Here is a 72,089-nt window from a genome sequence, read left to right on the forward strand (position 1 = left end):
CAGTCTCTGAAGGATTTGTGTCTTTTCTATACTTCTGCTGTTTTCATGGAACAAAATGGAGGAAGCCGAAGTAAACATAATATTTTAATCCATTACTATGAAACAGAAATCAGGACAACTTCTATAAATAAAACAAGGTACACATTTAAAAGACATTAACACACACATATGCCAGACATGGTCTTTTTTAAGTCTTGGAGGTAAGTTGAGATACATATATAGATATGTATATCTGTGTTATAATCACAGTAATGACACAGCATTACAAGCTGGTACAAATTCTCATGCTGCCACAAGTTGCTGAAGGCCTTTTAAAATGAGATTAAAAAGCAGGGGTTTTAGAAAATGGATTTTCAGAAAATAGATAAATTGGATGTAGGAAAGGGTAAAAAGAAAGAAAAAAGAATAGAAGCTTTTTAAATAGCTGGGGATAAGATAATAAGGTCTACACAGGGGAATAAGAGTCATTCATTAAATAGGCCGTTTATATTTATAGAGAGACCATTAAATGCCAGGCATTTTGCCAAACTCCGTGTTTATAACTGTGGGCAGTTGTATTTTCCAAAGATTGCTGCATGGATAAATCCCATTCTACATGTTTTTCTTACAATGTGATTTGACCTTCTTCCATGGAGTTTAGAGGTGAGTTATATTCTTTCTCCCACTGAATCTGGGTGGCCTTGGGCTATAGCAAAATAGGTACTGTTGATTGGGCAAAAGGATAAAAGTCAAAATGGGTTCTGCCTGGCTCTTAGGACACTTGTCTTTGAAGCTTCAAGTGGCCACATAATATATGCAGCTTTTCTGAAGCTGCTATGGTGGAGAGACCATGAGGAGAGTCCACTTAGTAATGAAGAGATACCCAAAGGGCCCCAGCTGTTTGAGTTTTTCCAGAACAGGCACTGGCCATGTGCATGATGAAGGCTTGGAGATGACCTCAGCTCTAGTTCCCAGTACTATTGATATAGCTACTCCAATAGTAGTTGTGGAGGGATCCTGAATAAGAACTGCATAGCTGAGCCTAATCGAACTCCATAATCTTGTAAGATAACTGTAATAAATGTTGTTCTAAGCCACTAAGTTTTGAAGTGGCTTGTTATGCAGCCATAGAGGAGGGTAAATAAATGATTACAGTACAATGTGATATATCTCATAAAAGCTGTGTTGGTGTGCTATTGAAGCATAAGGAACAAAGTACTTGATTCTGCCAGCACAGTGTAAGAAGGGAGGTGGTAGGTTCAGGGGAGTGTTTATAAAGTGAAGTACGAGCTGCCACTTAAAGGATGAGTAGGTGAGTGTCAACTACATACTGGAAATGGAGAGAAAGAGAGAAACATAAGTAGGAGAAAAAAAGGGAAAAAGTTGATAGCATTTTGAGACTGCCTGGCTATGGGACAGGGAACAAAGGAAAAGAGAGACTATAACTGGCAATGAGGTCTTTATTCTCTTTCTCTTATTAATTTAAAGATATTCCAATACCAGTGGCCACTGCCTACATAGCATCTTTTCCCTCATTTCAGTTAATTTTACCTGAATTGATTAAAAGTATGCATTGTTCATTAAAAGTTTTTATTGGTAGAAACAAGGCAAAGCCTGGAATCTAGAGGCTGTCAGTGTTATCCTTTAATATCTAGTTCACGACCTTCTTTCTCTATGCAAAATCAAAGGAGTCACTAAAGTTATCATGAAGCTTAGCATGACTGTGTCTGTGATTCATGCCAGGGTTTTAGGCTCTGCTCCTCCCCTGGCACACACACCTACACATGTATTGAGCTAAAGAGGACTCAGTCCTCAGTCCTTTGGCTTATTTACTTCTTGGCACCAGCTCACTTCTAAGTGACATGTTGAGGATGGAGAAGCAGGGTGGGTGGTCGTGAGGGGAATGAAGGAGAAATAAACATTTTCCTGGAAAAGGGCTTCTTGGTATTCTCTTCTGATCAAGAGTGCAGAAGACAACTTAATCAAGAGACTGTGCTTAATGCCAAGGGAGTAAAATGTTTCTTGTCTTGTGGATTTCTTTGCTAATGGAATCTTCCAGATCACCCTGGCTAAGTGGATTGACTATGCTAGAAGGACTTATTGTCCCCAAAGCTCTAACATTAAATTGCCTTCATGATGTGTGCACAGACTGTAACCATCCTATCTTTTTGGATGCCTCTCTAATATGGAAACACTGGGACTTTTCCAAAAAATGGAGGCACTGTGAATGACTGAATTTTCTTTCAACCCCCGTGCATGAGCCATGTTTATTCCCGAAGCATAGCATACATTTCCATGTCTTTCATACTTGTCCTGTTATTTCTGTCTGAATTTCTCTTCCCTCCCTTCCTCATCTAACAAATTAATTCTCATCTTCAGAAGCAGACTTTAATGGTACTTTCTCTGTAAAAAAGGTAGAATTGATTATTCTTACCAAATTTTACCTTAGTCCATTATTAGTTATGAATGTGGATTTTAGGGTCAGATAGACATGGATTCAAATCTTGACTCTGAGGATGACTAATTCTGTTATTTGGGAGAAGGACAGTTGTATTAGTTTCCTGGGGTTGCTGTTACAAAGTACCACAAACTTGGATGGCTTAAAGCAAGAGAAATGTATTGTTTTACCAGTCTAGAAGACAAAAGTCCAAACTTTTTGTATGGCAAAGCCATGTTCCCTCTGAAGGATCTAGGGAGAAACCCCTTCATTTCCTCTCTGGTATTCCTTGGCTTGTAGATGCACAACTGCAATTTCTACTACCATCATCATGTGCCCATCTTCTTTCTGTGTGTCTCTACGATGCTGTCCCTTTGTTCATGTATGTCTCTGTGTCCAAACCACCTTTTCTTCTCAGAACACCAGTCATATTGAATTAAAGCCCACTCTAATGACCTCCTCTGAAATTGATTACAACTTTAAAGACCTTATTTCCAAATAAGGTTATATTCACAGAGACCAAAGGTTAAGACGTCAACATAACTTTTTGAGCAGTTAACCTTCCTCAGTTTTAGTTTTCTTATCTAAAAAGCAAAGGGTTACAGTAGTATCAAAGTCAAAGAAATATCGTGAGGGAAATATCTGAAGCGTTAGAGATAATGCTTTATAAATAAGTCTCAATAAAAGGTGAACCTTTTTAAGGAAAATAGCCACATGGTAAGGGGCAGGTCATCTTTGCATTCTCCATTCTCCTCTCCCAATTTTCACCTTTACCTTGAGATTTTTCATCAATCTCACTGCACCTGCCATATGTACAGAAATCTTTCTGAGGCCTGGATGATGGGGGTAGTGTTAATTAGTAAAAGATTACCAATGGGCAAGTGACTTTCAAAGAAGAGAAGGTGAGGTATAGTGTGACCCTTTTTTTTCCATCTCAAACCATTGGCTGATTCAAGTTTGATTTTATGTACAGAGCTAGCAGATTTCCTTATACTAAAAAAAGATACCATTTGAAGGAGAAGCCATCAGTTTGAATTTATTTCTTTCTTGTGTGATTCATAGGAAAGACTTAATATTTTGGAGGCTTACCCAGAAGCACTTTCGCTCTCATCCTGGGCTTTCAGCACCTGAGGCCCTGACAGAGGTCTGGGTGCACCAAGGTTTTCCTTGTGTGCCTACTACCTGGGCCCAGACTCAGTGACACTTATTTGCCTCACCCATGGGAAGAAGTACTGGGGATGAAAAGCAACTATATGACCAGAATACTTATGCCTGGCCTTCCTAGCTCTAAGGAAGCATCATAGGGCCCTGACAATTCCTTTATATCAGTTCTCGAATGAAAACCATAAGCAAAAATCTATTTTGCTTGGGGAGTCCTTCTGATCTGGGCTCTGCTTCCTTTGTTACATGATCATTCCTTGGCCATTGAAATCATTAATAGTCAAAGCGCAAAGATTAATTTATGCTCTAGAAATTAATAGTGAAAAATATCTTATGTGATGGTTTGTGATTTGTTGATTTAAGAAACAAACAAACCTGACAGCTAAACATAACGCAACACAACAGGAATGATAAGATGTCATATGTTCTGTCTGGTACCATGCAAAGCAATTGAAATGCAATTCAGATCAAATGTAGCTCATGTTGGTTCTTGTGCTTTTTTTTTTTCAGAAAATAAATATTTCAAAGTATTTCTAATAAATCCCTTTATATAGGTCAGTTTTTAAAAAATGCTACAGTTGATTTTTTGCAAAGTTAAGAATATGGGCTTTTGGTTTTGAATGTCTGAGTTCAGATGCATACACAGCTGTTTGTGAACGATATGGCCTTGGACAAGTCACTTTTTATATTGGTTCCTCAGTTTCTTCAGCTGTAAAATAGAGATAGTAATATTATCTACTTCATAAGCCTGACCCAAAATAAATGCTCAGTGTTAACTCTTTTCTTCCTCCCTCCTTCTGTCCCTCCCATCCTTCTTTGTACATTTATAAAATACATACAAGCCTGGGAGTATAAAGATAAATCAGACATAATTTCTGCCCTTGAGGAGTTTATGGTATAATATAAGAGGACAGGCTTGTGAACAAGAACTACATATATATGCAGGTCCTGAGACAGAAGTATGTATGATTCACTGTGGGAGCATAAAGGACAGCTACATGGCAAAATAGTTAGAGCTTCTGCATAGCTTGTCTTTCTGATGTAAGGTGTGAGATAGAGTTCCCTATTTGGCAATTATTTACTCTATGGGTATGGACACCGGCCTGGGACAACAACTGATAATTGTTCTTTAACTAACTGACCTCCTCCTAGCCGTGCTTCTAGAAATGGTCTACATTTTATTTTTCCAATACCAGGTTTCCCCTCACTCTCAAATCTACCGTAGTCAGCTTTCTATTTTCATTCTTCCACTAAAACTTCTCTTTGGGAGACCAATGTCAATGGCCCCTTTTCCGTTGTCTCGCTTTGCTGTTTTTGATTGACTTTTCGATTTCTTCTTTTTCAAAACTCTCTTTTTTGACTCCTGGGACACTATATTCTGTTTTCATTCCTTTTTTTTTTTTTTGATTTTTGTTTTTTTGTTACTTCTCTACTCTTCTGTCTGACCTTTAAGTATTGCATTTTCCCATGGTTTCTGTTTTTCTTTTCTTGGCTTATGCACCCTCCAAGGCTGATTTCAACTCTGACCTCAACTATCACATCTGTGCTATGTCTTCAACTCAGTTCTTTCTCTAAGACTATAGATCTATAACTCCTAAATATTTCCACTTTGATATTCTCTAGTACCTCATACTCAACACTTGTTTTTTGATATTAGTTTCTGATACTACCCTCCTCAATCAACTATACAAGAAACCTGGGAGTCTCAGATTTCTCTTTCATGTCCGCTCAATTCTATAAATAAATTGTCTCTGAAATTTGTCATCTCTTTTCCATTTCTTATTTACAGTGTTTTTACTCTGCCTTTTATCATCTCTATCTCACGTTATTGCAACAGACTCCTGACTGGCCTTAATATCTCCAGTTTTTCCTTGGTCTGAACTACTGACTTCATACTGTCAGTTACCTTAGACACAGTCTGATCAAGGCACTTCCTTGCTTAACTCCATTAGTTCAGGAAAAAGTCTAAACTCCTTAGTTCAACCTTCAATGCTTTATATAATCTGATTCCTAGCCTAGTTCCTCTAAGACTGAAATGAGATAAATTGTGTCTTCTCCCAAATTCATATATAAAATCCTAACCACAGAATGTGAACATATTTGGATATAGGATCTTTAAAGAGGTAAGTAAGTTAAAAAATGAGGTCATTAGGTTCCTAATCTAATAGACCTATGTCCTCAAAAGATGAGGAGATTAGATACTTGAACAATGAACTAGCCAATAAAGAAATTAATAAAATATCCCATTTATGATAGTATCAAAAGAATGAAACACTTAGAAATAACTTTAACCAAAGGGGTGAAAGATCTGTACATGAAAACTCTATCACGATGATGAAAGAAATTGAAAAAGACACAAATAAATGAAAAGACATCCTATATTCATGAACTTAAAAGAATTAATATTGTTAAAATATCCATCTTACCCCAAAACAATCTACAAGTTCAATGTAATTCCATCAAAATCCCATTGACATTTTTCATAGAAATAGAAAAAAATATTTCTAAGATTTATATGGAATGACAAAGACCCAAATATCCAAAGAGATATTAAGAGAGCCAAACAAAATTAGAGGTATCATACTCCCTGACTTGAATCTATATTATGAAGCTATATTAATCAAAACAATATGGTACTGGCACAAAAACAGACACAAACCAATAGAACAGAATAGAGAGCCCAGAAATAAACCCATGCATATGTAGTCAACTTATCTTTGATAAGGGCACAAAGAATATACAATGGAGAAAGAATCTTCAATAAATGGTGTTGGGAAAACTGGATAACATGTAAAAGAATAAAATAGAACCCCATCTTATGCCGTATATAAAAATTAGCTCAAAATCAATTAAGGATTTAAATGTAAGACCCAAAGCTATACAACAAAACAGAGAAAGGTCTCCTTAATATTAGTCTCGGCAATAATTTCTTGGACATAACACCAAAAGCGCAAGCGACAAAAGAAAACATAAACAAGTGGGACTACATCAAACTAACATGCTTCTGTATAGCAATGGAAACATTCAACGAAATAAAAAGGCAATGTATAGAACGAGAGAAAATGTTTTAAAACCATATATTTGCTAAGGGTTAATGTCCAAAATATATAAAAAACTAATACAACTCAATAGCAAAACAAAATAAAAGAACCTGATTAAAAAATGGGCAAAGGATCTGACAGACATTTTTTCCAAAGAAGACATACAAATAACCAACGGATATAAGAGGTGTTCAAAATCATGAATCATCAGGAAAATGGAAATAAAAACCACAATGAGATTTTACTTTATGCTTTTTAGTATAAAAGAAAAATAAATGTTGGCAAAGTTGTGAAGAAAAGGGAGCACTTGTACACTGTAGGAATATAAATTGGTACAATGATTATGAAAAACAGTATGGAGGTTCCTTAAAAGATTAAAAATAGAACTACTATAATCCAGCAATCCCATTTCTGAGTATGTATCAAAAGGAAGTGAGGCCAGTATCTCAAAGAAATATCTGCACTTCCATGTTCAGTGCAACATTATTAACAATAGTGAAGATATGGAAACAATCTGTTGATGAATAAATGGATAAAAAAATATTGTATAGACATACAATGGAATATTATCCAGCTATAGAAAAGAAAATCCTGCCATTTTCAACAACATGAATAAACTTGGAAGATGTTATGCTAAGTGATAATAAAGCAGACACAGAAAGACAAGTACTATATGATCTCGCTTATATGTAGAATCTAAAAAAGTCAAACTCATAGAAGCAGAGGTGAGAACTGTGGTTTCTAGGAAATAGGGGATGGTAGAGATGGGGAAGATGTGGGTCAAAGGGCACAAACTTCCAGTTATAAGATAAATAAGTTCTGGTGAATACGGTTGATAATGCTGTATTATATACTTGAAATTTGCTAAAAGAGAAGATATTAAATATTCTCACCACACACACAAACACAAAGTTACCTATGTGAGGTGACAGATGTAATTAATTTGATTATAGTAAGCACTTCACATTTTATATGTATATTAAATCATTACACTCTAACAAAATAAAACAAAAAAGAAAATAGGTCCCTATCTCCTGAAGCTGGGGGAAAAAATATTAGCTTTACTACTTACGAAGAAGAAGAAGAAGAAGAAGAAGAAGGAGGAGGAGGAGGAGGAGGAGGAGGAGGAGGAGGAGGAGGAGGAGGAGAATAGGAAGAAGAAGAAGAAGAAGAATATAATCAATCATAAAGAATACTCCACCGAATATCAATCTGCCCTATCTTCGTCTTCTCTTCTTCTTCTTACTGTCTTCTTCTCTTCTCCTCCTCTACTCCTGCCGAGGAGGGAGAAGATTGGGACACGTATATACAAATAGAGGGAAGAGAGACCTTGCGAAGACACAGAGAGAAGACAGCTTTCTACGAGTCAAAAAAGAGAGGCCTCAGAAGAAGTCAGCCCTGCCAGTAGTTTCATCATGGACTTTTAGCTTTGGAATTGTGAGAAAATAAATTTCTATTCTTTAAGCCACCCAGTCTGTGGTACTTTGTTATGGCAGTTCTGGCAAACTAGCCTATAGAATATATTACTCAGTCTAGACTACTATAATTTTGGAAAATGTCATACTTTTGCTTATTCAATTTCTTCTGCTTACTGTCCCTTTCTAGCTAATATTTATCTTTGAAAATATTTTCTTTCTTCCTCAAAGTATTTTTTCAAAAGTCTATGCCCCCCAAAGCTAGGTAATTTTTAGCTCTTCTAATAATACATGGAGTGATGTAATGATAGTGTTGGTGGAAATGTGTGGAAGGAGATGGAATTGATGAAACTTGGTAGTTTCATTAATTGTAGAAGGTCAAGGTCAAGTTCAGATGAAGAATGAAGTATAGATTTCTGAATTGGATGACCCAATGGATTGTGATTCCAGTAGCTGTAGAAAGAAAGTTCTAGAGGTATAGTGCCTTTGGGAGAAAATAAATTAATTTAGTATTGCACATGAATATCTCTGAAGATCTGGAAGATAGGTGGGTGGATGTACAAATCTGTGATTCTGGGGAGAGATGTGTTGAAAATCTGGCCTTATAATATTCATTAACTCTTCTTTTGGTTAGCTATGGATGCCTAGGCACAGTTTCCGTCAGAAAATTACCTGTAATTATCTACATAAAGACTGCCTCAGACTTCTATAATTATCATAAAAACTAGTACAGTACTTTCAATAAATCCTTGATGATTGATTAGGCAAAAGTATACAAGTTTGTTTTATTTTTTATATCTTCTATTTCTTTTTTCATGTCGTATCATACTAGCTAAAATTTCCAATATGATGCTGAATAGGAGAAATGAAAGAGGACATATGTTTGGTTTTAAAATATTTGTATTTAACTATAGACTGTGCTAGCATAATCTGATTTAATAGTATAGTAAGGTTGCCTTAAAAGTGGAATAATATTGTAGTAGTTGGCTTCTATTACCCATTCTTTCTTTCTTATATTGTAATAGGATTTTAGCTAAATATGTGATTTCCCAGAATAATGACTATTTTTCCTAGCTCCCTTACAGATGTGCCCAGGTGACAGGACATTGAGAGTAAGCCAAAAGGTGAGGTAGCTCCTAGGAATTTTTTTCACAGAGATGGCTAGTCAATACTTGCTCCTTCAGTTCTTCTCTGTTTTTTGCTCCTTTCTGCATCCTAGAATGAAGATGCGGCAATCTTGGCCCTCGTGTAAGAGGGCAAGGGTGAAACTATGAACTAAAAGGAGCCAGAGAGCTTTGTTGGAACAGAATCACCATATTAGCTCTGGACTGCCAACCTGGAGCGACTTTTATATGGGACAGAAAAAAACTAGTTTTTATAAGCCACTATTTTTTTTTCACTTTCTGTCAATGTAATCCTAACTGATAGAATAAACAAGAGTGTTAACTCACCCTTTTCCTGATACTTCCCATTTTATTCTGTTTCTGTAAAATTTTTTTTTTGCACTCTTGTCCTGAGAGAAATCCTAAAATATTACACAACCAGATGATTGTACTTGTGTTCCCAAACCCTAATGCTATGGGAAATTTGTACATAGGGTATCATGGGAGCTCTGAGATGAGGGCATCTAATAGGAAGAAACTGGACAAAGCCCATTTCGGGCGATGGAAATTACAAGTAGAAAGCCAGAGAGAGAGAGAGTGAATTGCAAAAATTTTGGCATGGCTGAAGTGTAATTTGTGCAGCTGAGGTTGAAGCTAATGAGGTAGACAAGAGTCTGATACCAAAACATCTCTTTTTCTGTGCGAAGGATTCTGGCTCTCTCATGCTCCTTTACAACGTTTTTTGGTTTGTTGTTGTTGTTGTTGTTGTTTGTTTGTTTTTTGTTTTTGCAAAGAATAATAATAAGAGGAGACTATTTTTGCCATCTACTTACCTCTGTAAGCACAGCAGTTAAGGCAGCCTCATATCATACAAGTTAGGGAAACTCATGGTCAAGCAATTCTAAGGAGGTGGAACTGGAAAGAGGGATAAAAATATCAGAGTCAACACTGCAAATAATCAAGTAGCTCTAGGAATATCACCTTCCAAAAGCTGTTCTCCTTTCCAATTATCACAGACCTAAAATACTACTATCAGCAGCATATTTATTAATTCTTATTTAAGATGTTTCTGAATTAATATGAAAAACAGGGGACATTAATAGGAGGTAAAATCACCTACTGCCAAGTTTTGCTATGATCTGACACTAGGGAAGGCTCCTGTGGCAATAAATTCTGATCAGAAATTGAGGAATGGAAGTGGTGGAAGGTAAATGAGACCAGGAAGGAAATGCTTTGAATAGCAAGAACTGGAATAGCAAGCTGCCTGCTACAGCAGCAGGTATAGGTCAAATAATAAGGCAGAGGGCTACTGCTGCTGACCAATCTTCCTTACAATTGTTTGTGCAGACAATCTGGCTGTGTAGGGAGAGAATTATCACAATGGACTGTTAAGGAGAAATGACAGATTAAGGGAAGAACAGCATGTAACTGATGCTACAGCATGGCAAGCAAAACCTGTTGGCCACCTAATGTGAATCATCCATGCCATCACTGCTCTTACATTTATGTTCCCAAGAGCAGGCTCAGCCTCACTTGTCAAAAGAGGCAGGGGGTGGGAGATTGTTGGCCTCATGCCTACCTGGGTACCTGCTGGGAGAATTTTGCACATACTGTTTAGTGCTCAGTGGCACTCAGAGATCCATTTTACTTCCTTAATTATGCTGAAATTCAGCCACATGGTCCTTCTGCTTGTCTGGACCATGTACTTGATGGCAGCTGGTATTAGAAAACCACTGTGTTCCCAGAATCCTTAACTTCCATCTTCACTAATCAAGGAGGGTCCTTCCAAATCATTGAGAGAAATTGTATTTATGTGTGCATATGTGTGGACATATACTTGTACCTGGGTTTATGTAAGTACATCTTGGTTTCAGACAATGATCTGCATATATATTCATATGTGGAGGAGGGGAAGTGCATGCTCATCTTAGAGGGATTCTTTTGACTATTGATGATGATTTGGCAGGGAATGTTATAAGCTTTCTCAAGGAAACAGAAATGTTCCAATCTCAATATTTCTGTGAAGAAGAATGGAAATATTATGGTAAATAATAACTGTGTTTATTTATTTTTTTGTTAGAAAAGAGGCAGTCTTCAGAAAATTATTTCTAGATAGTAGGATAGAGTGGAGGGAAGTGAAGTTGAAGAAAATTTTTAAGTGGTGATCACTTCACCCTTTCTACACAAATTCTCCACAATCCCCTTCTTTTGGTTTTGTTTTGGGAGGAAGGTTTTGAAATGGTATTTGTGTGGTATATAATTGTACACACATACACTCATATGCCTATATATATATATATATATACATGTGTTCCTTAACATGCTTACTCAGTACATAAAATGTGCAAAGTAGTTTTCCATCCATCCTCAAAGATATCAAACTCTGTTAATGTAGAAAGATATTAAAAAACACAGTTAGTTTTAGAAGCCAAATAGTTGTCATCATTCTGAGATGGAGGAAATCACTCCCACTGCAGTGGTCAGGGGAGACTATAGGGAAGAGCTGGATCATGAACCTGGTTTTGAAGTATGAAGACACTGTTCTTATATGAGTTCTTATACATTTAACATATAAATATATTGCTGAAAACTGCTGCTGAAGAAAATAATAAAAAAGAGCAAACCAAAAATAATAGGCAGGGACAAGTTACAAAGTTCCCAATAATCTCACTATATGCTATGACCATTGTCCCAATAGTGAAGAGCGACTCACCTGCTGATTTCATAGATAGCCACTCTCTTGGAATCTCAGTGCTCCTCTATGACGTTACAGGAAGGTCTCCTTCCAACTTTTCCTCTTTGTAGTTATAGGACTAAAGAGCCAGCCAGTGGAGAGGGACAAATAGCTAGCAGTTCTGCCCATTCAAGATGATTGATTGATTGATTGATTGAGCTTTCCTTTAATTAGTTTAACACATTTAACAAAGCCTGTATTAACTACCTATAAATGCCTTGGTTCTATGCTAGGCACTGGCCTCAAAATGCTTAGTAAAGGAGCCATCACAGAAAACCAGCAGTGCACAGTGAAGTAGCAGTGTGTGCAGGATGTTCTTGGAAGTCCTGAGATAATTCTTAGGAACACTGGAAATCAAGGATGGCTTTATGGAGAAGGAAAACTTTAACTAAGTTTATTTTCCTCTGAGTTTATAAGGAAAAGGAGGAGTTAACTTGATGAAAGGAGAACTTTGTCAAAGGTGGTAAATTTATATTTGTAAGTACGATGCCAATATAATAGCAATTATTGATTATAGGTAGACTCTCTATAGGACATTACTTCAAATATGTTTCCTAGACAGATTAATTTATTTTTTAGCTCACAGCACCAAATAGCACAGAGAAAGTGATTACATAGAATAATTAATTTTTTAAATATAGTAGGATCTAGGATAGATTTTTAAAGTAATCAACTATTGTTTATATTAAGTCTTTAACTGGTAAAACACAGGGCTTAACAATATCATTTGTAATAAATTTAGTTATAAAATTGACAGTAAATGTCAAGAATTATCCTTGAAAATATTTTTAAAAAATACGTTTTAAAGTTTACATGAATTAACAAATTTAAATATATTAACAAAGACCAAAAAGTATTGCAAGTGTGTGAGCAGTGTGTGTGTTTAGGGGAAGATGACTAACAAAAGCATGCCGAATCATCCCTAGAGTATATCAAAGAAGAAATCAAATTACAATCACAGTCTAGTTAGAAAATGATGACAATGAGAACTATTTATCACAACTTATAGGATATGGCTAAAGTTCTAACTGAAGTAAATTCACAGATTAAAATGATTTAGTTATGCAAAATATATAATAATTGTTGAATGGTGAGAAAACTGAAATTCATGTCAGGTAAGCAGAAAAAATAAAATAGTAAAGTTAATAATAGAAGTAAATGAATTAGAAAACAGAAAAAAATAAGTAGAGAAAAAATTAATTGGAAAATTAAAAATGTACAACATTTAAAATAAATAAGTAAATAAAAAGGATATAAAGGCACACACATAGATGCTATTAAAATGATTTTAATGAGCATGCTCTGTGAAAAACTTTATGCTACTTTGAAAAATTCAAAAAATGGTAAATATCTAGGGAACTTATAAATTACCAAAACTGATGTTTCAAACAAAAACAGACATTTTAAACAGACGAAATGATATAGCCAAAAATTTCATAGAATTATTATGGAATTTTCTATTGGACAAAAGTTTTAGGGACAGATAGTTCCACTGATGAGTTCTTTAAAACATTAAAAGTAATGCAATATGTTAAAGCACAGAGCAAAGTATTAATAATATCTAATTCAGAATAAATAAAATAATAACTTAATGTTGACAAAGAAAATGAACATATCTAATTCATTTATTATAACACTGATATAAACATCTCAACTACAATGCATATAATACTATAGAACAATCTTATTTATGAATTGGATATAAAAAATTCTAAACATTAATAAACAATTCATTAATTAAATAAATTAATAAGAACTATACACATGTTTATTAAAATACTGTGTCTTTCCAAAGAAGTCAAAATAAGAAAGGTCACATGATCATGTCAATTGCATCTAATAAAATTTAGTATACAGTATTGAAAAGAAACTTATAGTGAAATGGGACAAACAGTACTCTTTCTTAAATATGAAAAGGAGTCTATGTCTTAAACCAATTATAGATATCAAACTCAAGAAGCAAACATACAAAACAGAAACAAGAAATAAAATTGTTTGAAAAGAAAACATAATATTCATAATTTTCAGAATACTTTACATTCTATTAGAAATCCCTAGACAATGAAATGAAAAACAAAGGAATAAATTAGTCTTGAATCAAGTTGTGGGTTATAAAATGCATATATAATATTTAATTACTTTTTACGGTAAATATTTAGAATAATAATTGATTAAAAACTCACTTAAAATATAACAAGAATATAAATATAAATAAATATAATAAAATATATGAAAAGCTTATATTAAAAAACAGAAAAATAAATCAATGAAAACATATTAAAAATGAAACACTTTAGCAAAGCATATAAAGAGGTAGTCTTCCAAAGAAACCAAATGCTTAATGACTATAAAAAAAAAGCGTTTCATGTCATTAGAAATCAAAGAAAATCAAAATTATGAAATACTATTTTTTACCTATCAAATTAGTGAAACTATTTAAAAATGAACACTTCATTTAGAAAAGAATGTTGAGAAATTACTTTTGTAATCATTTGTATATATATGAGAAAGGAACTGAGATGAAACACACCATTTTTATTTTTTTTTTTTAATTTCAAAACCTGTCAGACAGAAATTATGAATAAAGACAATATTTTGGATTGCACTTTCTTTTTGCCAGGACCAAATATGAACCTTTGCTACAGCATCTATGTTTTGGCTAGCAAATTTGTATTGCCTTTTTCTCATTCTGATTTCCAATTCTTATTTTATAATTTTGAATTTTTAGTTTCCTCCCTTCCCACAACATGGTCTATTTTAACGTTTTGTGGGTTGAAACAAGGGACTAAACAAACAGGCAATTGGGAAGAAATGTGAATGGTATGTAACAGGTCATTTCTATACTCAGTTCTTCTCTTTGGTTCACATCCAGACCACATCAGGAACCTGGCCTTAGAGCAATAATCTCCTTGGTCTGATTAAACAGCCCAACAGAGAATGATCAAGGGCCACTGACTGGTCAATCTCAGAGCTCCTGGGAGCTGCAGCACCTTCTCATCTATATATCAGTGCTGGGTAAAAACAGTAACATCGAGAAAGAAGCCATGGGCAAATCCTACTGCATCCCTACTTACTATGCCTAGATCTGTGCTTGGAACCTTGAACATACTCAATGTTCATGTTTAATAAACTAAATAAGAGGGGCTTTCTCATTCCCTAAAACTCTTTTTGGTATGGAGCCAGATTTTCCCACAGTTTACTTAGTTTTTTTTTTTTAATTTTTTTAATGTTTGAAATTAAAACTAAATTTTAGCTATGAAAGTTTGAAGGGGAGTTGCACAAAACCACCTTAAATTTTCCCTTTCTTTATGAGGAAAAAAAATTATTCTATGAACTACTTGACATAATTCTACTCTAAGTCTGAAGAAATGTGAGTCACTACAGAACAATTCTGTCAACTCAGGACAAAAAACTTTTAGTCCAAAGAGTTGGGTGTTTGGAATTCCACAGTGCTTTGTGATATCATGACAACAAAGGGAGCCACTCATGAAAACAATATATTGTTGAAATTTGGGTCTCAGCGCTATTGGGTTGATAAATGGCAGTTGATTTTTGGAAGATCTGTCTTGATTAAAGGAAGGATTAGTTGATTAAGGTATAAGGGAATGTTTTAAATATTGAATATGAATTATATTACATATTGGGGGTTAATTAGAAGCTGCGTATTTTGAAAGTTTTATTTTTGTTTTTCCTTAATAGGCTGAGATATAATGCTAAATTGTATACATATGAAAGTTAATTTTGTTTGGAAGACAGAATCTCACAGTGTAGCAATTATTAGAAATAATGCTGAAGGAGAATTATGACCTGCTGTCTTTCAGTATGCTTATGTGAGAGAGTAGATGTGTCTATGTACATGTGAGATTCATTTGTTGTTGAAAGAGCATTAGTTGAGCAAGCAGAAATCAAACAATAGCTCTTTTTGTTAATAGGATTGAGTCATAGGTGGAAATAACAGATCTATCAGAGTTGACTTGTTAGAGTCATGAATTTAATGCTAAATGTTGCTTTATTTCCTACTTGAGTTTCTGCACTATATCTGCCCTCCTCCCTCCCTCTTTTCCTCCCTCTAGCCTTTCTTCTTTTCTCAACTGTTTTGTTACATCTTATATGTAACAATAAAAAGCTCAAAAGCAATGTTAAATCCAGATGTGTAACTAGTTGCTTTAACTCTAAATGACATTGCATTTATTTCACTTTGTACATTGACTTGGCCTCCCAACTCTTCTCCATTCCACTTAGGAAAAAAAGAAAATTTTCATTATATGACCCTATATTTTTCATTTCTCTCTCAATAAAGGCAAATTTTGAATTGTAAGAGCAAAAAAAAAAGAGTAGCACTATATGGGTTCATGAAGATTTGCTCTAAACACACATTCTCTATCTCTGACAAGGAACTTGAACTTCAAAGCAAACAAAAATGTGGTCCTCATTTTTAACACTCATTATGGGAAAAATATCTGAAAACTATTAGGAATCTTAAAATATCACCTTCTATTTCCTTTATATTCAATAGAATACATTTTATTATTACTGCTAATGTTTGCCACTGTAACAAACAAACTCAAAATTATGTAAGGCTCAAACATGGAAGAAGTTTACTTTTCTCTCAGATAAAGTATAAATAGGTATTCCTTACTGATGCACAGCTCTCTCACAAATGGTGATTAAAAGATTCAGATTCCTTCTACCTACTACTTCATCATCAACACTTGGCTTCTAAAACTGTTATCATTAATCTGTTTCAAGATAGAAGAAGAGGAAGAACATACAGAATGGTATGAAATGTCTTGTTTGTTTTGTTTTGTTTTTCTTTTTTAGGGCCAGACCTTGAAGTGAAGCTTATGGTTTATGTTTAAATTCCACTGGTTAGAGCTCAGTCACATGGTCATGCTCAACGGAAAAGAAAAGTGGGGAGTATAGTCTAGATATTTGACAAGAAAAAAGAGAATACAGTCTAGTGAGCAGCTGGCAATTCTGTTTTCTCAAATAAAAATTTCTACTTGCTTAGAGCACTATAAATGACATTTTGCTTTATGAGAAAATGTATTGGAGAATATTAGGGAGATAAGGCTCCACTATCGATGAAAATGTGAATTGAGCATAGCTTCTGTACAACACAAGAATGTCTCAATAATTAGAAATCTTTCTTTTCATCTAATTCAAACAAAATAAATCAAGGGTAGTTTCTAATGATAGATTAATGGGCGTCTGGAAACACATGTTTGGGGACTAACACTATCCAGTCAAAGAGGAAAGGAGGATGTAACGAACAGGCAGAGAAACATTATTCTGGGAAGAAGTAACAACCTGCAGGAACACTAGAAAGTTAGAATTTTGTTCTAGCCATCTTGCTAAGGGTTAGGCATGTTGACAACCATTATTATAATAATAGTATAGTAATGGCAGCAGATCCAGTGTTAAAAATTGAAAGCCTAAGCATAGTTGCTTTCATCTGTTCTAAAACCTATGTTATCTCTTCCTTACACTTTGTTCCAGTAGGGCAAACTGATTTATAAGTTATAGCCTTTAAACCTCAAATAATTTTTCTTAAGGTATTTTCACACTTGTATAATAAATGTTTGAATTAACACATTTCTTTTATTCAGAAATCAAATTGCATGTTAACTGGTTATTGGCTGTTACTGGTGGTCCACACAATTATGGATAAGAGCACTGATCTGGCAAGAAAACAAATTGGCTCCTAAGAGAGGGCAGTTTCAATTTGACAGGTGATTAGGTGTCTCTCTAATGGATACTGTGTATAACCATCAGAAGTGTGAAAGATCTGCAAACCCCTGCTCCCAGCTGCCCACTTTCACCAAGAAGAGTTGCTTAAATCTTCCCTTTCAACACACATAGGTGAATCCATTGATAGGTAATAATGCCCAAAGTTATCTGGATGGCTGGAGAATTACTGATACCAAGATCATACCTTAAGATAGGCAGAGTTACTAGGAGAAGCCTTCTTTGTTAAATCAAATAGAATTAGAAGTGAGGTTAGTTTCAACTACAAATGCCTGACAGGCAACAAGCATAAACAATCTCAGCCAAGCATGGCAAAGTAAATCCCTCAGGGATGTTAGGCCATGAAAAATATTACCCATAAATGTCACTCTATTGCAGAGAACTCAAATTCTGGTTGCTTTGGCTATAAGACATCTAATCCCATGTACAGTTAGTTCTGTTTTGTTTGCTGGCTCTTAGGGACTTGATATGTGTTCAAATATTTTGGGGGAGAGTGACTCAGATCTGGCTCTATCCAGTGGCTTCAGTATAGAGCTAGAACCCCCTGCTTCCCTGTCACTCCTCTATCTTATTCAAAGTAGAAGGCCTTTAGTAAACAGCTCAGTATTGCCAACCAGATATCACAACTGCCGCCAACAGAAGCCAATTTGAGGTAGGTTCTTTTGATTTTTATGAGTCACCTATACCAGCAGTTCCCACCCTTTTGGGCACCAGAACCAGTGCTCCTATGAGAATCTAATGCCCAATGACCTGAGGTGGAGCTGAGGTTGTAATATTAGAGCACTGGGGAGTGGCTGCAAATACAGATGAAGCTTCGCTCAACCCTACCCCTCTCTCCTCCCCAGTGCTCACCTCCTGCTTTGTGGCCCAGTTCCTAACAAGCCATGGACTGGTACTGGACCACAACCCTGGTTTTGGGGACCCCTGATTTATATAACTCCTCAAGTGTAATATAATCTTATTATAAAATTCTCTCTGTCTCCAAGGAAGTGATAAGCAATGTTCTCTTTAAAAGATTCAGGTCAAAGTCCAAATTCCCAGTTTTATTCCAGCTTTGGCTATTTCTAAAGGAGGCTATTATGTTCTATCTAGGTGATATTCTTCAGATCTTAACCAATCAAGAAGATAGTAAAAAAGCACTTATAGTTGGATTTTATTAATCATTTATATCATCACTGAAATTCCAGATGAAATAGACCACTATGACTTCCCGGCTTTCTTGTTAGCCAGTTTATGAGTATTTTCTTTTTATAACATGCCATAAAAACATCCTACACAGGGTAAGATTATAATAATCTCTTGGCCATTTGTGGCACATACATATTATTACAAATGAGCTGAGTTGTTGCCTGATTCCCATCTGGAAGATATTTAGGATGGCTCAATCTGAGAGACTGAGCATCCCCTGCATATTTGTGATGCTGGTATAACTAGCTCTGCCTGGAAGTGGTGTAGGACCACATCATTATGGACTCTGATAGAAGAAGCTAGGGTAGTTCCCTGGTCATATTTGTCAAGCTGGAATATATGGATTTTTGGTTGGGAAAGCTAGAGGCACATTCTTAGAAAGTCAAAAGTTCTTTATGAGAAGTTTTCAATGTTATATTTTCATTTTGATAATTAAAAGAAACACATATGAGCATACTCTAAAGTTTCTATAAGACATTTTTATAACAGGGCTTCCATGCAATTCCAGTGTTACATGAGTGAAAAAAGGAAGGAAGAGAATAAAAGGAGGGATAGGAATATACATAGGAAAAGAAAAAAGATAAGCCCAGAGGACAGTGGGAGAGTTGTAGAGGGAATGCCCAAGATGTTGGTTGTCTTCAAAGTCATTATGAGTTAATAATTCAAGATGGTTACCAAAACATATTCTTAACTAAAAACTACATTGATAATTATTTAATGTTATCAAATCAAGGAAGGAAATAATTCAATTGCCTTTTGTTCTATTAGACCCTACATTTTAGTGGATGGATTAATAAGCTAAAATGTTTCTTTGAGAGAATAGCCGAGATGTTGATGTGTCTGGAAGGCATATAATAGAATAAAAAGTCAAAGAAACTGAGAATGTTTATCCTCAAAAAGAAAAAGTTTAGTAGGAGAATGTAATGTATATACATATATTTTTATTTTTTAAATTTATTTATTTAAATTACTTTCAAGTATATAGTACATCAGTTAGACATCTATATAGTTCATGAAATGACCCCCCCCCCCAATTGCTCCCTCCCTCCCCTGGCCCTCCACCTAGCCATTGTTTTAATGCTAACTGCATTCTCTCTGCCATGCTCCGCATCCCCATGACCAACTATCAACTACTAATTTGTGCTTCTTTAACCCTTCACCTCATTCTCCCAGCCCCCCAAACCTCTCCCCTCTGTCCATCACCAAATGTCCACTAAAGTTGTGAGTCTGTTTTTGATTAGTTTAAATATTTAAAGAGTTGCATAAGTGTTATGGGCTAAATTGTACCCTTCCTGCCAAATGTCTATGTTGAAGTCTTAACTCCCGGTTATTTTGGAAAGTGACTATATTTGAAGATAAGGTCTTTAAATAAATAATTAAGTTAAAATGAGGTCATTAGGGTGGGTCCTAATTCAAAATGACTAGTGTCCTTATAAGAAGAGGAGATTAGGACACATACACACACAGAAGGAAAAAAGACCACATGGAGACACAGAGAGAAGGTGCCATCTATAAGTCAAGGTAAGAGTCCTCAGAAGAAATAACCCTGCTGACATCTTGATTTCAGACTTGTGGCTTCCAGAACTATGAGAAAGTAAATTTTTTTTTATTTAAGCCTCTCAATCTGTGGTGCTTTGTTATGGTAGCCCTGACAAACTAATACAGGGAGTTTACCAAATCCACTAGATGGTAGACCTTCTGAGGAAGAATTCTTGTCCTACATATCTTTGTATATCATCTTGTCATCTAATATGGAGCCAGGAACATGCAGAACAAAAGAACAGGGTTATTCTCTGGGTTAGCAGAAGAAAAAACTAAGACCAACATGTGGAGTAACTACTGTGAATCGTGGCTCAGCTATGAAGTGGATGGTTTGATGAGGCAGTAAGTTCCCCAGTCATTGGCAGTGTTCACACAGAGATTGACTGACTACCTGTTAGAGCTGTTTCAGAAAAAATCCCTGAACTGAGTAGGAGGAGTCCTAGAAGACCCTAGTAGTCTTTCCCATGGCTCTCTGATTCTCTGGAAGAAAGCCGCTTACTAAACACCCAGATGATTAACTAGTAATGATTCCTTTCCAGTACCATGCGGAGATGGCCAAAGCCTAAAATGCCCGTCTTTCACAGGCTGTGAAAGTCACAGGGCCAGTGGGACTTCTGAAACATTTATTCATGTATGACTTTTGTTGTACCCTAGTATGTAGTGTGTGAACAAATCTATTTTCATTAAGTTCAGTATTTCAGAACAGAGGCAAAATAAACGGACAAGAATGAGTGCAGGATGGCATGACCTTGATGTGGCAGCAGTAAAATTTATGTGAAATGAAATCTTCCAACCTGTTAACTTAGGGGTGGCTGGCTTGAAAAATCTGAATGTCACCTTATTTCTCACAGAGAATATGCAGAGGACTCTGGACTTTCTTGTTTATCATTCATTTTTCGGGAGACACTATGACGCAGGGTAGTATGACTTTCTGAGTGTTGTTAACACAATTCTACTTGCAGATCAAAAGTATGAATTGCCATCCTAGTGGATTTTGATCTGCTGTCTGTGTAGATGCTGTCTTCTATGTAATTAAGCTCATTAGAAATTAGACACTTGAAACTTAAGGATATAGATTTAGGTGTGGGAATTCAGGAACAAGGAAGAGAGCGGAGGAAGAGGAGAAAGAAGGTGGCTCAGGTCAGGGGCAAAGGAGTATGACAATCTGCCTAGGCCATGTGGCTGACAACTTGCCTGACGCTTGTTTTGACTTCTCTAACTGCACAAGTGGTGCATGCAGATGACTTTACATCTCATAGCAAAATGTGCGACAGCAACGTGCTAAGCAAATGCAAACAAAAATATGCTTTCCCCACTCCAAACAAATCGCTCACACATCACATCACGATGATCCATGGCATGGCAAGAGACAGGAGACAGACCACCAGGAACCAGGTCTGTTCATTGTTTAAATTAGTCTCTGAGATCAATATATGTGTTCTGGGAGATCAACTTCAGCTGATTTAGATTACTTGCTATTATTTGAACAGAAAATGCACTTTGATTTTACTCATTTATGCATACATGAAAGTATTATTCATCCAATTCACTCAACATTTATTGTGAACCTACTGTGAACCTGGGCATAGCCAGGCACTAAAGAAGGCACTGTGAAGGACACGGAGATAAGCCATATGCACATACTGTCTTTGAGAGTTCATAGTTTCTCTACTTTCTCTCATGTGTGTCCCTCAGCCCATAATGTACTTCACTCTCTTTCTACAGAAATCCTTCCCATTCCTTAAGGGCCAGCTTAGAGCTTTTTTTCCCCCTCATCTTTACCATTCCTCCCCACAGTGAGAATTAATCATCCTTTTTCCCAGTGCTCCAAGAGGACAGTGATTCTACTCTGAACTTGCACGGTAGGTATTGGATAAAAGTGCCTGCTGCGCCATTATTTTTCCTGTCTTTATTTTCCCCACTTCCAAAACTTGTAAGACCAGATCTTTCCTAGTTCTGGGAAAATTCTAACAGGAGAAAGAAGTGTATTAGTGACCTAAACCTCATAAAATGGAGCATTGTAATTAAGTTTATAATTTCTGCATTGAAAATATATTTTGAGTCAAACATAGCTGTAGGGCTACAATGTGCCTTTCTCAAAACTTCTTATCAAACCAGAATAATAACAAGGAATCATTCTACTTTCTCTTCCGGGATAGTATAGCATGGTAGCTAAGAGTGTGAAAATTGAGTCCAGATTTGGCTGGCTTCAAGGACTAGATCTACCATTTATTAAATGTGTTACTTTGGTGAAGTTATCTAATATTTTTACCTAAAATTCTCCATCTTTATAATGGGGATAATAATAGGACATGTTTTATTGGATTGGCATGAGGATTAAATGTGTTAATATATGCAATTACTTGGAACACTGTATAACACTTAACACATGTTCAAAAGATGCTATTTATTTGCTATTATTCTCCAAATGAAATATTTCCTACCTGGAGTTTACTGTGGTACTGTATTGTACTGTTGATGGTTCTTTCTAATCAGATTTATTTTCTAAATGTTCTAAGGTTCAGTTTTACAAAAAGTCACTGCTGAGAATAGATACTTCAAATTTTTGTAGTTTTGAAGAGTGAGTCATTTGGAGATAGATTTTAGAACTTGAGTTTTAATATTTTTACTTCTATTGGATGTCTTAAATGGAAGAAATTACTCAAACTTCCTAATCTTCTATTTCATTAACTTAAAAAAGAGGGATAATCATACACTCCTCACAGGGTTGCTGTGATGATAAAATGAGTGTTGTGAGATTGAGTTAAGTAAATAACATATGGAAGTGTCTAGCATCCTATGTGACAGTCTTAATAAATGTTCATTTCATTCTTCTAATTAAACAAAAAAAGCCTTTGTGGCCACTGAATCTGATATACCTGAGATGAGCCCCGAACATTTTGGTAGTGTCAAAAGACAGTAACTTACATAGTGGCTTTTAATGTGCTAACTGTGATCTAACACACACGTGCATGCGCGCGCGCGCACACACACACACAGAGATCTAGATCTAAATATTGAATCATTTAATCTCCACAATAGCCCTACTCCATAGTATTATTATAGTCTCTTTCCCGAGATAAGGAAGCAGATGAGGGCTGCTTCTCAGGCTGGGCTGCTGTTTTGGGTCTGCTCCTCTGTCTTTTCACGCACCTATTCTGTTAACTTTTCTGTTTTCCTTGAGGACTGAGTCTTGTCCCCAAAGCCCAGCTGGTGCCAGGCCTCTGCTGTTGCATCACTCACCTCATAATTATTTATCTGGGGTACACCCTGGGTGTTGGGCTTTTGTGTTGAATGGGTTCATCTCATGACCTCATCTTTTGCACTGCTCTCCTTCCAAATAATCACTGGGCTGTGCCTTTGGTGCTAAGAATTGTTTGAACCATGCTCTGTGACCACAGTGTTTTAGCCAGTCTGGTTATCTTCTGCAGAGCCTACCTCTGCCACCAAATTTGTCCCCTTCCTGTGTTTTCTGCCTTAAAGAACATGCTATTTTCCAGACCTGGTCCCTCCTGGCCTTTGAGAATCGTGTTGCTTGCTGAGTTCACAGAAAATCTCAGTTCCTATGGGTCAACTGCCTAAAAGTCAGCACTGTCTCTTTCATGTGCTGGGGTTCTATTTTGTGTACCAGTGAATTAGAAGTGACCAAAGTCATTGCGAGGTCTTTAATTCCAGGAATAAAGCTATACTTAAAAGATATTCATGTAAAGAAGATGTGCATTATGTTTGGGAAACAAATGATGCTGGAAATAGTGCAGGAAATAAAAGAGCTTTTCCTCAGGAGACTCTACAATTGCCCTGGAACTGGAAAATATAGCGGCAACATCCTGGGATTCCACCTCTTGGCTAATGAATGCAGATTGTCAGGTGACAGAGAAACCCTGACCAACTGTCATTGATTCTTGGTATAGAAGCAAGCACTACAGAAGTCATTCAGGAGAGAGGCAAATGACTGATGTGCTGTATGGTGAAGATTTTATGTATTTAGTGACCAAACTCTTGTTGCTTTTGAAAAAAGAAATTCACAGTTCTTTTTTAGAGTGGCCAGTTTAAGTAATAATCAGCATGGGGAGAGATAGGGTTATTTTCTAAATGGATTAAGAGGTGAGCAAGGGTTAACAACTTGGACAAAATTGTGATATGTATGAAGTGACAAGTGGTGTTTGTCTCCAGCATCCAGCTAAGCAGACTTTTGTCAAGACCCTCACGTTTGGACTATATAGAGGCATTCTTACTGGGTAAGAGCAAAAAGTAACTTCCTGACCATTTACTCCATGATCTCTTGGCTCATTAAGAAAGGCCAATTAGGTCCAATTGTGTTGGAAGTGGGAGGGTAAGTTTCCTCTATTCTACTGATCCTTGGAATGACTCCATCTGTCCTGAAGGCCACAGGTGTAAAGGGGGGGGGGGAACTATTCTCCACCTTATTTGTCCAAACTTCTCCCCGCATGCAGTGATTGGTTGTGGTCCTTAGCCTCATAACCTCAGGTTCCTCTGATCTAAGGGTTTGACAATGCCCTTATGTCTCCCCCAAATATAGAAAATTACTAAATTTTTATTTCGGAAGGTGGATGTTTGGGGGGGGGAGGGATAAAATGTAAATACTAGTTACTGGTCCACTGTCTGTTTTGTTTTAGAAATAGCTTTTATATTGGTAAAGGGTGTCAAATCATTCCTACCTGTCATCATCCATTTCCCAGAGCCTTCGTTTAGCTTACCATGTGATACAGTGAATTAATTCATAAGTGGTATTTCAGGTAAATGCTGAAATCTAACTTACCGGGGTTCTTCCAGAAAGTTCCAACTAGTTTAAAATCTAACAAGGTTGCTGAATGTTAAGGATCCAAAAGTACCCAAAAGATTATTCATCATTCCAGAGATTAAAATCAATGTGCTTAAAACACACACACACACACACACACACACACACACACACACACACACGGAGGGAGGGAGGGAAGGGGGGAGAGGGAGAGAGAGAGAGAGAGAGAGAGAGAGAGAGAGAGAGAGAGAGAGAGAGAGAGAGAGAGACATGCCAGCTCTCTTTGCAAACAGGGCAAACAGGGCATTGGGAAACAAATATAATTGTGTCCTTTTCCTCTATATCCAGGAACTTTGACTGCTACTGTGCTACATCAGGTATGTAATGAAAGACAAATGACAAGGAATCTAAACAGAAGAGGGGAACTTGAGTAACTGTAGTTTTTATGTTAGGGAGAATGTGAGAGAGAAAAGAAGCATTGTATCTTGGATTAACAGGGCTGCAGGATTTCATTAATGACAGCCCAGCTTTTTAGCAAAAGGAAGACAGTGCAGTAAAAGAGAACATGACCAGAATGTGCTCTGCTAATTGGAAATGTATATTATCTTCAAGCGATGTGTGTAGGGCAGGGAGGGGGACTAGGGAGGATGAGAAGAAACACATATTGAGAGGCTGGCAGGGGAGAACTAGACCTAGGGTGCCCCAGGTTTGGCTGTACCAATGGGGTAGTTAAAGAGTCTTTTCTTGTAGATAGGAATGCTATTGCCCAGAGCCCTCCCACCCCCACTCCCTTTTAATTCATTGGCTATGTAGGGGCTTCTTTGATGATGGCTTTGAAGTTGGTGGCTTTGAGATTACTCTTCCTCTGTGACCTTGACCACCAGCCATGAGGTTAGTGGGGAAGGGGAGGGGTGGAGGAAGGCGCTAGAGTTGGAAAAAGAAAAGGAAGGAGAGGGGAGGGGAAGGAAAAGCTGCCCTAGACATTTTTGCAGCATTCCACGACTTTTCTGATCACTGTGCAAAGTTGAAATATGATGGCAGCCTTTGCACCAGGAAGGAGAGAAACCATTTAAATGAAAAATTAGCTGCCTTAGCAGGTCAAGCACATAGTTACATTAATGTCGTGTAGAACAATAAATCAACTTCGATCTCCAATTGAAGAAATGCTAATTTAGCTCAACGATTCACTGATTGTACTTTCCTCTGATAGAAATCTTTTCTTTTATTTAATGCGAAGCCGTGATTTGACAGCCTCCTCTAATGGTGCTTGCAGACTCTCAGCATTTCAGTGGAATTCTGATCATGGTTTTAATATTCCGTGCAGCTCTGCCCCCTCTGATTTCACGCTCACACATTAACGAGAGCTGACACTGGAGATTAGACGCAGACAGCTGGAATGCCAGGTCTTTGTTGCAGCATGGACAGGAGCCAACGTCGTTCAACCACAGCCAAGAGGGACCTGGGAAAGTCTTCTTAAGAAGGAGGGGAAGGCAGGGTGGGGGCTTGAGTTCTGGTTGGAGCGGGGCGGGGGGGATGGGGACAGAAAGAAAGGCAAGGTAGTTTCTGAAGGGCACAGGAAAGGAGATATTTGCAAAAAGCCCTTTTGTCTCTGAAATTCACATTTGAATCAATTCTGATTTATTCAGAGGAAGTGGATCATTCCAGGGAAATCCCAAATCGGTTGCAGTGTTTTTTCTGTAAACTCTGAAAACACAAGGGTGATGCTGAATATGGAAATGTCTCCCAGCTTCAGCTGCTCACTGGCTTGTCTAAGAAACAATGGTGATTACAAGCTGGAGGAAGAATGTTTGCACAAGGAAATGTGTTCTCCCCTTTGCCTTTAAAACATCATTTAGTTCCAGGTGAATAGATGGGGAAATAAAACCAGATTTATGATCCAGGGCTGCCTGCTCGACTAGTGACTGACTACCCAGGCAAGAAAGGAAGTCTCATAGTCTAACTGCCTTGATCCTAATAAATTGTTTCCTGATACCAGAAATAAAGTAAAGATCTACAGTTTCATCTAAATCACGAAGCAACTTGTGTTCAGATGGTGACCATAGTGCAAAGGAAAAGGCAGGGTGTTGCCTGAAACAGTGGCACAACTTTCTCAAAAAGAAAATGACAGGTGATCAGAGTTGCAAACATGGCACATTATACTATGACAAAAAAAAAAAAAATTGTTTCTGCTCCCGGGGGAAACAAATTGAGTAGAAATAACAAATGTCCTTCTTGCTAACTGTATCATTAACAATAATTATACTTTGCATTTTTATGGGATATTAGGATACTAGAACCGTTCATAAATATTCATAGAGAAAAGTTGAAGAGAGGTGAATGTACCCATTCTCAATGAAGGATGCATGGATGGAGGGACTGATGCCCAGGACCTAGCAGGGGCTACTTGAAATTAAATAGAAAACAAATTACAAGGTTGCATGCTGCAGTTGACATAAAGCTATCCAGGCTTTAATTTGGGGACCAGATGAACTGAATTATCTTGTATCACTTTGGCTTATGCTTACTTGCCTTTTTTCCTGGGCTTGGTTGGACCACTTCACTGATATAGGTTTAGTTATTCAACTAGTAATTATTGAGCACCGAACTAAGCAACATTTTGATTTAAAAGAAGTATGAGTTTGGACCCTTATATTGCATGCATATATAATGTAATATGTATATCATAAATATTTTTGTAAGAATGTGGAGGTCATATCACAGTAGTTAAAATAATACCTTATAACATTGCATATATTAGAGTAATTAAGAATATGTCAGAGAAATTTTCACATGAATCTCAGTTCTTCTATTACTGGCTTGTGACCTTTAGCAAGTTACTAAACTTCTCTCTAAACTTCAGTTTTCTTGTCTGTAAAATGAAGAATATAATAAAACAATCTATAGCTCAGCGCCTGACTCACAATGAACACTCAATAAGTGCTAACTATTACTGCTGTTGTTATTTTCATATAGTTATTGGGAAGGTTCAATGAGAATACATACACACACAGGCTTTTACTAAGTTAGCTTAAAAAGTTGTGTGGGCTTTTTTGATTGTTTATTTGTTAAACTTACAATGTCTGAGTCCGTTCCAAGGGCTTATAACCCATGGCAGGTTTTCAGTGGTCACAGGTAGCATCCTCCACAGTTACTCTACTTGCAATTGGTAATAAATGGCTTTGACCAGAGGGGAGAGCAAATTAACTGAATAGAATGCTTAAGTGCCTAAAGATGTGGGAGAATACTTCTGGGAGTTAGGTAGCATTGATCATATCAGTAAGAATATTGCACATATAGTATATACTGGAAGGCAAAAAAGCCTGGGGTGGTTCTGTTTATAACTCATTGCTTTGCCTCTGTGACATGTAGGCAAGAGAATCATTTGTACCAACACACTGTCATTGAAATAGTACATCTATTTGTTCAGTGTGCAGAGAAAATTATCCTGACTTTGTGTATCCACTCAGAGTAGGAGCACCTAGTAACATCTAAATAAGATATAGAAGACTGCAATTGTCTACTTGGATCTGAATTATCCAGTGGCTTTGGAATGTTTTAACCATTCTAAATGGTCATGATAATAACATCTCTCAGATTGACTCTCAACCTTAGTGTTGTACTTACATAGCAGTTTCAGGTATGTTACAAGTATAGCATTGGTGGCTAATTTGCTCAAGTTTGAAGAAAATGTAATTGGAAAAAATTTAAGGAGGTTATCCCTATAATGTTACCCTCATCATCTCCTTTCCAATATACTTCATAGAGTGAGCAAGAAAGAAAAAAGTTGAGAACTACTATACTGGAAAATGACATTTTATGTAAACAATGGCATGTCATGTATGTAATTCCAATGGAGTTTAGTTGTTGTGAGATGAGAAAAGACTGAATAATGATGTAGCCTTTTTGTAACTGACTTTCAAGATATATTCCTTAAAACTGGTGTCTTCTGTAGGATCCAAAAGAATGGATACATGCAAAGTAGTCTCATTATTGTTTAATTATATTACCTCTATTAGGCATGAATATTTTCCCATTGCTTCAGTTTGTCTCTGAGCAGTTCCTGGGATTCTTGGGGACTATAGTAGAGGTCATGGAGGCCATGAGTACAGGGAATCAAAATTCGTTGAACACCTATGATATGTTGTGTGTGTGTGTGTGTGTGTGTGTGTGTGTGTGTGTGTGTATTAATCCTCAGGATAATCCTGCAATGTTTTATCCCCACTTCACAAATGAAGACTCTGAGAAGCAAAGATAGCTAACTAATTAGCCCCCTAAAGTCAAACTCTACAAATAATAGGGGGTTAATTTGAATACAAATCTTTCTGAATCCCCATATCCTTGCTTTTTTTTCTGAGTGTCTACCTTTCACAGGATTGCTAAACATGGTAAGATGTATAAATTTTCAGTGGTGCCCAAGGAGGACATAGGGATAAGATTGGGCCCAGTATAAAATTTGTTGTCTCAGGACCAATTTAGAAGTGACAAAAGAGAGGGCTCATTCATGCAGCATCTACCAAATTTAATAGTTGAACCATTGAAATTATCAATGTTTGGCCATTTTTATCAATAAAAATGGAAACTTCATATAATTCAAATTAATAAAAGTAGGACAATCAGTGCTAAGAACACAATATATTTTTCTCACAGATGGGGTTGAAATAAAACCCTGGCTTTTAAAATGGAAACAGAAAGGTCATTCACTTTGGCGCCTGAAGTTGAGTATTCTATGGCTCTAAGACATCTAAATGGGGCAGCTCAGCTTGAGACTTGTGACACCTGCAGACACAAGATTTCCACAATGAGAAAGAAGGGAAGAGGTGACCTCCAGTCTTCCAATGCCTCTACAGGCTCTGGTCTATGAGACAGTCTCTCTGCAACTGTCTGGTTCTCCAGACTTGTGCTCCCCAATGAAGACTGGTTACCCATTATTATAGGTTGAATTGTGCACCCCCAAAAGATATGTTGAAATTCTACCCTCTAATACTTCAGAATGTGACCTTATTTGGAAATAGAGTTTTTGCAGATGTAATTAGTTAAGATGAAGTCATACTGGAATAGGGTGGGCATAGAGAAAACATGGCCATGTGACAACAGAGGCAGACACTAGAGTGAGGCATCTGCAAGCCAGGGAATGCCGAGAATGGCAGACAAGCACCAGGAATTAGGAGAAGCAAGAAAAGAGTTTCTCCTACAAGTTTCCTGCTAATACCTTGATTTTGGACTTCCAGCCTCCAGAACCATAATACAATATATCTCTCCAGTTTGCATTACTTTGTATGGCAGCCCTAGAAAACTATTACACTCACTTTTTAGGCTCTTTCCATTTATCTCTATACCTATCTGCTCTCAGTCAAAATGATTAAGAAAATAAAGTTGTTGTTTAGAAAAGTAATCCTAACATAGCTCACTAGACTGGCTCATATTTGTAGTGTTCTGACAAGTTTCACTTTTTCCTGAACCTTAAGTTTAGGGGCCATATATGCAGACTGGTCTCTTCTTAGCAGGAGATTTTTATTTACTTTTTGGCATTCAACGTACATGTTAGATTTACTCTGAACCTAAGTCATGGCCAAATGAACTTTGAATAAATAGGCTGCCTTCCCATTGAATAGCAAGGTAAACAATGTCAATGAAGTCTTCCCTTGTGGCCATGATCGACGTTCACTCCATCATCAATTAATATGAATTATATTAAAATGTATAAGTTATTGGAGAGGTACAATATTTTATGCTGTTTTCATCATTAGTAACTAACCCAGAATTCACTTATCAGCTTAGTCAATCATTTACAGGACCAGACACAAGTCACCCACACATAGACTTACCTACTGTTCACTGAGTATTTGCCATATATATCAGACTCTGATCTAAAGACTTCGACTGTATGATTTTATTGATTCTGCACCATGATACCAATGCAGAGTATCTTTATTTAGAAGTAACAAAAGAGAGACTCAGAAAAGTGAAATGACTTGCTAGAGTCACACCACTAGTGAGAGGGTAAATGTGAAGTTTTGGATCCAGTTTTTTGACACTAAGATCAGAAATTGGTATAGCAGAGGGAACAGTTTTTTTGGAGTGCCACACTGTGATGGTTTGGGAAAATGAAAGATCACTGAGAGTGCTGAGAACTGGAAAGAAATCCATGAAAACTTTCGGCATGAGGGAAGACATCCATAGTAGACTACTTAGCTGTGGTTGCCAGAATTGGGAGTCGAAAGATCTGCTGTTCATCTCCACTATATTGGTCTTGTGTCCATGAGCTAGAAATGGAGTTTCCCTGGCCTCAATGTTCTAAACTGCAAAAGAGAGATAACTATATCTTCTTCCTTGAGCTATTCTAAGGTTTGCCCAAGATAACACATGTACAAATATAAAGCAAGTGCTAGCTAGGTAATCAGTAAAATTCAGCTTTCTGTCTTCTTTTCCAATTATATCTTGGGCTGGTCCAGAGCTAAACTCCCATCTTTTGGTGAAACCCCACTATGAAATGTGTTGCAACAAACTTAATTTTTCAAAAACAGTCATTTTGTTTTATTTTTTAATGATAAATAAAACATTCTCAAAATAATTCATTTATTTAGTCATCAGATATTGTTTCTATTTATACCAGGAGACCACATATACCAAACATGGCTGCATTAAACACAAGGAATTTGAAGATACTAACTACCTTTCTAAAATAGTCTTTATCCTTTCACTGAAACACTATAAGGATTTAAATTTTGAGTAATTTTTTCTGGTATACATACATAGATACATACACACATATATACATCTATCTATCTATCTATCTATCTATCTATCTATCTATCTATTCATGAGGAAGGTATACTTTTGTTTCAGTTCTTTCTTATCATTTTTCTTTACCCATGTGGAGAAAATAATTTTTCAGTTTCAGGGCCTTTGCACTATCTCTTCCCTCATACAGCCTCATGATTTGCTTCTAAACTTTCCTCGGCTCTCTAATCAAACGTCACCTTATTAGAGAGGCTTCCCTGACCACCTACCTATAATAGCCCTCATCCTCATACTACTCCGTCTTTCTCTTCCTTTACCATACAAATTGACTCTTAATCATTACATTACATTAACTCATAGATTTTCTCATGTATATCATCTATTTTCTTATCTATCCCCTCTGCCCTGGCTGGTAGAATGTAATCAGCATGAGGATTAAGACTTTCGTTCTGTTCTGGGACACATAGTCCTATGACCTCAAACAGTAGGTGCTCAAAAAATGTTTCATATTTAACATTTCTATTGACTATATAATCAGTTACATAGTTTTCTATGTGTTTCAAGAGCCACAAAACATTTGCTAATGAACCTCACCTAGCTCTATTCACTTTACTTTTTCCTTAGTATACAGTAACAACATATGGGCAAATATAGAATTTTTACATGCCTTGGTGAGGATTGCTCCACCTTTCTTGCCCTCCCTCAAGCCCCGACCCCTCCTAGAGTGTATGTCCCCCTGAGGGCAGGGGAATTTGTTCTATAGCATCTCTTTGAGGACAGACACTTTCTCTTCAACTAGATCTTCAGTTCTAAGCTGCATACAGAAGAGATCTAAACCAGTTTTGGTGACTGGCTTGTGTTTCTATTCCTTCCAAATTTCTCACTAATGGCTATAAATTTATAAAAGAAGAAAAAATGAAAAGTTCAATATTCGATAAATCAAAACTGACCTGGCCTACATTGCTGTCCTTCCTGACACCCATCTGCTATCATTATCTCTTATTAGAAATGTCCCAGGGAGCACAGGTAAGCAGTTCTAGGATACTGATTAATTTGCAAGGCTAATGAACCTCACCCAGTGTTGGTAACATGCCACTTAACCTCTCCGTCTCTCTGTCTCTGTCTCTGTCTCTGTCTCTGTCTCTGTCTCTCTCTCTCTCTCTGTCTCTCTCTCTGTCTCTCTCTTTAACTGGCTGTGTAGCAGGACATTTCAAGAGAAATATTTAGAGGTTAGCAAGAGTAATTAGGGACAATTGCACATTAGCAACATTTCTCTATTTTCAAATGGCTGACACTCTGGATTTTAAAATTTATATCTGATGCTAAATTAAATAAGGTTTTTATCGTCTTTATTTTAGAATTTGTGTTTGTTTGTTTGTTTGTTACATAATTCAGGGTTCTCCCATACTACCATGATACTGCTGGAAGCAGTCACTACTATTATTCTCCTTTTAGTAATTTTTCTATGAATAAATAAGCATGTATGTACATCATTCTTTTTTTTATCCTCTGAAAATAGTAACATACACACTATCCCACATGTCACTTTATGCTTTACAACTTATTTTTCAACTTTCTTCAATATACACATAGAGATGACCTCGCTTTAAAACTACTACCTAGTTTTCAATTCAATGGATGTATCATATTTTATTTTACCAAGTTTCTATCAAAGGATATTTAATTTGTTCCCATTTTTTATAATTACTAACAATGTAATAAATCATTTTATACATGTGCAAGTGTATCACCAGGGAAAATTCATAGAGGTGAAATTTCTAAGTCACAGAATGTGTCATTTTACATTTTACATTTTGATAGGTCATTATAGATGGATGTCTCTTTGCAGACAATTTGACAACATACACTCTCATACAACTTGGGCAAGAACACATGAGAACAACTCCTTCCTTGCATCCTTACCAACCTTTTCATCTTTGACATTCTAATTGGCAAACATATTATTTCATGGTTTCCTCTTGCATTTCTCATACATTTAAATGCTACTCATATTGCTGTGGATTGTCAGTTCATGACTTCAGTCTATTATGCTCTAGGTTACTGATGGTATGACCCTTAACAAGGACCTCTGTATATATTAAAAACACTAGACCTTTGAAATATGGAAATATTTCTCCAGTTTGCAATACTTAAATTATATTTATATTTTATTTACCATGCCAAAAATGTAGTTAAATTGTTCCATTCTGAGATTGTTTTAAATTCTTAGGTATTTAGCTTCTTCCCTTGTTGCAATTTTAAATGGAATATTTTCTTTCAGAACATTTTTTTAAACTGTTTATTATGAAATATATTGTGAAGTAATATTTTTAAGGTATTAACAGCAATGAAATGATTGTCCATGTGTTCACCACTTAGCTTAATATATAAAACATTACTAATAAAGTTGAAGTTCCTATCTCTCTTTCTTCTCATTGCCTCCCAGAAATAACCATTATCTGCATTTAGTGTGTGCATCATTCACATCCGTTCTTTAGATTGCTTTTACTACACAAGTATGTATTTTTAAACAACACAGTTTTGTATGTTTTTAAACTTTACATAAATATTTTCTTCTGTAGCTTGCTTTTGTCACTCAAAGTATTTGTGAGAATTCATCCATACTGATACATACATATAATTCTAGTTCATTATTATAATAAATAAGTATTTCACAATTTATTTACCCATCCTCCTGGAAATGTACATTTAGGGTGTTCTTCTTTTGTTCCTATTTTTAAAAAAATGATGCTAGAAATATCTCATTTAGATCTCCTTATACACAAGAGAGATAGCAGTTTGAGAGTGGAATTGAAGTTTTGTGGCGTAATTCACCACTAAATTTACCAGATAGTGTCGAATTGTTTTTAAGGTGATATACTCCTACCAGCTGTGTTTAAGAGTTTCTTATACCCCATATCTGGGCTTTCACTTAGTTTAGTGCAACTTTAACATTTTTCCAATTTGAAGGGATATGAAAGAGTATCACATTTAATTTCAATTTCCCTAATATTAGTGAATTTGAGCATCTTTCATATGCTCATTAACCATCTAGGTTTCCTTTTTAAAATTAATTCTTTATTCATATCTTTTGTACGTTTTTCACTTTCCTTTTCTTTTTAAAACAATTATATTTTCTAAATACCTGTTAGAAAGGTTACTGTGTTCATTTCGTATATGAATTATGTATCACATGTCATGGTTGTATATGGTATGGGACCATGATGGTATTTGATTTTTAATATTTTTTTTTCTTTCAAGCATGATCTTAGGTTTCCTTTCCTTGAGTGTATAGTCTTAGTGTCTCACTTTTAATGCAGAAGTGATGGTGTGCCACTTCATAAACTAGGTCATAAAAGGAACTACACTTCATGCTTATTTGAACTTCCTCTTGAAATCAGCTGCTATATTGAGAGGATGTTTAGGAAACTGTAGAGAGGCCAATGTGTCAAAGAACAGAGGCCAACAGTCAGTGAGAAACTAAGGCCTACTTTTAAGAGCTATGCGAATGAGTTACCTTGTATATAATCCTCCAGCCCTTGTCAAGCTTTCAGATGCTTGTGGCCCTGGCCAACACCTTGACTATAACCTCATGAGAGACCCTGAACAAGAAAAAACCACCTAAGCTTCTGTATTCCATCCCTCAGAAATTGTGTAAGAGAATAAATGTTTGTCATTTTAAGTAGTGAAATTTTGGGATAATTTGTCAAGCAGCAATAGATAATTAATATAGGCTCCTTCCTGAATTGTCTTATTGTTTGCCACAGTTTTTCATTTGATTCTCTTGTTTTACTTAAGATTGTAATATTGTCTACGTATGATGATAATGGCCTTGATTTTAACAGAAATTATTTTTTCCTCATCAAGCCTGATGCCATATTTAGGTTGAAATTCATGAATTTTGTTATGTTAAAGAAATCCATTGATTCATATTTTATTATCAGTTTTTTAAAAATTAAGAATGATATTGAACTTTGTCAAATTTCTTTTCAATAATTAAGAGTATTATCTTATGATTTTTCTGTTAAATCATATTAACAGGGTTCCTGCTGTTCTAAAATCTTCAGCTCAGGATAAGACCCCAAAGTATTTATTTTTATATAAATGAGCATTCTGTTGAAGTCATAAAATGATGGGTAAAACCAAAGGAAGGACAGAACTAGAGATGGTTTTCTACCTTGACTAGAGCTATCAAACCCAGGAAGAAACAATGTCTAGCCTCTGTACTAGTTAGTACAGGGACTGTGCCTGAGGGGGTCAGCTTTTGCAAGACATTGTGTTACAATTCTGAAGGACTGAAAGGAGGAGAAAGGCAATGCTGTGGTGTGATTGCCCTAGAGGATCACAGGGAATTGGGTAGACAACGTAATAATTTTTCTCTTTTCCCGGTCTGGTCAGAGAAACTAGAGACAATTCTTAATACATCAGGAACTCTGTTCTTGCGCCCAACTATGCACAAACCCACTAGCCAGAAAGGTAAATTACTAATATCCTCTGAGGTCTTTAGAAATTATTTTGTAATTTTAATATTATTAAAATATATTCTTCATTTTACTTATTTCCAATTTGCTTTGATTCTCATGCATTTATATCAGACTCAGAATGCCCTCTCAGACAAAATTTGGCATTTTGGTAGCCATAGCATTATGCCACTCAGACCTGCCTTCAAGAGAACCACTGTGAGGAGTGCATCTGACTAACAACCTTCAGCTGCTGCACCTTTGGATCCTCTGCAGTGTTCGTGCTAGGCCAAAGTGTACTCCTAATCAATGACTGATCATGCAATGTACTAAAGCCGGACAGCACAGTTCTCCCCTAACATATCTGTGCTCAGGACTCTGTCTCAGCATGGCTGAGACTTCCTCCGTGCTATGCTGCCACCTGAGGTTCTTCCTACCCAACTCTCTTTTCTTCTCCATTAACAGGTGTCAGATCAGCATTGCTATCTGCTCACTCCTGTTCCCTCGTCCTTTAACCTCTTCAGGTGTTTCCTGTTTACTTATCAATAGCTTTTGTTGTAAGTGAAAACTTGAAACAATTCATATTTTTGATATCAGTACACCTCATTATTTTTGTTTTCTTCCTCCATTTCTGGCTGCACCTATTTATTTCTTTTTCTTGGTTTGTCCTCATTTCTCTGACTTCTAAATGTTGGATTCCCACCAAGTCTAGTTCTAGAATGTCTTCTTTCTTACATTCTCCAGCAGTTCCCAACCTTTTTGATACCAAGGACGGGTGCTCCTATGATAATCTAATGCCTGCTGATCTGAGGTGGAGCTGAGGTGCTGATGCTAGTGCTAGGGAGCAGCTGCAAATACAGATAAAACTTCGCTTGCTTGTCCACCGCTCACCTCCTGCTTTGTAGCCTGGTTGCTAATAGGCCATGGACTTTTACTGGTCCGTAACCCCAGAATTAGGGACCCTTCTCTACATTTATTTCCTACATAATCTCATCTGTGACCTATATAACCTTTTCTAGATTTATGACCTTAAATGCCACCTATATGGTAATGATGACTCTATATAGTAGACTCTCAGTATTATGTCTTTAACCTGAATTGCTCGCTATATATCCAAAACTGCCTATTTAACATTACTACTTGAGCACAGGATGAACAAATACCAAGATTGAAACAACTTTGTTCCTGAAGAAGCAGAGAGAGTGAAGTACTCTAAAAGTTAAAATTAAAGAAATAGGCAATGCCAGATGGTAAAGATGCTTATATTCGCAATACATAAATATATAAGTTTTATCCTGAATTTTTTGGGGAGTCATGGAGGAACTTGGGATGGGGGATTGCCAGTTGGAGAGGTGAAATTTTGTCTTCTCCTTGGGTTCCTCCTGCTCTGCTACCATCACCCTGCCCAATTCTACCATGTACTGTTCTAGCTTTAGTCTCTGACCGAGACAAGAACACTGCCTCCCTTCCTTGCCTCTCTTTCTCTTAACTCTTGAAGCAGCTGGAACATGTCCAGTTTTCAGATAGAACTTTACTAAATATTAAAGGAAAATAAAGGGAAATTATAGAAATGTCAAGGTCTTTCTTATGAGAAAAGGTGGAAAAATAGGAGATTTAAATGAACTAGAAAAGAAGAAACCAGAGCTGAGAAAGTGTAGAGGGGGGTTAAGGATATGACATTGTTGGGGATATTAATAGAGCAGTTATGTAGACTGTGGAAGAGGATCAATGGAACAGACAAGAGAGAAGAAAGGACATGGCCTCTTTTTTGTGAAGGAATAAGAAGCAGCAAAGAAATAAAGATGTGGAGAAACCCTCCTCCTGGATAATCGGCCCCATTATCCAAAAAATATTTTCAATTTATAAATTAACGGTAAAGCTCAGATATAGTCTTTGGAAATGGGGAGCTTCCTTGCACAGTCCCAAATTCAGATCAATTCTCATGGAAGGGAAAGAGTTACAAACTATTAAAATAATTGTTCAAAAATATAAAACCAGCATTTTTGTTCATCAATTCAGATTTAAAATTTAATTTCATGGTACAATGAACCCATACACAATTATATTTATTAGGGTCACCCATTCCCAGTTCATCAGCTTACTCTGGGCATTGATGACTATAAAACTCTTTAGAAGATATGAATCAATATCTCATACTTCTCAGTGCTCACAGTTTTAAAGTGAGTCAAGATTTTTTTTTACTCTGACATACACAATAAAGTTTATCCCTGTTGTTCTTCCTCCACTGCTCCTCAATCCATGGTTTTAAACAAACAAACAAAATTCTGTCAGAAATTCTCAAAAGTCTAAGGCACAGGGAGATAGAAGAGTTTTTGAATGAGTTTTTCATTGTTTAAAGAGGAGACACATGTATTTTGTTTAAATTATTTTTTTTAGTTTCTCATTTTAAAAAAATCATCTATTTCTCTTTTTTTTGTTACTCAAAATACCAAGGCCAGAATCCAATCAGTTTTTATTGTGTTTCTTATTATTGTAACAGTGGATGCTTACTTTATTAAATTCTTTTTGTCTTCTACAAAGAATGAATCTAGAATTTTCCTTTAAGGCAATTAGGTAGTAATTAAGTAGTTTGGATTTAAATTGGCCTAGAAATATATTCACATTCAAGGTTGAATAAATATGAACACTCACACACAAACACATATACAGTATTATCCCTGTGTTTCACCATATGTATATATGTATATCCACATATATGGAAAATACATATGTATGTATATATATACATACATACACATGTGAGATATATTTAGATATATTTACATATATACTTATATGTGAAAAGTTATGAAAAAGGTGCCTGATCTTCCCTCTACTTTCTCCCAGAACCTATGCCTTTATTTCGATTGTCAAAAATTCAGCACTTTCAGAGAACTTAAACTGAATTAGTAAGAAGATCCAGACAAGTAGGGGGTGAAAACAACAACAACAAAAATAAACCTTGGAAAACTTATAAAAGCATAATTAATATAGTACACTGAAGACCTATGGAACTGACTGCTCACCTTGTCAAGATTATGTTACTCTGAATTCTATGGATAATTGGCTGACACACTTCTTCGTTTTCTGTTTTCTACTCAGCAGATGTATTCACATGTGTGTGTGTGTGTGTGTGTGTGTGTGTGTGTGTGTCTGAAAGAATGCTAAATTCTGATATTGTTTATTATACAAGAAACTTGGAACCCCACTTCCCCAGTCCAGGATACATATATTTTCTTCCTGCAATAAAGATATAGTAATGATTATTAAATGTCATTTAGCCATGGATATATTTTACCATTTATTCGACCAGTGAATGGTTATTGAAGTCTTCTATTCTGGCAATGAGATGGAAACAAGAATGAATAAGTGCCATTCCCTGCCCTCAAATAGGACAAAATCAGTTGGTGGAGATTACTCTGCACGTAAACAATTATATCATGAGGTAAATGTTAATGGAAGTATATGCATGACCATGTGGGAGTACTGGAGATGAAGCACATAAGTGCATGGAGATCAGAAGGGAGGAAACTTTTGCACAGAATCTGGAAGGAAGAGTAGGAAGGCATGCAATGGGCTACGGGGATAAAGGCATCCCAGCTAGTAAAAATTGTATTTGCAAAGGAGCAGAAACAGGTCTTGTTTGGGAAATTACAGTGTTTTAGTGTTGAGGGAGAGAAAGAGTAAAATAGCTAGGGTGAAGGACAGAGGACTAGTTATGTTATGATTAAATGTTTTCCTAAAGAGTAGAGATGCAAGATTCCAAAATTGCTTTTCTTATCAGCTAGAAATAAGATATAAAATATTGAAGTTGACCTGGTTGCAAAGAAAAGGATTAAGTGTCAGCAAGGAATAGGTGCCTAGAGAAATATTGGACTCTCTAGGTTTGAATCTTTCATTTTTTTGAAAGAAATATGTCTTGTTCCAACAATTGGATATTGTGGTTTAATTTGGCAGATTGAATGCAATGATAATAATGAAGGCCACATTTGGGGGAATTTTCATTATGGCCAAGAGAGAGAAGTAGTCTGAGTTGGTGACCTCATCATACTCCAAAGGGAGTATGTTTCTTTCTTTGAGGTGCAGACCACAGGAAGGAGGGGTCCCAATTTAGGAAGGAAAATATGATTTCAAAACTTTAAAAGAGCAAGTGATTCTTTCAGACTATATTTTGATGAGGTAAGTGTAAATGAATGAGAAACATATGAATTCCATTTCTCTGAAGATCCATACAGTTTCAAAATTAAAGAATAAGAAACTTGAGGCAAAATATGCTTTAGATTTAATCCAAACATAACTATTTGAGAAATCATTGGAATGTTCATGAATCTGCTTGAAAACTCAGTTAAGCATCTTTCCATTATATATTCTGTAAATTTCACTCAGAAATAACACTGAATACAGTGTTATTTGTTGAAGAAACTTAGTTACAATGCAGTTTTGGATGCACAGTGACCACAGGCCGGTCAGTAAAAATGTCAGCTCCTGAGATAAACTTGCTTATCACTTGCCTCAGAGACCATCTCAAAAGTCCCTTTCCATCCCCTACCACAATACAAAAACCATACCCATTGAACTAATCAGATTTTACCAGATTATCCTGCAGTAACAAGCAGTATTCAAATCTTAGTGGCTTCCAGCAACAAAGGGTTTATTTCTCATTTTTGTCTAATTTGCACTGGTTGTGGAAAGGCTGAGGTTCTCCATGTGCTGTCTTCATTTACGGATGGGTAGAAGAAGCAGTCACTATCTTGAACATGCTCTTGAGGCAGAAGGAAAAAAATCAATGGCAAAACCACAGTGGTTCTTTAAACTTTTACCTAGATGTGGAATAGACCACTTCCACACATTGTTCATTAGTCAAAGCACATCATACATCCAAGCTTGGTCTTAAGGAGAAAAGAATACACTCTCTAAAGGGATGGCATCAGGGAGATGCCCCATAGGGAATGACATGAGAGAGAGAGGCAGCAAAAAATTTGAACAAATAACATAATCTACAATGTCCATTATTTTTGGCATTATTGTGTTAACTTGTTTACTTGCTTATCACCTGCCTCCCTCACATTTGCAAATTGCAAAAGAGCAAATATTATATATTATGTTGATCATATAGTAGGTATTGTCACCCAATAGGTACTCAATACATATTTGCTAGTGATAAAAGCTAGTTTCTGCTTTTCCTTCCTGAAATTTGGTATGGTAATATCTCTTTTTTTACAGAAATGCTAAGAAAATCAAACAATCGATTATTTTCTTATACTCAGGGCACAATATTGCAGAAACATTTTAGGACAAATAATATGAAAACCTTTCAATCTGGTGAGAAAAAGTTGCACTCCAGAAGGAATATTCTTGTGTACAGTTCTTAGACTTCCTTTCAGTTTCCATCTACCACTCCCATCTGCCATCTGAAACATCATTGGGTCCATTATCAGCAGAGATTGGTTTATTCTTATAATTTGCCTCTAGGTGAATTTATTCCAGGATATCTAGTCCCATAGATACAGGGTGGTTTATCAAATCTGTGGGCTTCTCCTCTAATAAGGTAAAGGTAGTCTTTGCCTGCATTCTTTAGATAGTTGGGTTCATCTGTGCTACTTAAAAATAGCTTTATGAGACACCTTCAGGTCACATGGACAGAAGCAGATCTAGAGCCCAATGAGAACTCTTAGGTCTCCGGCAACAGATCAGATAATGTGTTCTCAGAATTCCCGGAGAAATAATCAAGATTCACATAAATATTGTAGATTAGCCTTGAAAACAGGACACTGACAAGATCCACAATACAATAATCACACTACTTTTTTTCTATCTTCTGGAGCTTTAACACAATGTTCATTATTCATCATAGCTCAGTTAATTCAACACAAGTAATAATGCGGAAGCTTCAATATGTGTATTATACTTCTGGGCAGCATTATTGAAATTACATCTTTCTGTTTCTTTCTTGCTGGACACGGATCACACATCCTTGTTTCTCTAGTTCCTAAGTATAGACTCTGGAGTTTGTCTTTTACGAATTAGGTTATTTGGGAATCCTTGTTGTATTGGAAACTTTGGGAACCTGAGCATCAACAGTCCTGACCCACTGCTACAAGATACACTTGTACTTTGGTGATTCCCAGGGAACCATTGTTTTAGAAGCACAGTTTGTTTTTCTTAGAATGCAACTTAATGACCCTTATCCCCACATTATGGACAAGGATAGTGAAATCTATTCATGGACTGTGAATGACTAAGCTTCTCCTCAACTTCTCCTTCAACAACCAGAACTTGAAGGAGAATGAGTATTCCTAGGCCTTAATATCATAGGCCATGACACTTGGCTTTTTTCTTTTTTCAGCAGTGTCAGAGAGTGATACCCAAATGCTGCCTTCCTGAGAAGATTACACTATAGAGAGAGTGCTAAGGTTCGGGGAAGAGAGGATCTGAATAAATATCTTTCTCCCTGTGTCTTTCACGCCCTGAGTGGGAAGATGCTTTTGAAATTAGTAGTATTGTCCCCTTTGTTCCTTAAGTGTCGATTTCTTCCAGGCTCCTGTTTTAGCTCTCCTCTCCTTCCACCCATGACTTCTGGGTGGCCTTAGCATGCAATTTGCCTCTGTATTCTGATAACCCCAAAAGTTCATTCCACAATTCTTTCCTATATTCAGGCTTCTATACCCGATGCCTAATGAACATCTTCGTGTGGATATTTTATATCTCTAAGATGGGAGGTAAGTAGATAGTTCTTGACTCCAGTATCCTGATGAAGGCTTCATGGGGACACTCCTCTTATAAAATGATGTAGATGCCCAAAGTACTCAGCTCTGGGACTCAAGGACTAGCTGGGTTCTTCATAAGGGAAACTGTGGCTGGTGAAGGGCCAGAATATGGGACTGGGTCTGCTTAAATATCTATTATGCTGGTCAGGCTTAGCTTAGAACCTGAGAAGACACTGAGACCTTGGGTGGGAATTAAGGACTCCAGCTGTGAGGAAAAGAAAGGTTGCCGCAAACCATATAAGCCTAAAAAGTTATTAAAATATGATTTGGTTAAATTTAGAGCATTAGTCTAAACTCAGCTATGTGTCAAAATTGATCTCCTAGAAATTAAATGGAGGTTATATGGGAACGCTGTATTATCTTTACAACTTTTTTGTAGTTCTACATTTATTTCAAAATAAAGTGTTTGTTGAAAAAACAATTATTAAAAATAATTGATTTCCTATTTGTGATATAACTGGGTTTCGAATATTGAATTAAAATTAAACATTTGGGAGTCTTCCGCTGAAAACAAATTAAATAAGCATTCTTTATTCCTTACTGGTGTCAGATACTTCCTAGCTGCATAGGTTTGCTGAAGAGGATAGAACAACATTTACTGTCGATATAACTTCCATAGTTACAGAGACTGTTCTGAAGTCCTTTCCATGCATCCTATTTGAAAACTGAATGTGCTTCTTATTATATATATATTTTTACCATCTGACCCTACTACCAGGGTGGGTGATGAGAGATGGAGATGAGTTTTGGAGAGGAGGAAAGTGTAAAGAGAAAGGGATGCTGTGGCACTGCAGTGCTATGGAATTGCAGTCAAACCTTTCTTTGCTTTTTCTTCAACTTTCAAACTCATCAGTCCCTGCTTGTCCTTAGATGACCCAGAAAGCCTTGTTTCTTGGAGCTGCCAGTTAACAAGTCAGGTTGCCAATGGAAGCCAGTTGCTTTCTTCTGATGCTGGAACTTACAACCTTTTGTTGTCTGCAGAACGGAGAACACAGTCAACCCGGCAGTGAGAGTCTGTTGTATGAGTTTAGATCTCATTGGAATAATGCAATTTATTCACACATATCAAGAAAGAACAATAAATCCTTACCACTGTTACCCTTTCTCAGTCTCCAAGTAATCAGGAAAAATTATGATGAGTGTGAGATGAAAGGTAATTTCTCCTAGATATAAACAGTACAAAAAATGACACAGTGGTCATAATGTGGGTGTATTTACTAGCCTGCATATTTAACAGCTTCTTTGATGTGGCACCATGACCTATCTGAAAGCCAAAGCTTCCAAATATATTGTGAGGGAATTAATTGAGAAGCTTTTAAACAACCCGAGAGAAAGAGAAGAGTACAAAGAGTGCAATAACTAGAGAGGAAGAGCATAAAAGAGGAGACCTAGCAAAAACAAAGTACAAATTAAAAATCCCACTTGAGAGTTATTTTATCAGTGCAGATGTAGATGATGGACAATAATCAGTGAACTCAGCAAGAAAATCTAAATTATTTCTAACCAGGGCTGGCCTGTAGTAGGAAGGGGAAACTATGCAGTCACCAGGAATTTTAGTGTACATTTGTTTAGTCAGCTTCAAAATTACTTCTTTCTTATCAGCTTCCTTCTGTGGGATTACCTTTGATTGGGCAATGACCAGAAATTCCAGGCTGGCAGAGCTGTTTTGGTAATATCAGCTGAAGAGAGGGTTTGAAGATTCACCAGGATCAAATGATACATCACCATTTAGGGCAGCCCTGGGGAGTTTGCTGACATAAGAAGAAGGTCTAACTTAGAGAGTAGTCAATAAATGGGCACAAGCTACCAAGTCACTGATGAGGGACAAATGAGAAGAACATTCTTTGAAGTGAAAGGACAAGGTATTAGATCAGAATCAAGGTCTTAAATAAAAGACATAATTTCCAGAGCAAGTGTGGAATAGTAGTAGGAAGTGCCCCAGCTCAAGAAGTATGGCCTGGGATTAAGTCCGAACATTCCTGTGTGCATATCCTTATGATCCTAGGTAAACTCTCTGAGACAATTTCCTCAGATATTAAAAGGAAACCTGCCTTGGCTATTTTACAGGGGTAAAGTGAGAATCAATTACAATGACACATAAAAGTTTTTTATGCAGATAAAAATTGTGATTGTAATTGTAGGCCAGATAAGACACCTCTGACTTTGACCGTTACCAATTTTATTTGTTTCTTCTCCTATTTGCCTTATCATTTGTGAGCATTTGTGAGGCTAAAGGAATGTTTTTTTAAATTATTAATTATATGCAAAGATCTTATTTTCCCCTTTTAATTTGGCTACATTGCAGATAGTTAGTACTTTTGACAACTAATTAGGCTGTTATGATATTGTATTTACAGTGAAATCCCTACTGATATTTTTCCATTGATCTCTTTTCCCATATCCATCACAATTGCTTTAAAATACCTACAAATTGACCAAAACTCCCTGCTAAACAGCTCCCCTCACCCATGATTCATTTATTTTAGTACCTTGAAACAATTAATGAGGGATTATCTATATGTCTACATACCTTTGTGTGTTTACATATATGCATACAGCACCTGCCTCCACATAACACTGAGACTTTGGGAAATATTGCACAATTAATTCTCTTGGTTTCACTTCAAACTAGGAATAGATGTTTCTCCTATTTTATGGCCCAATCCCTCATGGAGTGATTATAACTAATTAGAACTTACTTCTCTGGAAAACAGGGTCCATCATCCCCGTAAGAAGAAATTAACATTGGCTTCTTTTATTCTTTATTCCATGCTCTACAAAAAACTGTTTGGGCTGAAGGACAGTTTACATTGGGTCAGGGGGAAGAAAGGAGACAAGAGAAGGACCTTAGCCTACTACATGTCTATCCAGAATGCCTCTGCTAAAATTTCCCCAGTTGGGCTGTGTGACCCATAAATGCATGCTGTGCCAGCCAGGACTCAAATACCCCTTTGTTTGAAATTGAATTGATTGTGACTCCACCCATTACCATAGAAGGTATTGATCTCTCTGCACTTCTATCATATACCTTCAAGGCATGGCATATAAATCTTAAAGTGCTAGGCCAGAAGATTAGATTTTAGGAGCTCAGGGGAAAAGAAGTAGGCCTGCAACCTGCTTTCAGCTCAAGAGTCAGAGGCAGATGATTGGATGTCATTATAAGAGAATTCCTAAGCCTGGGGACATAATTAACAGAACTGTGGCCACCTGCTGTCAGGTGCCAACATTGTGCATAATTAGTGAACTTGGTACCTGATGATCACAAGGTCTAAAATGGAAAAGAAGAAGAAATAGAACATTTAAAGAAGCAGAATGATATCCCAGAAAAGACCTTATGAATGCAGAATAGCAGTCTAAAAAACAACAACAACAACAAAAACAATTGGCTCCTTTATGAGTAACTGATGCAACAACAACCCTGATCTGGTGAGATATCACTGAACTGATGTACCTGGAGTCAGAGGCTGACTTAACCATGTCCAAAGCCAGTGTCATCATGCTACAGGATTCATCCTTAACATTCTGCAAATAAAGAAAAGGGTAGCAATCGATAGGGGACATGATGAAAGCCCAGGAGAGCCAAAAGAAGTTGGCAGGTCACGACAGAGGAAGGCAAGAGAAACAAAAAAAGCCCTGGAGATGTCAGACTCAGATTTCTCAAAAAAACACAAAAGATATCTGGATTTCAATGCACACTGCTTGGCTCTGTTCAGATTATAAAAGGGAACAAGGTGGTCAGTGTTAAAGGAAAGAGCAGAAAATGGCTGACAACAGCCTTGTAGCTGAATTAACAAACACCAAATTAAAGGTATATATATTGAACTGAGGAGCTGAGTAGGGGTGCTCTCCCAAAGAATGCAATTATCAGACTTGGTGCATAAACCCGAGGCAGCACATCAACCACTCAGGAGTGTCACTGAGCCCAGGAATGCCCCAAATCAGTCTATGCTTCCAACAATTACCTCATCTGAAGATTAAGTCCTTTAGTTTATTACTTTGATTTCCGCTAACATGCAAACTGTCCTGGGGAGACCTTACTTTATTGCGAATTTCAGTACTTTTCCTCAGAGCATGTTTGATAGCAAAGTCACATGGAGAGATTTACATTCCATCTTTCCTCTTTAACCTGTTAAAGACATTGGGCAGTATTCTAATGTTCTGACTTGCTCTTCACAGTAGATAATAAGAACACTCTCTGGAGGTCTGCAAAATGATAGTCCTGCATTCACAGGCCCCTGGCTGGTTTCTCCCTGATTGGTATCTATCTCTGTTCTTAGTGCTTTGGAGTTGTGCTGGTTACCTCCTTGATTCCTGATCTTCTTCCCACCTAGGACTATATGCAGACTCTGTGGGTCTCTCATTTCTAGATTCCTAGGTTTCTCTTAATTCCCAGCTTCTAGGGCTCTCTGGGTCTTTTTTCCTACCTTGTCATTATCTCTTTTAGTCTCTCTCTTGTCTTATCTCCTTTAGTCTTGGCTTACAACAGCTTTTGGGGATCATTCCTTACTTAGTGTGAAGCTGAATACCCAAGGAAGGTGGCAAGGAACATTAGAAGGGAGGGAAATAGAGAAGGAGGGAGGTGGAACACCAAAGCATGAACTACTCTCAACAGGATATTTACCATCAGAAAACATTCTTTTAGTAGCTACCAATAAGATGGTTTGTTGGGTAGTTTTTAATGCATATTCACTCAGATCCTTGATTCCTAGGATTTTAAAACCATAGTGATTGCAGCTATTCTGAAAGAGCCCTCCAAAAGAAAAAAAAAATGGATATAATGAGAAGAGATAGAGATTCTCATTGATTATCCTAAAAGTTGAATGTCTCAGTAATTGAGATGTTCTACCTTGAGTGCACTTGGGTTCTAGTCCTAGTTTTGTTTTTAATAAAAGTGCAGATTTATCCAACCCACATCCTCTAAGGCATAAACATGGGGATGTTGAACTCTACAAGTGGAATTGGGACACTGAGGAAAACCTACTCACAGTCCCCACAAGGTAATGGAAGCCAACAACTGGAAGAATTTAAAGCCTGTTATAAACTAAGGATTATAATAATAACAACAAAATTCAAACTCTGTTCAATTACTGACAGTGTTGATATAAAACACTTCTATAGACACATACGAATGACCTGACAGGGGTCACGTGACCATTTCTGAACATATATGCTATTTATCTTTATATTTATTATTCTTCTACATCTGGCATTCAAGAAAAAGAATATAAGACAAATAAAAGCAAGCAAAAAATGACCTATTGTCAAGAGATACAATAGTACACATCCAAAATTTGTTTCAGGTGTTGAGACTAATGACACCCTCTATACACCAAAAGGGTATAAAAAAGTGTATTACTCAAGTAATAAAGCTTTATAAGGAAAACAGTGAGGTCCCCCAAGCTGATTTAAAATGGGTTGAGAGATTGGACAAAAGAGCCTTGCTCAGCTTTAATGGTGTTTAGGGGTTGAGGTTGGGATGGGAATTTTTCATCGATATGCCCAGATGTGGGGCAGAATGAGAAAGGTGGGGCTTAGTAGTTATTAGCAGTCAAACATCAAAAATGGAATCAGACTCTATTACGCAATAACATTATGCATGACGTAATCGAATATTATTTGAAGATAGACAGTTGCACATTAAAGATTTATGTTGTAAACCTTAGAACAAAGTTTTTTAACCTGGGCACTATTGACTTTTCTGACCATGTAATTCTTTGCTGTGAAAAGCTGACTTATGCATTGTGGAATGGTTAGCTGCATTCTGGATTTTTCCTCACTAGATACCATAAGCAACACTCACATTTGTCACAACTAAAAATGTGTTGAGACACCAAAGTAGTAATGGAAACATGGAAGACACAGAAAGCAGAGTTGCCTGGGGTCCGGGTGAACGAAAGCCCTGCAACTAGGGAGAGAAATAAGAAATCACCTTACAATGGTAGGAGGTAGGTAAGGGTGAAGACAAGAGGCTGCTTGATTCCCAACAATTGAGTGAGACAGAGGCTATGGCAGCTGCAACTGGCAGATGCAGATGTTCCTTTTAAAGGGGCATATCCCATCACTGGACTTTCGAGGTGACGGACTTGCTCATCTGGAGCATCAGCACTGGGTCGGCTGCTCACGGATCACCGGGGACTTACAGGAGGATATTGAGTTGTTGGAGCAAGGGTTAGAAGTGAGGTTTCCTCCCAGGCAGAAGTGCTGGTGGTATCTATTGTTCCTCTGTTGAACTCTCCCCACTCCCAGTGTGTGGACACAGTGCCGCCATAGCTGAGATCTTATCAAACTGGATAACAGAGGTCACTCTGCCCAAAGGATTCCCTGAAACTTCAACTATTCCAACTTAAGGTTCAACCAAAGCTACAACTAGTTGTGAACTCAGTGCGTTCTGTGCCCCTTGCTGAGCAGCTCCAAGCCTCACACTGGTGGAACCTGGCCTCAGTTTCTGGCATGGTCTCTTGAGGCAACTAAAAATAGCATCTGTAGATTGTTTGCTGAATCTTAACAGATGGCCCTAGAGGGACAAAGGCTGGGGCTAAACTTGGCCTATAGCTGGACCGCTCTCAAAACTGTGTCACTGGACATCTACTACACAAAGCAATGCTAATAAGACCAGGAGACTTAGGAGCTTTACTTAGCACATAGAAATAGACACAGAAAGGCAGCCAAAATGGGGAGACAAAAAAGCAGGTCTCAAATGAAAAAATGGAACAGAGCTGCATAAAAAATGGAGTTAAGCAATCTAACAGATGCAGAATTCAAAACACTGGTTATAAAGATGCTCAATAAACCTAGGGGAAGTGTAGATGATTTCAGTGAGAACTATAACAGAGATAAAAACATAAAAGTGGAAATGCAAATTATAAAAGAGAATCAGTCAAAAATGAAGAATATTTTATCTGAGATGAAGAGTATATTAAAGAGAATCAACAGAATGGATGAAGTGAAGGATTAAACCACTGATATAGAGGATGAGGTTGTGGATGACACTCAATCAGAATGGCAACAATAAAAAAGAATTAAAAATATTAAAATAATTTAAGAAGCCTAAGGAATGAAATTAAACGTAACAACATTAGCATCATAGGAGTATCAGAAGTATAAGAGAGAGAGCTAGAATTTAAAAATGTATTTGAGGAAATAGTGATGGAAAATTTCCCTAATCTGGTGAAGGCAATAGATCCCAGGAAGCTCATGGAGTCTCAAACAAGATGAACCCAAAGAGATCCACATCAAGACACATCATAATTAAAACAACAAGGTTAAAGACAGAGAATCTTAAAAACAGCAAGAGAAAAGTAGTTAGTTACCCACAAGGGAGTACCTATAAGACTGGCAGCTGATGTCTCAAAAAAAAAAAAAAAAAAAAAAGCTATGCAGGACAGAAGAGCTTGGCACAAAATAATCGAAGTGATGAAAACCAAGGATCTACACTCAAGATTCCTTTATCCAGCAAAGCTATCATTTAGAGTTGAAGGACAGTTAAAGAGCTTTCCATGTAAGAAAAAACTAAAGGCGTTCACAACCACCAAGCCAGTATTACAAGAAATGTTGGAGGGACTTCTTTAAGGAGAAGAAAAGATATGTATCAAAAACATAAATAAAGAATGGCAATAACTACATATGAGGTACATGTTAACAAGTACCTCAAATGGAAAAGAATTAAGTGCTCCAACCAAAAGATAGGATGGCTGAATGGATAAGAAAACAAAATGCCTACCTATGCTGCCTATCAGAGACTCACTTCGGATTAAAAGACACACAGACTAAAAGTAAGGAGACAGAAAAAGATATTGCCATAATGGACCTAGAAGGTGTTCCACTAAATGAAGTAGGTCAGATAGAGAAAGACAAATATCACATGGTTTCACATACATGTGGAATCTAAAGAATCAAATAAATAGCTACAACAACAAAAATCAGATAAACTCATAGATAGGATATTTTGAGGGCTACTAGATGGGAGAGGTTTGAGGGGGTCAGTGGTAAAAGGCAAAGGGATTATGAAGTACAAATGGATAATTACAAAATAGTCATGTCATATAAAGTATAGCATAAAAAATCATCAATAATGTTGTAATAAAGATGTAAGGAGGAAGAGTGACATTAGATTTTGTGGGCTGACCAATTTGTGAGTTATATAGATCTCTAATCACTATGATATAGAACTGAAACTAATATATTATTGTATGTCAACTATAATTTTAAAAACTTCATTGACTTGTACACTGAAAATATGAGCAACTAATTATTTCAATAAAGCTGAAATAAATAAATAAGTAAATAAATATGCATTGAAACATTAGCAAATGTCCCCTAGAAGGCAAATTTTTCTCCTGTGAAGAACCACTACCCTGAAGTAATAACTAATTTAAAAAAATAATAAGAAGATATAACTAATAATCTAATAATAGATATAAAATCAGATCATAAACTCAATTAATGTAAAAAGGCAAGAAATGAAGATAAAGGGAGAAAAGTCATGCGCAACAAATAGAAATTAGGCAAGGTGTTAGATTTAAATTGAACCATAGCAATGAGTAAACATCAATGTTCTAACAACCTCAATTAAAAGACAGAGATGTTCTTTCTTACTTACTAAAAACAAAAAAACTCAACTTCATGTTATTTAAAAAAAAAACATTTTAAATATAAATATATAGCTAGGTTAAAAATAAAAAGATGGAAAATATATACCATGCAATTGTTAATTTAATTTTAAAGCTATAGTGGCTTTATTAACACAAGACAAAAGACAAAGTAGACTTCAGAACAAGGACTATAATTAGAAATAAGAAAGACATATGATAATGAAGTATTATTTTTAAGAATATGAAAACTCCAAAATACATAAAACCAAATTGATAGTACTGAAAAGAGAAATAGATAAATCCACAGCCATATCTAGAGACATCAATACTTCGCTCCCAGTAAGAATATAGAATAAAATCAATACAGAAATATAAGACCCGAACAACAATATTAGCTTCCTTTATCTAAGTAATATCTATAAAATATTTACCCAAACAGAAGAATACTCATTCTTTAAAGCATACATCAAAACTTTACCAAAATAGATTATATTCTAGGCTATATGCATGTTTCAAAAAATAGAAAATAACTGAAATCATATAAAATCATGTTTTGTGACCACAGTGTAATCAAATAGGAAGTGAATAAGAGAAAAACGTAATCAGTATTCTTAAATATTTGGAAATTATATATCTTATATATAAATAAAATGAGGCAAAATAAAATCAGAGTGTCATTTCAAATACTTTACCTGAAATAAAAATAAAACATATCGAAATTCGTCAACACAGATAACATTATTAGAGGGCAATTTACAGAATAAAATGCTTGTATTAGAAAAAAGCTTCAAATCAAAAAATCTATATTCCACCTTAATAAATGAGAAAGAGATTAACAAATTAAATGCAAAGCATATAGGAGGAAATAATAAACATAAGAGCAAAAATTAATAAAAATAGAACTATAATAGAGAAAAATTAATGAAATGAGGATTGAAAAAATCACAGTAAATAAATTTATACTACATAAATACTTGCAAAATATAGAAGATATAGAATCTTTTTTCAATTCATTTTATAAAGTGTTTTTATCCTGATATCAAAGCTAGACAGACATTAAAATAGAGAAAAATGACAGAATACAGTCTCTCATGAACATGGATGGAAAAAACCTCACCAAAAAGTTGGAAGAAATGCATAAAATGAAAAATACATTATGATCATGCAGAGTTGATCTCAGAAATGTAAGGTTGGTTCGGCAATTGAAAAATCAATAAAGAAAGTGTAAACAACAAATTAAAGAAGAAAATATATATAATCATCTAGAATTTATTTCGAAAAATATGACAAACTTTAAAATACATTTATGAAATCTAGCAAAAAATCTTTTAGCATATTACCTGACAAAGAGCATCTTTGAAAAATCTTCAGTTAAAATCATCTTTAATGGTTATTAAGGTTTTTTATTTTTCCAAAAAAGTAAGGAATGAGACAAAGATGTTCATTCTACTACTGCTATTCTATAATATACCAGAGGTTCTAGCTAGAACAATAAGTGCATCCCCTCCTCCCAAAAAAAAAGAAAGAAGAAGAAAAAAGACATTCAGAATGGAAAGAAAGAAGTAAAACTCTCTTTATTCTTAGATGTCATTATTATATATGTATAAAATTCTATGGGATTTACAAAATAGGTGTAAAAATAAATACATTTGGCAGTGTTATACGTACAAGATCAATGTACAAAACTCAATTGCATTCCTATGTGTTAACAATGAACAATTATAAATAGAAAGAAAATAAAATCGACATATTTGGAATAGCATCAAAATATGAAGTACTAGTGACAAAAAATGTAAAAACCCTATAAACTAAAAACTACAAAACATTGTGGAGAAATTAAAGAATACCTAAACAAATGGAGAGATAGACTGCTTTCATAGATTAGAACAATTGATATTGTTAAAAAAATTAAATCTCTGCAAATTGAACTGTATATATATATATATATATATATATGGCAATTCTAATAAAACATTGTTTTGTAAAAATTATCAAAATGATTCTATAATTTCTATAATAATATAAGTGACTTAGAAAAGTCATAATTACTTGGCATCTTCATTATTGAAGATGGAAGATTTACAGTATCTGACTTCAAGACTTAATTAAAGCTACAAGAATCAAGAAAATGTGGTGTTGCCATAAAGATAGCCTTAAAATAGATAAATAAAACAAGAGAGATCCATAACGTTCAAATATTTGAAACGCTTTTGACAAATGTAGAAGGCAATTCAGTGAAGAAATGATAGTCTTTACAACAAGCAAGCAAACAAGGAAGTACATGTTTAATCCATAGTTTACATGTATGAAAATTAGCTTGAATGGATCATAAACCTAAAATGAAAATCTAATACTATTTAAAAATCTAGGACAGCCTAAAGTTATTGAAATTCTAAAGACAAACATATATATTAGAACACTGAATTAGATAAAGATTTCTTACATTAGATACCAAATTCATCATCTATACAGTAAAAACTGATAAAATGGACCTCATCAAAATTAAGAACTGCTCATCAAAAGACATCGTAAAGAGAATAAGAACATTTTATGTATTAGGAAATAATATTTACAAATCATAAATATGATTAAAGACATGTTCCCAGAATATATAATAACCTACAAAGCAAAAGAATGAGTTAATAATCAAACAATAAAAAGTGAAATAAGATATTTAAAAAGATACTTCACTAAAGGAGATATGCATATGGCAAATAAATACATGAAAAAACATTCAACATATAATTCGTTAAAAAACAAAAATTAAAACCTCAGCGATATCACTACACATCTATTAGAATATCTAAAACAAAAAAGACTGACCATACACAAGTATTGGTGAGGATACAGAAGCATTGCAACTCTTATGGGCTGCTGATGGGAATATAACATGGTAGAACCACTTTTTAAAAAACCAGTTTGGTGAGTTACATCTCACCAAAACCTCAAAAATTTTCTCTTCCATAAAAACAGGGAAAATGACAAAAAAAAAATGGTAAAACTCACCTTTTCAGAGCTATGGGAATTACCTAAGAGGTTGTAGCAATCCAAGGAAAATTTATTCAAGGAAAATGACTGGATTTTAGTCAGTACAGTGAAATTTTTGGGGGGGGGAGGTGGCGGGGAGGCAGCAGGAGGAAAGGAGGATTTTAACTTGCCCCAGGTCCATCTTCTATGCTACAACTCTGTAATAACTTTGAAAAATAATGGTCTACATTCTCAGTGCAGCCTGGCAGCCACTGAAAGAAGCAGAATAAAGCTAAAGTTTTTTCAAAACCTCATGCACAAAGAATTGTCATTATTAGACCTCTCTGGTGGTTTCCTGGAAGACCCTACTTATAAGGCTAACTGTATTTGATCAGACTTGTAGCTTGCCCAGTATAAAAAGGCTTCTCCCCAGGGATCCTTTACCAAAAACGGTTGCAAACAAGTGTTTAAAATTTGTGGCTTCCTGAAGTAGAGGATAATGATTAGGATAATAGATGAATCAAAAGTCTTAAAAGGAATAGCTGGGGTAAAGGATTTGTTTAAGCAGGCAGAGTTGTCAATTTTATGGCTGAGTCTTGAAGGTGTTCCCTAACACACACACAGACACACACACACACACACACACACACACACACACACACACAGCCTCTTGGCAAAGACTAAAATATTTATTGGTTCTTGGCTGCAGTAAGCTGAATAATGCCCACAAAGGATATCCAAGTCCTAATCTCTAGAACCTGTGAATTTTATCTTGCATGGCAAAAACAAAACAAAACAAAACAAAAAACTTACTAATGTTGTCAATTTAAGAACACTGAGATAGGAAGATTATTCTAGGTTACCTGGATTGGCCCTAATTTTGTAATCAAAGGTGTCCCTATAAGAGAGAGGCCAAGGGATATTTTACACAGGAAAAAAAAAAAAACCGACAATGTGAAGACTACAGCAAGATACTGCACCGCTGGCTTTGGAAATGGAGAAAAGGCCCATTTGCCAAGGAATGCAACTTTAAAAGTTAGAAATAACAGAGAAACATATTCTCTCCTTGATATTCTGGAAAGATCACACCCCTAACACTTTGATTTTAGCTCAGAAAAAATGATTTAAGACTTCTGAAATTGAGAATTATAATAAAATAAATGTGTATTGTTTTAAGCTACTAAGTTTGTGGTAAATTTTCACAAAGCTATGGAAAAGTAATAAATAGAATTTAAGGGAATCTCTATCCAGTCATTTCTAAGCAAGCCAAGTAGAGAATTCAGTGGCCACCCATGAAAAATAACATATACTTTATAAAACTGGTTCAAAAAATTTACTAAACAAACTACAACAAGCAGAAACAACAAACCCTGGGGAAGAAAAAGAATCTCTAGAGTTGCTGTATTCTATTATTTAAAATATGCAGTTTTCAATAAAAATTATGAGACTTAGAAAGAAATAAGTAAATGTATCCATATCCAGAGAGAAAAATCAATTAATAGAAACTGCCCCTGAGGAAGCTGACACTGGACTTTGCAGACATAGATTTTAAATCAGTCATTTATAAAATGTTCAAAGAACTAAAGTATGAGAACCTGTGTATTGTCACATAGAGAATATCAATAAATAGATAGAAATTATTTAAAAAGAATCAAATACACATTCTGGAGTTGAAAACACGGTCTCTAAAAAAATTTTTAAAAGCAGTCAACAGAATATTTGAGCAAATGGAAGGATTAGTGAATGTGATTATCCAGTCTGAAGAAAGAAGGGAAAATAAAAAAATACACAGAGCTTCAGAGACCCCTGGGATACCATACTAACATGCATGATAGAAACTACAAAGGAAGGGAAGATGAGAAAGAATCAAAAAAAATACTTGAAGAAATCATGGTCAAAAATATCCCAAATTTGAGAAAAACCATTAGTCAATCTACACATCCCAAATGTTTAACAAATCTCTAGTAGGATAAATTAAAAAAGGTCTACACGTAGATACATCGTTATCATATTGTTAAAAGTCATATTGTTAAAAGAAAATCTTGAAAGTAACAGAAGAGAAGTGACTCTTGCTTACAAGACAGCTTCAATAAGATCGACAACTGTTTTTTCATGAGGAATCATGGTGGCCAGACAGCAGTGGAATAACATATTCAAAGTGCTAAAAAGAAAACAAAGTAATAAAACTGTTAAAGGTGGATTTTATATTGAAGAAAATTATTCCTCAAAAAATAAGAAGAAATTACGAGATTCCTTGATAACCAAAAAGTGAGAGAATTTGACGCTAGGAGATCTGCCACACGAGAAATATTAATTGAAGCATTTCAAGCTGAAATGATAAGTTACTAGACAGTAACTTAAATCCGTATGAAGAAATAAAGAGCACTAGTAAAGGTAACTATAGAAAAAAATGTAAAAGTATAAATATATTTTTTTATGTTGCTCCTTTTTTCTCCTATTGAAAAGACTACTGCATAGACCAATAATTTTAATCTATATGTATGGGAATACAATGTATAGATGTGCAGTTGTGAAAATAAAAGCATAAATAGGAAGTGCAAAGTTTTTGCTCTATGGGGGCAAAGTTTATGCATATTATATTAGTCTACTTGGGCTACCATAAAAGACCACCATGGACTGGGTGGTTTAAATAACAGAAATGTATTCTCACAATTTTCAATACTAGAAGTTCAAGATAAAGGTGCCATTAAAACTGATTTTCAGTAAAGCCTCTCTTCAGTTTTTAGGTAACCACCATCTCAATGTGTCCTCACACATCTTTTATTCTGTGTGCATGTTGAGTGAGAGAGAATGTTCTGATGTCTCTTTTTAGTATAAGGAGACCAGTCCTATCAGCTTAGAGCCCCACTCTTATAACCTTAATTAACCTTAATTACCTTGTTAAAGTTTCCATCTCTAAATAGAGTTAAATTGGGGGTTATGACTTCAACATATGAATGAAGAGGAAGGGGAAACACAACTTTTTCAGTTCATAAATCTGAAATAGATTGTTGTAAATGAAGATGTTAATCCTCAGCACAACTGCTAAGAGAATAGCTCAAATAAATAGTAAAAGAAACAAGGAAATTTATATCATACACTACAAAATACATTTTCAACATAAAAGAGGGTAGTATGGAAGAATAGAGAAAAAATAAAATGTATTAGACATATAGAAAACAAATAACGAAATGCAGACATAAATCTTACCTTATCGGTAATTCCATTACCTGTAACTGAATTAAACTCTTCAATTAAAAGGAATAGATTGACGAAATGGATTTAAAAAAAGACCAAACTATATGCTATTTATAGGAGACATACTTTAGATTAGAGACACAAATAAGTGAAAAGTAAAAGGGTAGGAAAATATAAACTATGTATATAGTAACTAAAAGAGAGTTTCAATGCTCATAAAAAAAAGACTTTAAGACAAAAGTTGCAACAAAAGACATGAAGGACATTTTATAATGACAAAAATGTCAATTTATTATGTAGATACAACAAATATAAATGTACATATGTCCAACAACAAAGCCTCAAAATACAAGAAGCAAAACTGATATAATTTAGGGAGAAACAGAGAGTTCAATGATAATAGTTAGCAACTTCAATACCCCACTTTCAATAGTAAACAGGACAACTATATAGAAGATCAGCAAAGAACCACACAACTTAAACAACACTATAAACCAACTAGAGCTGACAGATCTCATAGAACACTTCACCCAACAACAGCAGAACATACGTTCTTCTCAAAGTACTGAAATATTCTCCAAGATAACCACATGTTAGACAATAAAACAAACTCAGAAAGTTAAAAGGAGTAACATAATATAAAGTATTTCTCTAACCACAATAGAAAGAAATTAGAAATCATTAACAGAAATAAATTTGGTAAATTCATACAAATGTGAAAATTAAACAACATATACCTAAATAACCAATATGTCAAAGACGAAATGACAAATGAAATTAGAAAAATTTTGAGATGAATGAAAGTGAAAACACAATCATGCCAAAACTTATGGAATGTAGCTATAACAGTTCTTAGAGGGGAATTTATAGCTCTAAAAACCTACATTGCAAATGAAAAAAGATTTCAAATCAATAAACTAACCCTCTGCCTTAAAACATATAGAAAAAGAGAGAAAATTAAATACAAAGAAAACAGAAGAAAATAATAGAATAGAAATTAATTAAATTGAGAAGAAAAACACCCCCCAAAAATCAGTGAAAACAAAATTAGGTTTTTTGAAAAGATCAACAAAATGGATAGACTAATAAAAGAAAAGAGGAAATATTTAAATTGCTAAAATTGGAAAAGACATCATAGCTAATGTTATAGAAATAAAAAGAATTATAAGAGAATAATATGAACAATCATATATCGGCACAGATGAAACCTAGATAGACTACATGAAATGGAAAAATTCTTAGAAATACGCAAACTAACAGTACCGACTTTAAGAAGTAAAAAAAATATGAATAGGTCTATTACAAGGTAAGAAACTAAATTAGTTATAAAAAATTTCCCCCACACAGAAAAGTAAAAATAAAAATAAAAGCCCACAACTAGATGTCTTTCCTGGCAAATTATACCAAACATTTAGAAAAGAATTAACAAAACTTTCTTAAACTCATCTGAAAAAATAGAAGGAAAGGACACTTTTCAACTCATTCTGATTCTAATATTACTGATACCAAAAGCAGGAAAGAGACATAACAAGGAAAAAGTAGATACAGAGCAATATCTTTTATGAATATAGAGACAAAATTTCTCAATATTTACTGGCAAACTAAATCCAACCTATAAAGAGGAATATACATCATGACCAAAGAATTTATCCCTGGTATGTAGGTTGGCTCAACCTATAAAAGTCAATCAATGTAATACACCAAGTTGAAAGAATAAATACAGCTAATATCATACTTAATCTTGAAAGACTGAGAGCTTTTATTCTAAGAGCAAGAATAAGACAAGAATATCTACTCTTATAACTTCTATTAAACAGTTTCAGGAAGTTCTAGCCAGGGAACTTAAGTGAGATCATAAAATAAAAGGCACTCATATTGTAAAGAAAGAGGAAAACTAGGTGTTTTTATTTGATGATGACATAATTTTGCATACAGAAAATCTTAAGGAATCCACAAAATCTATTAGACCTAATAAACAAATTCAGTAATGTTACAGAATACAAGGTCTGTATATGAAAATTAGTTGTATTTTTATACATATGTAATGAACAATCTGAAAATGAAATTAATAAAATTTAATTCACAATAGTATAAAAAGCATAAACACTTAGGAGTAAATTTAGCAAAAGAATTTCAAGAATTGTACAATGAAATCTACAAAACATTGTTGAAAGAATTCCAAAAACATCTAAATAAATGGTATAATATCTCATAGTTATGGATTGGAATATGTAACATTGTTTACATGGAATATTTTCCAAATTAATCTTCAGATTCAAGGCAATCTCTATCAAAATTTCTAATGCAATTTTGCAAAAGTCTACAAGCTGATCCTAAAATTCACATGAAAATGTAAAAAACAAATGAACAAATGAACAGAATATTCAAAACAATTCAAAAAAAGAAAAATAACATTGGAGGATTCACATTTCTTGATTTCAAAACTTACTATATAGCTACACTAATCAAGATATGGTGGTACGAGTATGAAAATAGACATGTAGATCAGTAGAATACAAATGAGAAATAAACCTACCCATTTATGGTGAATAAATTTTTGACTAGGGTGACTAACAATTGAATGGGAGAAAGAATAGACTTTTCAACAAATGGCGAAAAGTAAAAACATGTGTGCATCAAAGGACAATATCCACAAATTGAAAGGCAAAATACAGAATAAATAAAAATATTTGCAAATTGTGTATCTGATAAGGGTTAATATCCCGACTACATTAAGATCACTTACAGTTCAACAATGAAAAGACAAATATACCAAATAAAAAGTGGACAAAGGCTTTGAAGAGATATTTCTTCAAATAAGATAGACAAATATTTAGTAAGCACAAGAAAAGATATTTATTATTATTAGTATTAGGTAAATGCAAATCAAAGCCACGGTGAGATACCACTTCATGCCCACTATGATGACTAAAATTTAAAAAAGAAAAAAGAAAGGAACAAGTCCTGGTGAAGATGTGGAGGAATTGGAACACTGTGCTGAGACTATAAAATGGTGCATTTGCTGTAGAAAACAGTTTGACAGTTTCTCAAAAAATGAATCATAAAGTTTACCATATGACCCAGCAATTCCACTCCCAGGTACATATCCATGACAATTGAAAACCTTTGTTCAGACAAAAATGTGTACATGAATTAAAAAATATAGAAAAAACCCAATGGTCCATCAACTGATCAATGAATAAACAAAAGACAGTGTAATCCATAAAAAAGAATATTATTTAATTATTTTTAAAAAAGAACGAAATACTGATATATGCTACAAACATTATTCTATGTGAAAGATACCAGACACAAAAGACCATGTATTATATGACTGCATTTATATGAAAAGCTCAAAATGGGAAAATCTGTAGGGATGGAAATAGAATAGTGGTTGACAGGAGCTGGATGGAAGGAGGAATTTGAGGGACTGCTAATGAATACAGGGTTGTTTGTTTGTTTGTTCGTTTTTGCCGTGATGAAAATGTTGTAAAACTAGATAGTAATGATAGATGTACAGTCTTGTGAGTATACTAAAAACCATTAAATTGTGCATTTTAAAATGGCAACTGTAATTGTCATCATTGGTATAAATGCAAAATGGTATAGCCACTTTGAAAAACAATTTGGTAATTTATTATAAAGTTAAACATACACTCATTACACAACTGATATTTTTTACTCCTAAATATGTACATCAAAGAAATGGAAACACAAGTTCACACAAAAATCTGTAGGTAATTTATAGCAAGCTGAAATCTTGAAATATCCTAAATGTCTGTTAACTGGTGAATGAACAAACTGTGATACATCCATACAATGGACTCCTCAACAATAAGAAGAAATAACTACTGGTAAATAAAACAAGATGGATGCATCTCAAAGCATTATGCTAAAGGGGAAAAAAAGCTACAAAAAAACCTATATACTGCATGATTTCATTTATTTTGGAAAAAAACAAATAATGAGTTAAAGAAATAAAAACAGACCAGTGGTTGCAAGGGATGAGGATGTTGGGGGAATTGGCTATTGTTAAGTGACATAAGGAAACTTTTTGGGATGAAAAAAGTATCCTATATATTGAATGTGTTGGTAATTAGAAAACTGCATACATTTGTCAAAATTCTCTAAGCTCTATACCTAAAAATCTGAATTTTACTGTATGAAAATTATACCTCAATAAACCTGATTCTTAAAAAAATCAGTTACTCTTGATTATTGAAAACCCAATTATAGAGGACTAGATAGACACCTTCTTAATATGATTAAATATTTCTATTTGGGCCCAAATTAAGCGCCATTCTTTTTTACTATTGATTTTTTGTTTTGTTTTCTTCGTTTTATTTTTATTGATTTTTTGAGCATCATTCTTAATTTTAAAATGATAGAGGAATTCCTAGTAAAAGCATAAGAAAGAAATCCACAACCATTACTATATTTAATGTTGTACTAGAGATCCTAGCCATCACAATTGGAATACAGAAAAAAGTTAGAGGTACAAAATTGGAAACCAAGAAAAAAACACAATCAATATTTGAAGGTGTTTGATGGTAACTTCGAAAACTCAAAAGAATAAACGGAATAAAAGTATAAACTCAAAAAAACAAGTTAGTAGAATATACACATAATATGAATAATTTTTTTATATATGTAAATAATAACTAGTTGATTTAAAAGATCCACACGAAAAGATAAAAAATGCCTAAAAAGAAAATTAACATAAGAAATCCAAGACATATTAAGAAAATTTTATAAAATTAACCAAAGAGAGTAAAGTTTAACAAATGGAAAAACATACGTATTTTATTTCATTTTTTTAGTTTTAATTTTTTAAAAATACATACATATTTTAGATTGTAAAACTCAACATTGTAAAAATGTCAATTGTATCTAACTTAATTTTAAAAGTTAATATACTTCCATTAAAAATATCCACATTTTAAAAAATACCATACCTCAAACAAGGATAAATTCAAAATGGATCACTATTTAAATATACAACATGAAACCATAAAAATACTGAAAGAAAATATAGAAGAATTCCATTATGGGCTTGGATAGAAAAAAGCCTATCTAAATAAAAATTCAAAATTAAAAAAAAATTGTTATATTTGATTACATAAAATAAAATTTTAGTACAAAACATACCATTAAACAAACAAAAGTCTTAAATTGCATTAAAATACTTGAAACGAATATCAAGAAAAGGAGCTTATCTCCCTAATATACAAAGAACTCCTAAATTTTCATAAAATTCAATGGGAAATAGGCAAAGAATATAAAAGGAAATATAAAGCATTTTTAAATAGATGAAACTACTCATAAGTGAAATGCAAATTAAAAACTATACTGGAAAAAAAAGCACTGAGATACTATTTTTGACCTACAGATTTTCAAATATCCAAAAGTGTGACACACTATACTGGTGAAGCTATAGGAAAAATCAGTTTCATACATTGCTGGTGGGGATATAAACTGTTATAAATCCTAGGGAAGGCAATTTAATCAACTATTAAAATTACAAATTCATATACCCTTTGACTAAACTATTCCACTTCTGTGAATGTATGCTAGGACACATGCAAAATGATATACATGAATACCTATTGTAGCACTGTTAGTAATAGTAAAAGATTGGAAGAAGCCCAAATCTTCCATCAATAGAAGACTGATATTTTCATTTATCTTGCTTTTATAGCTTTGGGGAGGGGGGGGGAGAGGGCGTGGATAGCCCTTGTTGTTTAGCATAGAGCAGAAATGACTTTAGCTATCTACCCCAGTCCCTAACTATCTATTCCGTAGCTATCTAGTCCATTACCCTGGACTGTCCCTCAGTCCTACTAGTTATTCCAAAGTAGTAGAGCCCTTCCAAGTGGGAGATGGCTTTAGTCCAGTTTGAGGATATAAGTGTCATGAGAGGGATGGACAGAAGAGTGAGCAATGCAAAAAAAATTCTATCCTCTATTAATAACTATATTAAAACTTTGCTTAGTTGACAAAAGAATAGTGTGTGAACTTTCCCTAGATGTAGGATGTGCCACTAATGCTTATATATTTTTTAAAAAATCTTGTTTATCTTTAATTAGGGTGTTATATGATAAATACTGCTTAAGATGTGTATTTGCCTATTTTGGTAAAGTGGTCTATTAAAAAAATGTATACAACTAGGAGAAAATACATGATGGTATTTTTCTTTTTTTTTTTTTCTGCCCAGATCCCGATGTTTAAGGATACTTCATGAAACCATAATCAAAGCAAAAAATTTCCACACCGACAGCTTTCTAACCTCAGTCAAAATATCTATAAGATACAAATAGTGTCCTGACTTAGGATGCACACACTTAGACTATAAAATAATGGGAAATGCTGAAGTTAGATGTTCTTCTTTTTGTCTGCATTTACCTCGATTTCTTTTTAAGAATCACATCATTTTGATAAAATTTGTTGTAGCTGTTTGTTTGTTTGTTGTTGGCTTTAATTTTGTCTTTTGGTAAACACAAATTCTTCAAAATCCATTCAGAGAAAAGGAGTAGAATCTCACTGGACTGTAAACAGCATGAATCTGCTGGATGGTCCTAGTTTAAATAGAAACCACTTTGTGTAAAAAGGCTCATTTTAAGTGGGTCAATCCGTATAAGTTGCACCACCTAAAATACCGAAGACACACTTTTGTGTATCTAGTGTTTGGGGACTTTTGGGAAACACACTAAATTTATACTCTAATAAACTAGGTCAGCTCCTTTGTTGGGACAATCCCAGAGGGAGCTATACATTTCACGTAAAGATAGCAAGAAGAGTTCTGGTATTTTTCTGGTTAGCCTACCCCAACTCATTCTGCTGAAGTCTAATCTAGTAATGTCCTATATCCCAGTGAATAAACATTGACTCATTCATTTAAAAATATTTCTTTAGTGTCTAGTGTGCATTCTTCACTATGCTAGGTGTTATGAGAAATATGAATTCCAGCTGTCAAAGAGACTGCTTTTTAAAAGAGTTGCAGGGCACATAAATATGCAATTACAAAAAGGGTAGAAATATGACTTAGGTAAAGCTGTTGAGTTTGAGGTGTGGGCCAGTTACTCAAGAGAAAGGGTTAATAGGTAGCTAGAAACCGGTTTACATTGGCTGAAACTCTAGAAAGAGAAAAGAGGAGTCCTGCCACATGCATAATTTTTTCTAATTAAAACAAGTGAACAAACAAGATGTGATTTCTGATATTTTTCAGCACATTTTAATTTTAAAAATTGATTTTTATAATATATAAATAAAATATGCATTAATCATAAGAACATCAAAACTACAGTGATTAAGTAAAATTTGTATGCAATAGGTTGCAGACTTAGGGGTTTATGGTCCACTCTTTCTTGTGACATCTAGTTCCACACTGTTAGGAAGTAATATTGAATTCTCGTTTTGTATTTTAACTAGGGCAATAATAAGTGAGTATGTATCAAAAGTGGATAAAGTGTCTAAAAATCAGGTTATGTGAAGAATGGCAATTCAAATGAGTTGTTCACCTTAAGAAAGAAAAGGCTTAGAACCAATGGCAGCTATCTTAAAATAGTTGTGGTAGATCAGTATTATTTATTGTTATTCCAGAGACCAAAAATGAGAAAGTCATAAGTGAAAGTTCCAAGGATGCAGTTTTCAGCTTATGATATGGAATGACTGGTTAATAATTTCAGCTGTCCAACAATAGGCTAAGGTGTTTTGTATATTTATGAGCAACCTAAGCAGCAGTGCAATGGTGCTTGTTAGATGCTTAGATGAAATACTTCTCAAACTTGAAAATGCATTTGAATCACTGAGGGTCTTGTAAAATGTTGTTAGTCACAAAATACATTTTTAGTACCAAAGTTATAGAAAATTCTCATTCACTACATAGAAAGTTTTGGATTAGATTAGTTTAAAATAACTTTTATATTGAAAAGTCTACTATTGTATCATTTATTTGAGTCTCGATGCACGTACTTGCTAGATGCTATGGAGCTAAAGAGGTAATATGGTAAATTCAGGAAACAGAATGCATATAGTAATATAGTATAGAATGGTATATTCAGTGTGTATTAACTTGATCACATGAAATTTTTCTGGTAGGAGAAGTGTTATAGAAACAGACTTAAAAGCAGGACAAGTTTCTGTTGTGAGTTTCAAGATAAGAACTTTCTGTGTCCTGGGGGTAATGATGTATCAGTTTAGATTTTCATTCATCTATAAGTACCAAACCCCCAGCATAGTGGGCTAAACCTACAGATGTTTATTTTTCTCTGTAAATAAAAGAGTAACAGAATTAGACAGCCCAGGTTTGGTATAACAGTTCCATGAAGTCATCAGAGACTCAGTTTCCTGCCATCTTTATGTTTCACCATCTTCAAAGTTGGCTTTCACCCTCAAGTTTATTTTAAGATTCAAGAGAGTTGCTGAAGTTCCAACAATATGGTTACATTTCAGCATTTTAAAGGAGAATAAAGAAATTGCTCCTTTCAAAGTGAACAACTCAAAGGAACCATACAACTGCTGCTTACATTTCATTGGGCAGATCTTGATCACATGCCTGAATGTGACTGCAAGCGAACCTGGGAAAGATGGGTTTCTGAGCTAAGCACATTATCAGTGGTTTTGTTTCTAAGGGGTAATGAATGAATTAATGGACACTAGGAGTCATCTAGCAGTCTACCACAAGTGGTTAGTCAATAATAGTTTTGAGTTGAAAGGGAACACTTTCAAATTCTGTCTTTAAAAGATAAATATGGAGGTAATACAAAGAATGAAATTAAACATTGAAAAAGTCTGTAATCAAGATGACTAGTTTCTAGATGTAAAGGAGGCTTGGAGATGCTGGATGAAGTGAAAAGATAAAGATTATAAGGTGGGTATTACAAAAGTGTGACTGAAGGAACTCAGTGAATAGACCTGGGTAGAGAGAGAGGGAAGAATCTAGACTAACCATGAGGTTTAGAACCTATATGGTGAAAAAATAATGAAATCCACAGCAGATTTAGGAATGACAAAAATAAAGCCATATTGTTGAGGAAGAAGATAAGTGTTGCTTCAGATATATTGGGTTTGCTGTTATAATGGAACATCCAAGGGATGATGGTGGGAATGTGTAAACCTTTCATAGTTAGGATTGTAGGACTCTAGCTTAGGAGAGACAATTGAGTGTTGAAGTGGATAAATTTCAAAGTTTTTCACATATTCCACACTTTCATTTGGATGTCTATTAGTCATCTCACACTTTATTTGTCCAAAAAAGAATTCTCAACCACTTTCACTCCACTCTAGGTGTTGAGAACACAAAATGCTGGTCTGTTTTAATATTCTTCTCAGTAAAATACTAGTGTATCACCATATATGCTAAAAATGAGTTAGGATAAAACTGTAACATCAAATATAAATTATTTGACATTTATTCTTTGAGAATAATTTTTCCTCTGAATTTTGAATTATTTCCTATAATCTAACCTTTGTATGCCTTCATATTTAATTGAGCCATCTACTTAAAGGGAATGATAATCCATACAAGCAAAGGGTCCCAATTTAGCCAGCTTCTACAGCACTCTTCTATTGGACAGACTCAATTTTCCAAACACCAATTTTATATGCATCTATTAACTGAAGTGCAAACAAAATTTCCTTCATTTTCTCTAGCTAAAAAACTAATTTTCCCTTGACAATATATTTCTATTGCCAGAGATCAAGTCTTGTATTAACCCATTCTGAGCCTGTCTTCAAGTGGTTAATGAAAGATCTTCAGAGCACAGCCTTGTCTTTAACTTAGGCTGCATTTTCTTTAATTGGCTTGGATTTTCCCCCTTCCTGCCTTTGTTCATTTAGATTCCAATCAGAGAAAGAGGCCAACTGAGTTACTGGAATATGTTAATGACAACATGCTTTGGGTGATCATAGCTTTGTTTTTCATTATCTTCATCTCATTTTTTATTGTCCTATATCACAAAACACAACATGGGCTAATTTTTTTGGAGTTTTCTATTTAAATTAATCCAGGAGAAGACAACCTACCCCACGTGGGTGAGGAAACTCTTATGAGGTCAAGTCATGAGGCAGACATATCTTTTTCTACATTCATAAAACTGCCAGGAGTGCAAGACATCCCACAGATAACTGGCTAAAGGCTAGGCCATTGCTTATGTGAGTACTGGCCTTTTTGGAGAGATTAAAATTTGTTGCCAAACAAGAAAGCTAGAATTGTTTTGAAAAATCCAAAAATACGAGATAACTTTCTTATTAATAATGTCATATGACTGCACAGGACTTTGTGGTTAACACTATGTTCTTTTTTTTTTTTTGTACTCCTCATCATCTTTTAAGATAGGCATGGTGAGTACTGTATTTATTTTATACATGAAAACAGGATACTAAGGGAGCTTAGTGACTTGCTCAAGGCCACACAGCTGATGCTATTGCAGAGCTGAGACAAGTCTTACTTTCTTTCACTGTCTTCTCATTTCTCTCTAGTAAAACCAGATGATTCAGTACAGACTGCTCTATGGAGTTGTTGTCAAATGCATTGAATACATAGAATTAAATTGTGTATCTAAAGTGATATGCAATTCTATTCCTTTCTTCCACCCATACAGACAGTATTTCATCTTTACCCCTGAAATACCTTCAGTCTACGCTAAGGCTTCATCTCACTACTTTCTACTAGCTAAACAGACCATGCCATTCGTACATGTCTACAACTCCTTGTGCTAGATTCTTCTTCCTCATCTCACCTATCTACTTTAAAGCCTGTTTTGCTTCTCTGTGTTGTGAAGTTTGTTGCTTCTTTCTTATAATTCTCATGCCATAATATTTAATTTTATACTTATATTAAAGAGATAATATATCTAAAGAACTAGCATAGAGTCCAGGACATTGTGTGTATTCAATAAATATTAGCTATTGAAATGATGAGGAGGATGAAGATGATGATGTCTCTTCTATTAGTCTCTTAACTCAAACATAAAGAATACTTTCTTTGTATTTAGCATAATATATGCATATAGTAAGACATCATTTGACATTTTAATTTATAGATTATCTATATAGGTATTATATAAATAGTAATAAAGGCAAATTTATATTAGTTTATAATGGGGAGTGATGAAGTGGATATAAATAACTGTAACTATGATAATTTTTTAAAATGTAGTTAAATCACAAGGATATAGTATTTATGAGTTTGAAATGACCTTAGAGAGCATCTAATCTAGTGGTTCTCAAAGTGTGGGCTCTCAACCAGCAGCAGCCCTTGGGACCTTGTTAGAAATGCATATTTCTAGCCCCCCCTAAGATTTTTCGAGACAGAAATTCTGAGGTTGGGGCCTGATAGCTGTGTTTTCACAAGCCTTCCAGGTGATTCTGATGCACAATAAAGTTTGAAAGACAACTGATCTGATCCAATCATCTAACTTGACAAATCAGAGAAATAAGGCATAGAGAGGTGAAATGACTAAAACAAGGTACCACAGTTAGTTGATAGCAAAAATGAGGCTAGAACTGTGATCTTATGACTACTTGACTTTAGTATTCCCATTGATTAATTATTTTTTAAAGTATTCTTCTTTATTTAGTTCATAGTAAAATAATTATATCAAAAGTTTTGATGTAGATAACAGTGCTTGCTGGAGTGGCAGAAAGCTTTAACACTAGAATACAGTATATCTTCTGGTTCACTCTCTTACTTTCCATATGTCTGTGGTAGCCCTTCAAGAGAAAACCTGCTGTGATGAGGGAAGTTAGCCACAACTTCTATCTGCAGTACCACCTTTGGATATGCCTCACTGTAAGAGCCAAAAACATGGGCTCCCAGCCAACAACTGATCACAGTAAGGCACTAGGGCCTGGCCATTTCTTCCCATTGTGAAATTCCTGTACTGTTAATCTCTGGAGCTCTCTTTGGGCTAGCTGAGCTACTCAGAGAGCGGCTTGGCCATCTGAAGCTAGCTCTGTCCTTTTATAGGTGTCAGATCTCCATTATAGTCCAAAGGCTTTGTGCCTATTCTTGCTCCCTCTTCCCTTTGTGTTTCACAGGGATTACTCTCAATAAATTTCTTCTACTTCTAATTCTACTATGGCATATGTTCCATGATGACCTGAACAGACACATTACTCTCCTTAAACACCAGTTTCCAGAGGAATAAAATGAAGTCATAAGAGTCCATTCCTAACACAGAATTGGGAAATAATAAACAGTTACTATATTATTGTTAGTAGCAAGATTATCAACATCTCAAGGTTATTATGTTTAAATGAAGCCCAAGTGGGGCGATATGACAAATTCTGGCCATTGTGCCATAAGAAGAAATGATGCATTTTCAATTTAGGCTGAAACACAGAAGAATAAATGTCTTCTAAGGCTGGCACAACAAACTTCAAAGACATGATATGGAGTTTACATCAGCCTTTGTGATCTGTGAGCTAATGTGGAATCCAACCCCCAGCTAATTCACATTGAATGTACCATGTAACAGTAAATAAAATTTTAGTGTGTTAAACACTGAAGTTTTGGGATTGATTTGTCACTACAGCTTAAACTATCTCATTCTGACTAAAATGATATGTTTTTTCATAATATACAGCATCACCAAAATGTAAGATATTTTCATTTTAACTGCTCATTTTCTAGCATTGGTCTTGATTGTGCTTGGGAAAAAATATATCTTTATAGGGTAAATATGAAGGTAATTTAAAGACAGAAGAAAAATAAAACTTGATTTGGAAATAAAATTTTCAAATTTAAGTTAGGAAAAATCAGTTATTTGGGGGGAATCTTATTTAGAACTTCTTACTTGAAAAAAAATTCTAGTTTTACTTGAAAAAAATCTAGAGTGAGTATAAATTAGATATAATCATAGTCCTCCATGAGCTTTATCATCTCATTATGTAGTAGAAGGTAGTTTGTCCCACATTATTTCACTAGGGTAAAATAATCAATATTATTAAAATTGCTTATTATTTTTTTTAAAATATCTCAACCTAGAACAAAATGTTTCTAAAGTGGTGCCAATTTCTGTGTAAGCTGACTTGTATACACTAGGAGTGGCTCAACTGAACCTGTAGAGAAGACCAGCAGGTTTTTACGTTTTCAATACTTGGCATGTTGATTAGCTGGAGATTGTGCTCTTTTAGTCCTTAGAACACAATCAACCTGTAGGGGCCTGGCAATGGCCAGCTAGTCTGAACAAGAAAAACGAAAAGCTCAAAATAGAAGAAGGGGCAGATTTCACCATCTGGATAATGTTTGAAATTTCATCTCCTCACTATCAAACAGGTGACAAGAAATAGAACTGGCCTATGTGCTACCATTCCAGGGATAAGTTTCAATCAGAAATATCTCGGAGGAGCCAACATCTTGGATTTGGAAGTGGAGAAGTGAATCCTTCTAATTGTCTTTAGAGACAGGATCAAAATTTGTAAAACTTGGAGATTATAAGTGACACAACCTGGAAAAAATTATATAAATATTACCTTTTTACTACTCCTGGACACTCATAACCTAACACTGGAGAAAGTAATGCTAGATTATTCACTCCATGGTTTGCCATAAATTAAGGAATGAATTATAGTTATTCTTATGGCAAAAGTGGAGAAGGAGTGAGTTTAAGGGCTCTGCACTAAATAAATATTAAACTAAAACAGAGATGTAGGAACAACTTTTACACAGTAAAGTGTCAGTGGTTGCCAATCAGTTGTTTTTTAAATTACAAATCTATGCTCAATCTTGTTTACTTTGAAAGTGGTTCCATTTAAAATGTATATCATCTTGCCTGGGTATAGATTCCATATTCATACAATAGGAATAATAACCCATATTTAAAGGATCATTATTATAATTCAATGAGGTAGTGTTGGCACATTGCAAGCCCTGAGCAAATATTTCTATTTGCCAACCTGCCCCAATAGATGTCTATACAAAATGCATCAATATCTATATCTATCTATATCTATATCTATATCTATATCTATATCTATATCTATCTATATATACGCACACACATACACACATATACATGTATACATATATATACTGCTATATATATATACATATCTATGTGTGTGTGTATATATTGCAGTATAAATCTTGTCATTATGAGCCTAAATCTCTCATGTTTTCATAGCTGCCCAAATAGCAGTAGGTGAGATTTCATCAGATGATTATTTTATAATTAGTACCAAGTGGTGGGTTGTTTATTAACTGTGCCTTACGCTGTAGTTCTTGAGGGAAAATTCTCTATCTTCTACAAGGT

This window comes from Rousettus aegyptiacus, unplaced genomic scaffold, assembly GCF_014176215.1.
Source record: "Rousettus aegyptiacus isolate mRouAeg1 unplaced genomic scaffold, mRouAeg1.p scaffold_m13_p_5, whole genome shotgun sequence".
In the NCBI taxonomy this organism is placed as follows: domain Eukaryota; kingdom Metazoa; phylum Chordata; class Mammalia; order Chiroptera; family Pteropodidae; genus Rousettus; species Rousettus aegyptiacus.